At 50.0% G+C, this 71749-nt stretch overlaps 3 protein-coding genes across 4 annotated transcripts; 2 read left to right on the top strand and 1 right to left on the bottom strand.

The window, feature by feature from the left end:
• The first annotated feature begins 18248 nt into the window (after positions 1-18248).
• LOC119942573 (cardiotrophin-2-like) lies at positions 18249-21552 on the top strand. The gene is made up of 3 exons (XM_038763414.1): positions 18249-18264; positions 19881-20017; positions 21094-21552. Exons 1-3 carry the CDS (start codon positions 18249-18251, stop codon positions 21550-21552), a joined length of 612 nt encoding a protein of 203 aa, XP_038619342.1.
• Positions 21553-22993: 1441 nt separating this feature from the next.
• Positions 22994-28949, bottom strand: CTF1 (cardiotrophin 1). The gene is given in 4 exon segments (XM_038763412.1): positions 22994-23536; positions 23538-23872; positions 27200-27318; positions 28885-28949. Coding segments are annotated over 4 exon segments (594 nt in total). The 5' UTR covers positions 28910-28949; the 3' UTR covers positions 22994-23421.
• Positions 28950-41267: 12318 nt separating this feature from the next.
• BCL7C (BAF chromatin remodeling complex subunit BCL7C) lies at positions 41268-54281 on the top strand. Of its 2 annotated transcripts, none has more exons than XM_038763411.1 (6): positions 41268-41376; positions 49881-49959; positions 51362-51470; positions 53521-53682; positions 53792-53877; positions 54077-54281. In XM_038763411.1, the coding sequence occupies exons 1-6, from the start codon at positions 41285-41287 to the stop codon at positions 54221-54223; spliced, it is 675 nt and encodes a 224-aa protein (XP_038619339.1). In that variant the 5' UTR covers positions 41268-41284; the 3' UTR covers positions 54224-54281. The 2 variants fall into 2 exon arrangements, with proteins under 2 accessions (XP_038619339.1, XP_038619338.1); XM_038763410.1 differs by having other exon boundaries at positions 53518-53682.
• The last annotated feature ends 17468 nt before the right edge of the window (positions 54282-71749 follow it).

Here is a 71749-nt window from a genome sequence, read left to right as displayed (position 1 = left end):
AGCGCTTACTGTGTGCAGAGCACTGTACTAAGCACTTGGGAAGTCCAAGTTGGCAACATATAGAGACGGTCCCTACCCAACAGTGGGCTCACAGTCTAGAAGGGGGAGACAGAGAACAAAACAAAACTTATTAACAAAATAAGTAGAAGAAATATGTACAAATAAAATAAATAGAGTAATATTAATGTAAACGAATAATTTATGAGGTATACACTCTCATAAGGAGGGAGAGGAAGTATTTTTGTCCCATTTTACAGTTGAGGTAACAGAAACACAGAGAGATTAAGGGACTGCCCGTGGTCACACAGCAGACCGACGAGTAGTAATGATGGTGTCTGTTAAGCGCTTACTATGTGCCAGGCACTGTACTAACCCCTGGGGTGGATTCAAGCATTTATTCATTCATTCAATCGTATTTATTGAGCGCTTACTGTGTGCAGAGCACTGTACTAAGCGCTTGGGAAGTCCAAGTTGGCAACATATAGAGACAGTCCCTACCCAACAGTGGACTCACAGTCTAGAAGGGGGAGGCAGAGAACAAAACAAAACATATTAACAAAATAAATAGAATAAATATGTACAAATAAAATAGAGTAATATTAATGTAAATGAATAATTTATGAGGTATAGAATCTCATAAGGAGGGAGAGGAAGTATTTTTGTCCCATTTTACAGTTGAGGTAACAGAAACACAGAGAGATTAAGGGACTGCCCGTGGTCACACAGCAGACCGATGAATAGTAATCAATCAATCAATCGTATTTATTGAGCGCTTACTGTATGCAGAGCACTGTACTAAGCGCTTAGCACTGTACTAAGTGCTTAAGTGCTTACTATGTGCCAGGCACTGTTCTAACCCCTGGGGTGGATTCAACTATCACCTCTACGCTGATGACACCCAGATCTCCATCTCTGCCCCTGCTCTCTCCCCCTCCCTCCAGGCTCGCATCTCCTCCTGCCTTCAGGACATCTCCATCTGGATGTCCGCCCGCCACCTAAAGCTCAACATGTCGAAGACTGAGCTCCTTGTCTTCCCTCCCAAACCTTGTCCTCTCCCTGACTTTCCCATCTCTGTTGACGGCACTACCATCCTTCCCGTCTCACAAGCCCGCAACCTTGGTGTCATCCTCGACTCCGCTCTCTCATTCACCCCTCACATCCAAGCCGTCACCAAAACCTGCCGGTCTCAGCTCCGCAACATTGCCAAGATCCGCCCTTTCCTCTCCATCCAAACCGCTACCCTGCTAATTCAAGCTCTCATCCTATCCCGTCTGGACTACTGCACTAGCCTTCTCTCTGATCTCCCATCCTCGTGTCTCTCTCCACTTCAATCCATACTTCATGCTGCTGCCCGGATTATCTTTGTCCAGAAACGCTCTGGACATATCACTCCCCTCCTCAAAAACCTCCAATGGCTACCGATCAATCTGCGCATCAGGCAGAAACTCCTCACCCTGGGCTTCAAGGCTGTCCATCCATCCCCTCGCCCCCTCCTACCTCACCTCCCTTCTCTCCTTCTACTGCCCAGCCCGCACCCTCCGCTCCTCCACCACTAATCTCCTCACTGTACCTCGCTCTCGCCTGTCCCGCCATCGACCCCCGGCCCACGTCATCCCCCGGGCCTGGAATGGCCTCCCTCTGCCCATCCGCCAAGCTAGCTCTCTTCCTCCCTTCAAGGCCCTGCTGAGAGCTCACCTCCTCCAGGAGGCCTTCCCAGATTGAGCCCCTTCTTTCCTCTCCCCCTCGTCCCCCTCTCCATCCCCCCGCCTTACCGCCTTCCCCTCCCCACAGCACCTGTATATATGTATATATGGTTGTACATATTTATTACTCTGTTTATTTATTTATTTATTTATTTTACTTGTACATTTCTATCCTACTTATTTTATTTTGTTGGTATGTTTGGTTCTGTTCTCTGTCTCCCCCTTTTAGACTGTGAGCCCACTATCGGGTAGGGACTGTCTCTATGTGATGCCAATTTGTACTTCCCAAGCGCTTAGTACAGTGCTCTGCACATAGTAAGCGCTCAATAAATACGATTGATTGATTCAAGCATTCATTTATTCATTCATTCATTCAATCATATTTATTGAGCGCTTACTGTGTGCAGAGCACTGTACTAAGCGCTTGGGAAGTCCAAGTTGGCAACATCTAGAGACGGTCCCTACGCAACAGTGGGCTCACAAGCAATTAGAGTTGGACACAGTCCCTGTCCCATGTGGGGCTCACAGTCTCAATCCTCATATTACAGCAGAGGTAACTGAGGCACAGAGAAGTGAGGTGGCTTTCCCAAGGTCACACAGCAGACAAGCGGCAGAGCCGGGGTCAGAATAATAATAATAATGATGGCATTTGTTATTCATTCATTCATTCATTCAATCGTATTTATTGAGTGCTTATTGTGTGCAGAGCACTAGACTAAGCGCTTGGGAAGTCCAAGTCGGCAACATATAGAGACGGTCCCTGCCCAACAACGGGCTCACAGTCTAGAAGGGGGGAGACAGACAACTAAACAAAACATGTAGACAGATGTCAAAATCGTCAGAATAAATAGAAGCGCTTACTGGGTGCGAAACACTTTTCTAAACGCAGGGTGGGGATACACGGTGATCAGGTTGTCCCACGTGGGGCTCTCAGTCTTAGTCCCCATTTTTCAGATGAGGTCACTGAGGCCCAGAGAAGTGAAGTGACTTGCCCAAAGTCATAGAGAAGCAGCGTGGCTCAGTGGAAAGAGCCCGGGCTTTGGAGTCAGAGGTCGTGGGTTCGAATCCCAGCTCCGCCACATGTCTGTCGTGTGACCTTGGGCAGGTCACTTAACTTCTCGGAGCCTCAGTTACCTCATCTGTAAAATGGGGATGATGACTGTGAGCCCCACACGGGATAACCTGATCACCTTGTATCTCCCCCAGTGCTTAGAACAGTGCTTTGCATGTAGTAAGCGCTTAACAAGTGCCATTATTATTATTCATTCATTCATTCAATTGTATTTATTGAGCACTTACTGTGTGCAGAGCACTGTACTAAGCGCTTGGGAAGTCCAAGTTGGCAACATATAGAGGCGGCCCCTACCCAACAGCGGGCTCACAGTCTAGAAGGGGGAGACAGAGAACAAAACAAAACATATTAACAAAATAAAATAAATAGAATAAATATGTACAAATAAAATAGAATAATAAATACATACAAACATGTCATACAGCTGACAAGTGGCAGAGCTGGGATTAGAACCCATGACCAAGCTCCCAAGCCCAGGCTCTTTCCACGGAGCCACGCTGAACCTCTGACTCCATATGTTTTGTTTTGTCGTCTGTCTTCCCCTTCTAGACTGTGAACCCGTTGTGGGGTAGATGTTACTTCCCAAGCGCTTAATACAGTGCTCTGCACACAGTAAGCGCTCAGTAAATACGATTGAATGAATGAATGACCCCCAGGCCGGTGCTCTAGCCACTGTGCCATGCTGCATCTCTCAGTGGCAGAGCCGCGATAAGAACCCAGGTTTCCACCCTTCCTACTACTACGACTACTACTACTACTACAAATAATGAAGGCATTTGTTAAGCGCTTCCTATGTGCAAAGCACTGTTCTAAGCGCTGGGGGGATACAAGGTGATCGGGTGGTCCCACGTGGGGCTTCCCGTTTTCCAGATGAGGGAACTGAGGCCCAGAGAAGTGAGGCGACTTGCCCAAAGTCACACAGTAGGCCCCGGTGGCTCTCCACCCTCAGAGCCGCTAGCTACCTCCTCCGCAAAGCAAAGCCAGCCCTTTCCACCTGCCAGTGTCCCACCCGTCTCCCTGCCTCCAGTCTGGTCCCTCTCCAGTCCATCCTACAGCCAGCGGGATGAATCATCTTCCTGAATCACCGGTCCCATTACATCACCCCTCCACCTCACTAGCCACGGGCGGCTCACAATCCCTGTTTGCCTTGAACTTCGAAACCCTCGACCAACTGTCTCCAGACGGACTTCTCTCTCTCTCTCTCTCTCTCTCTCTCTCTCTCTCTCTCTCTCTCTCTCTCTCTCTCTCTCTCTCTCTCTCTCTCTCTCTCTCTCTCCTCTCTCTCTCCCCCCCATCCCTCTCCTCTCCCTCCACCCAAATAAACCTCCTCCATGTTCGCCCCAACTGTCTCCAGATGCACTCCTCTTCCTCCCTCTCCTCTCTCTCCTACCCCTCTCCTCTCCCTCCATCCAAATAAACCCCCTCCATGTTCCCCCCCAACTGTCTCCAGATGGACCCCTCTCCTCTTCCTCCCTCTCCTCTCTCTCTCCTCCTATCCTTCTCCTCTCCCTCCACCCAAATAAACCTCCTCCATGTTCCCCCCAAACTGTCTCCAGACGGACTCCTCTCCTCTTCCTCCCTCTCCTCACATCCCTCTCCTCTCCCTCCACCCAAATAAACCTCCTCCATGTTCCTCCCCAACTGTCTCCAGACAGACCCCTCTCCTCTTCCTCCCTCTCCTCTCTCTCTCCTCCTATCCTTCTCCTCTCCCTCCACCCAAATAAACCTCCTCCATGTTACCCCACAACTGTCTCCGGATGGACTCCTCTCCTCTTCCTCCCTCTCCTCACATCCCTCTCCTCTCCCTCCACCCAAATAAACCTCCTCCATGTTCCCCCTCAACTGTCTCCAGACAGACTCCTCTCCTCTTCCTCCCGCTCCTCTCTCTCTCTCCTACCCCTCTCCTCTCCCTCCACCCAAATAAACCTCCTCCATGTTCCCCCCCAACTGTCTCCAGACGGACTCCTCTCCTCTTCCTCCCTCTCCTCTCTCTCTCCTATCCCTCTCCTCTCCCTCCACCCAAATCAATCAATCAATTGTATTTATTGAGCACTTACTGTGTGCAGAGCACTGTACTAAGCGCTTGGGAAGTACAAGTCAGCAACACATAGAGACAGTCCCTACCCAACAGCGGGCCCCCCACAAGACTCTCCTGCCTCTCCTATCATCCCTTCACCTGACATAATTCGCCCCCCTCCTCCTGCTCTCTCCTTTCAAAGACTTATTCAAAAGCTACTTAATAATAATAATAATAATGGTGGCATTTATTAAGCGCTTACTATGTGCAAAGCACTGTTCTAAGCACTGGGGAGATTACAAGGTGATCAGGTTGTCCCACGGGGGGCTCACAGTCTTCATCCCCATTTTACAGATGAGGTCACTGAGGCACAGAGAAGTGAAGTGACTTGGCCAGAGTCCCACAGCTGACAATTGGTGGAGGTGGGATTTGAACCCATGACCTCTGACTCCAAAGCTTGTGTTCTTTCCACTGCGCCATGCTGCTTCTCTAGTTCCCTGCCCAAGCCCTCTGCCCGATGCCCTGTCCTGCCGTTTGCCATTACTCCTCAGCTCTCATCATTAATAATAATAGCAATAATCATTTTGGTATTTGTTAAGCGCTATGTGCCAAGCACTGTTCTAAGCACTGGCTAGATACAAGGTGATCACGTTGTCCCACGGGGGCCCACAGTCTTCATCCCCATTTTCCAGATGAGGGAACTGAGGCCCAGAGAAGTGACTTGCCCACAGTCATACAGCTGATAAGTGGCAGAGCTGGGATTAGAACCCACGACCTCAGACTCCCAAACCCGTGCTCTTTCCACTGAGCCACGCTGCTTCTCAAAATTAATAATTATAGTATATGTTAAGCGCTTACTATGTGCCAAGCATTGTTCCAAGCGCCGGTATAGATACAAGATAAGCAAGTTGTCCCACTTGGGGCTCACAGTCTTCATCCCCCTTTTACAGATGAGGTCACCGAGGCCCAGAGAAGTGAAGTGGCTTGCCCAAGGTCACCCAGCAGACAAGTGGCAGCGCCGGGACTCGAACCCACGTCCTCTAACGCCCAAACCCGTGCTCTTTCCACTAAGCCCAATGATCGTCAACATCATCCTTGTCGTCTGCGCTGATGGTGGGAGGCAGCCTGGCCTAGGGGAAAGTAACACCATCCTGGAAGTTAGAAGCCCTGAGTTCGAATCCTGACCCTGCCATTTGCTGTGAGACCTCGAGCAAGTCACTTAGCTTCTCTGGGCCTCAGTTTCCTCACCTGTTCTCCTTTCTGCTTAGACTGGGAGCCCCACCGGGGTCAGCAACTGTGCCTGACCTGATTATCCCGTATCTACCCCAGCACTTAGTACAGTGCATGACTTGTGATGGGCGCTTGATAATAATTGTGGAATTTATTAAGTGCTTACTGTATGCCAGTCTTTTAGACTGTGAGCCCACTGTTGGGTAGGGACTGTATATGTTGCCAACTTGTACTTCCCAAGCGCTTAGTACAGTGCTCTGCACACAGTAAGCGCTCAATAAATACGATTGATTGATTGATTGCCACAATTATCAACAAATACCACTGTTGTTATAGTTGTCAGCAGTTATTGAAAGTCTCGAGGGAGCTAAAATGGGCATAGACGAGACGGTCCCAAGCCCTTGAGGAGCTTGTAGTCATTTGGGCGAGCCAGTGTGGGCTAGTGGAAAGCGAACAGGCCGGGCCGTCAGAGGACCGTCACATAACAATAACGATAATAATAATAATAATTTTTATTATTAATAAAAATTATTATTATTATCTGCACTGGGGCAGATACCAAATAATCATGTCTCCCACGGGGCTCACAGTCCAATCATGTCTCACATGGGGCTCACAGTCCAAGTATGAGGGCGAACAGGTCCTGAATCCCCATTTTTGCAGATGAGGAAACTGAGGCACAGAGAAGTTAAGTGACTTGCCCATGGTCACACAGCAGGTAACGGAGCTGGGTTGGAACCCAGCGTGGCTCAGTGGAAAAGAGCAGGGGCTTTGGAGTCAGAGGTCATGGGTTCAAATCCCGGCTCTGCCAATTGTCAGCTGTGTGACTTTGGGCAAGTCACTTCACTTCTCTGGGCCTCAGTTCCCTCATCTGTAAAATGGGGATTAAGACTGGGAGCCCCCCATGGGACAGCCTGATCACCTTGTAACGTCCCCAGCGCTTAAAACAGTGCTTTGCACATAGTAAGCGCTTAATAAATGCCATCATTATTATTATTATTATTTGGGATTATTTAAAGAAACTGCTGGGGTTAGGGCTGAGTTAGGGATAGGGATGCTGTCAAGGTTATTATTATTATATTATAATAATAAATTGCGGTATTTGTTAAGCGCTTTCTATGTGCCAGGCACTGCACTAAGCACTGCGGGCAGGGGGGAATACAAGCAAATTGGGTTGGACCCAGTCACTGACCCACCTAATAATAATTATGGTGTTTGTTAAGCGTTTACTTTGTGCCAGGCACTGTCTAAGCACTGGGGTGGACATAAGCAAATCGCTTTGGACGCAGTCCCTGTCCCACATAAGGCTCACAGTCTTATTCCCCATTTTACAGATGAGGTAACTGAGGCACAGAGAAGTGAAGTGACTTGCCTCAGGTCACACAGCAGACATGGGACTCACAGTCTTAATCCCCATTATACAGATGAGGTAACTGAGGCCCAGAGAAGTGAAGTGGCTTGCCTAAGGTCACACACAGATGAGTGGCGGAGTAGGGATTAGAATAATAATAATAATAATAATAATGGCATTTATTAAGCGCTTGCTATGTGCAAAGCACTGTTCTAAGCGCTGGGGAGGTTACAAGGTGATCAGGTTGCCCCCCGGGAGGCTCACACTCTTCAGCCCCATTTTACAGATGAGGGAACTGAGGCCCAGAGAAGTGAAATGACTTGCCCAAAGTCACCCAGCTGGCAATTGGTAGAGCCGGGATTTGAACCCATGACCTTGGACTCCAAAGCCCGGGCTCTTTCCCACTGACTCCTAAACCCGTGCTCTATCTGCTAGGCCATTGAGTGTTAAAAAATATGCTCTGGGATTAAACAGTGTGCCCTAATAATAATGATGGCATTTGTTAAGCGCTTACTATGTGCAAAGCACTGTTCTAAGTGCTGGGGAGGATACAAGGTGATCATCTTGTCCCACATGGGGCTCACATCCCCATTTTCCAGGTGAGGGAACTGAGGCCCAGAGAATAATAATAATAACAATAATAATAATATTAATAATGGCATTTGTTAAGCACTTACTGTGTGCAAAGCACTGTTCTAAGCGCTGGGGAGGATACAAGGTGATCAGCTTGTCCCACATGGGGCTCACATTCCCATTTTCCGGATGAGGGAACTGAGGCCCAGAGAATAATAATAATAATAATAATGGCATTTGTTAAGCGCTTACTATGTGCAAAGCACTGTTCTAAGCGCTGGGGAGGATACAAGGTGATCAGCTTGTCCCACATGGGGCTCACATCCCCATTTTCCAGATGAGGGAACTGAGGCCCAGAGGAAAATAATAATAATACTAGTAATAATAATAATAATGGCATTTGTTAAGCGCTTACTATGCACAAAGCATTGTTCTAAGCGCTGGGGAGGTTACAAGCTGATCAGGTTGTCCTACGTGGGGCTCACAGTCTTAATCCCCATTTTACAGTCATGGTAACTGAGGATCAGAGAAGTGAAGTGACTTGCCCAAAATCACACAGCGGACAAGTGGCAGAGCCGGGATTTGAACCCATGACCTCGGACTCCCAAGCCTGGGCTCTTTCCATTGAAACTCCATGCTGCCCTAGTGAAAAAGAGCCTGGGCTTGGGAGTCAGAGGACTTGGGTTCTAATGCCACTGTTGGGTAGGGACCGTCTCTGTATGTTGCCAACTTGTACTTCCCAAGCGCTTAGTACAGTGCTCTGCACACAGTAAGCGCTCAATAAATACGAATGATTGATTGATTAATGCCGGCTCTGCCAATTTCCTGCTCTGTGACCGTGGGGAAGCCCCTAACGTCTCTGGGCCTCAGTTGCCTCATGTGAAAAGTGAGATTTAAATACCTGTTCTCCGTCAGAAGCGCTTAGAACAGCGCTTGACAGAAGCGACATGGTGTTGTGGCTGGAGCCACTAATGGCCTGGGAGTGAGAAGGTCCTGGGTTCTAATCCCGGCTCTGCCACTAGTCTGCTGTGTGACCTTGGGTGAGTCACTTTACTTCTCTGTGCCTCGGTGACCTCTTCTGTAAAATGGGGATTGAGACGGTGAGCCCCACTTGGGACAGGGACCGTGTCCAACCCGATTTGCTTGTACACACCCCAGCGCTTAGCATAGTACCTGGCACAATCATTCATTCAATCGTATTTATTGAGCGCTTACTGTGTGCAGAGCACTGTACTAAGCGCTTGGGAAGTCCAAGTTGGCAACATCTAGAGACGGTCCCTCCCCAACAACGGGCTCACAGTCTAGAAGGGGGAGACAGACAACAAAACAAAATAATGATGGTATTTGTTAAGCGCTTACTATGTGCCAAGCACTGTTCTAAGCGCTGGGGTAGATATATTTATTTATTTATTTATCTATTTATTTATTTTATTTGTACATATTTATTCTATTTATTTTATTTTGTTAATATGTTTTGTTTTGTTCTCTGTCTCCCTCTTCTAGACCGTGAGCCCACTGTTGGGTAGGGACCGTCTCTATCTGTTGCCAACTTGGACTTCCCAAGCGCTTAGTACAGTGCTCTGCACACAGTAAGTGCTCAATAAATATGATTGAATGAATGAATGAATGAATACAAGGTGATCAGGTTGTCCCACATGGGGCTCACAGTCTTCATCCCCCTTTTACAGATGAGGGAACTGAGGCACAGAGAAGTTAAGTGACTTCTTAAGCACTTCTTAAGCAGAAAAGCAGCATGGCTCAGTGGAAAGAGCCCGGGCTTGAGAGTCAGAGGTCGTGGGTTCTAATAATAATAATAATAATAATAATAATGGCATTTATTAAGTGCTTACTATGTGCAAAGCACTGTTCTAAGTGCTGGGGAGGTTACAAGGTGGTCAGGTTGTCCCATGGGGGCTCACAGTCTTCATCCCCATTTTACAGATGAGGGAACTGAGGCCCAGAGAAGTGAAGTGACTTGCCCAAAGTCACACAGCTGACAATTGGCAGAGCCGGGATTTGAACCCATGACCTCTGACTCCAAAGCCCGGGCTCTTTCCACTGCGCCACGCTGTCTCTGCCACCTGTCTGCTGTGTGACCTTGGGCAAGCCACTTAACTTCTCTGTGCCTCGGTCACCTCATCTGTAAAATGGGGATTAAGACCGTGAGCTCCACGTGGGACAACCTGATCACCTTGTAACCTCCCCAGCGCTTAAAACAGTGCTTCTAGACTGTGAGCCCACTGTTGGGTAGGGACCGTCTCTATATGTTGCCAACTTGGACTTCCCAAGCACTTAGTACAGTGCTCTGCACACAGTAAGCGCTCAATAAATATGATTGATTGATGGATTGATTGATTTCTTCTAGACTGTGAGCCCACTGTTGGGTAGGGACCGTCTCTGTATGTTGCCAACTTGTACTTCCCAAGTGCTTAGTCCAGTGCTCTGCACACAAGCGCTCAATCAATACGATTGATTGATTGATGGATTAATTGATTGTTTCTAGACTGTGAGCCCACTGTTGGGTAGGGACCGTCTCTATACGTTGCCAACTTGTACTTGCCAAGCGCTTAGTCCAGTGCTCTGCACACAGTAAGCGCTCAATAAATACGATTGATTGATTGCTTTGCGCATAGTAAGCGCTTAACAAATACCCAAATTATTATTATTATTGTATCTAGCGCTTAGAACAGCGCTTGGTACGTAGTGAGCGCTTAACAAATACCATAATTATTCATCATTATGATGATGATGATGGAACCTAAGCTCAGGCTTGCTGTTGCTCACATGGCAATGTCACCGTCGGGCTCTGCGGATTTCCACCAGGACAGCGAACGGGCAACTGTGTTCACCGTACGATTCCCACAACCAAATCGCCCAGCGCCCAAATCGAAACTCCCATTTTATGGGGCAAACTGGCTGCCTTCAGATCATGGATGCTTATGGTCAACCACCGGCACGATGAGGGTGAATGAGAGGAAATCGGCTCAGATCAGGGTTAGTTTGTACATATAGTTTGTACACATTTATTACTCTATTTATTTATTTATTTATTTATTTATTTATCTTACTTGTACCTGTCTATTCTATTTATTTTATTTTGTTAGTATGTTTGGTTTTGTTCTCTGTCTCCCCCTTCTAGACTGGCCTCCTACTTCATTAACAAAATTCAATCCATCAGGTCCGACCTCCCCAAAGTCTCTTCCCCCCTTTCTCCATCCCCTCGGCTCTCAACACTCTCTGCTACTCTCCCATCTTTCCCAGCAGTGTCCTCAGAGGAGCTCTCCTCCCTCCTCTCAAGTGCTACTCCAGCCACCTGTGCTTCTGACCCCATTCCCTCTCATCTCATGAAATCTCTCGCTCCATCCCTTCTCCCCTCCTTAACTTCCATCTTCAACCGCTCACTCTCCACTGGTTCCTTCCCCTCTGCCTTCAAACATGCCCATGTCTCTCCCATCCTAAAAAAACCCTCTCTTGACCCCACCTCACCTTCTAGTTATCGCCCCATATCCCTCCTACCATTCCTTTCCAAACTCCTTGAACGAGTTGTCTACACGCGCTGCCTAGAATTCCTCAACACCAACTCTCTCCTCGACCCCCTCCAGTCTGGCTTCCGTCCCCTACATTCCACGGAAACTGCCCTCTCAAAGGTCACCAATGACCTCCTGCTTGCCAAATCCAACGGCTCATATTCTGTCCTAAACCTCCTCGACCTCTCAGCTGCCTTCAACACTGTGGACCACCCCCTTCTCCTCAACACGCTATCTGACCATGGCTTCACAGACTCCGTCCTCTCCTGGTTCTCCTCTTACCTCTCCGGTCGTTCTTTCTCAGTTTCTTTTGCAGGCTCCTCCTCCCCCTCCCATTCTCTCACGTGGGGGTTCCCCAAGGTTCAGTGCTTGGTCCCCTTCTGTTCTCGATCTACACGCACTCCCTTGGTGACCTCATTCGCTCCCACGGCTTCAACTATCATCTCTATGCTGATGACACCCAGATCTACATCTCTGCCCTTGCTCTCTCCCCCTCTCTCCGGGCTCGCATCTCCTCCTGCCTTCAGGACATCTCCATCTGGATGTCCGCCCGCCACCTAAAGCTCAACATGTCGAAGACTGAACTCCTTGTCTTCCCTCCCAAACCTTGCCCTCTCCCTGACTTTCCCATCTCTGTTGACGGCACTACCATCCTTCTCGTCTCACAAGCCCGCAACCTTGGTGTCATCCTTGACTCCGCTCTCTCATTCACCCCTCACATCCAAGCCGTCACCAAAACCTGCCGGTCTCAGCTCCACAACATTGCCAAGATCCGCCCTTTCCTCTCCGTCCCAACCACTATCCTGCTTATTCAAGCTCTCATCCTATCCCGTCTGGACTACTGCATCAGCCTTCTCTCTGATCTCCCATCCTCGTGTCTCTCTCCACTTCAATCCATACTTCATGCTGCTGCCCGGATTACCTTTGTCCAGAAACGCTCTGGTCATATTACTCCCCTCCTCAAAAATCTCCAGTGGCTACCAATCAATCTGCGCATCAGGCAGAAACTCCTCACCCTGGGCTTCAAGGCTGTCCATCCCCTGGCCCCCTCCTACCTCACCTCCCTTCTCTCCTTCTCCAGCCCAGCCCGCACCCTCCGCTCCTCCGCCGCTAATCTCCTCACCGTAGCTCGTTCTCACCTGTCCCGCCATCGACCCCCGGCCCACGTCCTCCCCCGGGCCCGGAATGGCCTCCCTCTGCCCATCCGCCAAGCCGTCTCTCTTCCTCCCTTCAAGGCCCTGCTGAGAGCTCACCTCCTCCAGGAGGCCTTCCCAGACTGAGCCCCTTCCTTCCTCTCCCCCTCGCCCCCCTCTCCATCCCCCCCATCTTACCTCCTTCCCTTTCCCACAGCACCTGTATATATGTATATATGTTTGTACATATTTATTACTCTGTTTATTTATTTATTTTATTTGTACATATCTATTCTATTTATTTTATTTTGTTAGTATGCTTGGTTTTGTTCTCTGTCTCCCCCTTTTAGACTGTGAGCCCACTGTTGGGTAGGGACTGTCTCTATATGTTGCCAATTTGTACTTCCCAAGCGCTTAGTACAGTGCTCTGCACATAGTAAGCGCTCAATAAATACGACTGATGATGATGATGATGATGTTCTCAAGGCCAATGCGAAAAAATGTCACCTATATCCATCCATCCTGGCCCGTGGGAAGCTAAAAGAGAGTCTTTCCGAGATGTTCTCAAGGCCAATGTGAAAAAAAATGTCACATATATCCATCCATCCCGGCCCGTGGGAAGCTAAGGCCGGGGCTGAGGGAGGATTCTGCTTCCAGGGAACTCAAGAGCACAAAGTTAGCAACAATGTGTTCTCGGGGAGGGAGGGATTCTTTATAAGTTCAAAGTGATTCTTTACTCTTTATTCTTATAAAGAAGGTAGTAATAATAATAATAATAATAATAGCATTTATTAAGCACTTACTATGTGCAAAGCACTGTTCTAAGCGCTGGGGAGGTTACAAAGTGATCAGGTTGTCCCACGGGGGGCTCACAGTTTTAATCCCCATTTTCCAGATGAGGTAACTGAGGCACAGAGAAGTGAGGTGACTTGCCCAAAGTCACACAGCAGACAGTTGGCAGAGCTGGGATTTGAACCCATGACCTCTGACTCCAAAGCCCAGGCTCTTTCCATTGAGTGCCCTGCACACAGTAAGCTCTCAATGAATAATTATTCTTTATAAAAGTCCAAGTTTTCCGAGCAGTGAATTCAGCTTTCTTACTTTCTGTTTCCTCCCCCTCCTCCTGTTGTACCTTCTTTTTAGAGAAAGAGTGGAAACTGTGAGCCCTTCTAGACTGTGAGCCCGCTGTTGGGTAGGGACCGTCTTTAGATGTTGCCAACTTGGACTTCCCAAGCGCTTAGTTCAGCGCTCTGCACACAGTAAGCGCTCAATAAATGCGATTGATTGATTGATTGATTGATTAGAGAAAGAGGGGAACTGTGAGCCCTTCTAGACTGTGAGCCCGCTGTTGGGTAGGGACCGTCTCTAGATGTTGCCAACTTGGACTTCCCAAGCGCTTAGTTCAGCGCTCTGCACACAGTAAGCGCTCAATAAATACGATTGATTGATTGATTGATTAGAGAAAGAGGGGAGACTGTGAGCCCTTCTAGCCTGTGAGCCCGCTGTCGGGTAGGGACCGTCTCTAGATGTTGCCAACTTGGACTTCCCAAGCGCTTAGTTCAGCGCTCTGCACACAGTAAGCGCTCAATAAATACGATTGATTGATTGATTGATAAGAAAAAGAGAGGAAACTGTGAGCCCTTCTAGACTGTGAGCCCGCTGTTGGGTAGGGACCGTCTCTAGATGTTGCCAACTTGGACTTCCCAAGCGCTTAGTTCAGCGCTCTGCACACAGTAAGCGCTCAATAAATACGATTGATTGATTGATTAGAGAAAGAGGGGAAACTGTGAGCCCTTCTAGACTGTGAGCCCACAGTTGGGTAGGGACCGTCTCTAGATGTTGCCAACTTGGACTTCCCAAGCCCTTAATTCAGCGCTCTGCACGCAGTAAGCGCTCAATAAATGCGATTGATTGATTGATTGATTAGAGAAAGAGGGGAAACTGTGAGCCCTTCTAGACTGTGAGCCCGCTGTCGGGTAGGGACCGTCTCTAGAAGTTGCCAACTTGGACTTCCCAAGCGCTTAGTTCAGCGCTCTGCACACAGTAAGCGCTCAATAAATATGATTGATTGGTTGATTGATTGATTGAGGCCCAGAGAGGCATGGCGGGGAAGGGGGCGATGATGACCGGAGGGGCAGGGAGAACCCGGGGCCCTGTTTCGGCAACCGACGGGATCCAGAATGGCTCCCGGGTGTCCCATCCATCCGCCCCTCCCCACCGGGCCGCCGCTCCCCTCACTCCCCCTCATCTTGTATATGGTCCACTGAGTGAATAGGCCCCAGATCGGGTTCCTCCCTCCGTCCTCCTCGTGGCCTGCCCCACGCCTCACTGAGCCCTCTCAAAGAGCCCGGGCTAATCCCCTGACATCACCGCCTAGCCCCCACCCTCCGTCCCCAGGGCCCCCCGACCCAAGCCCACGAGTAAATTCAGTCCTCCAAGCATCCGAGTATTTATTTTACTTGTCCATATCTATTCTATTGATTTTATTTTGTTAGTATGTTTGGTTTTGTTGTCTGTCTCCCCCTTCTAGACTGTGAGCTCACTGTTGGGTAGGGACTGTCTCTAGATGTTGCCAACTTGGACTTCCCAAGCGCTTAGTACAGTGCTCTGCACACAGTAAGCGCTCAATAAATATGATTGATTGATTGATTGATTGATCCCTGCACAGATGGACTCCAGAACTGAGAACCCCAAAGTCCCACCTCTGTCCCACCTCCTAACTCCCACTCCCCTCCCGGGATACCTCGGCCCCGTTCCCCTCCTTTCCCAGATCACAGCCTTTCCTGAAAGGGCACCCTTTTCCTCTTCTCCCACTCCCTTGCTCCCTTTATAATAATGATGATGGTATTTGTTAAGCGCTTACTACGTGCAGAGCACTGTTCTAAACGCTGGGGAGGTTACCAGGTGATCGGGTTGTACCACGGGGAGCTCACGGTTTTAATCCCCGTTTTACAGATGAGGGAACTGAGGCACAGAGAATAATAATAATAACAATAATGATAGCATTTATTAAGTGCTTACTATGTGCAGAGCACTGTTCTAAGCGCTGGGGAGGTTACCAGGTGATTGGGTTGTCCCACGGGGAGCTCACGGTTTTAATCCCCGTTTTACAGGTGAGGGAACTGAGGCACAGAGAATAATAATAATAATAATAATAATGATAGCATTTATTAAGCACTTACTATGTGCAGAGCACTGTTCTAAGTGCTGGGGAGGTTACCAGGTGATCGGGTTGTCCCACGGGGAGCTCACAGTTTTAATCCCCATTTTACAGATGAGGAAACTGAGGCCTGGAGAAGTGAAGTGACTTGCCCAAAGTCACACAGCTGACAGTTGGCGGAGCCGGGATTTGAACCCATGACCTCTGACTCCAAAACCCAGGCTCTTGACACTGAGCCACGCTGCTTCTCCCCCCAGCCGTCCCAGCCCCACAGCACTTTTGTACATATCTGCTAGTTATTTCTTTATATTGTCTGTTTCCCCTTTTAAGCTGTAAGCTCATTGTGGGCAGGGAATGTGTCCGTTTATTGTTAATAATAATAATAATGATAGCATTTATTAAGCACTTACTATGTGCAAAGCACTGTTCTAAGCGCTGGGGAGGTTACACTGTGATCAGGTTGTCCCACGGAGGGGGGCTCACAGTCTTAATCCACATTTTCCAGATGAGGGAACTGAGGCACAGAGAAGAATAATAATAATGATAGCATTTATTAAGCACTTACTATGTGCAAAGCACTGTTCTGAGCGCTGGGGAGGTTACACGGTGATCAGGTTGTCCCACGGGGCGGGGGGCTCACAGTCTTAATCCACATTTTCCAGATGAGCGAACTGAGGCACAGAGAAGAAGAATAATAATGATAGCATTTATTAAGCGCTTACTATGTGCAAAGCACTGTTCTAAGCGCTGGGGAGGTTACACGGTGATCAGGCTGTCCCACGGAGGGGGGGGCTCACAGTCTTAATCCGCATTTTCCAGATGAGGGAACTGAGGCCCAGAGAAATGAAGCGACTGGCCCAAAGTCATGCAGCCGACTAGGATTTGACCCCATGACCTCTGACCCCAAAGCCCAGCCACGCTGCTGCGTTGTCGCGTTGTCCCCTCCCAAGCACTTGGTCCAGTGCTCTGCACACAGCAAGCGCTCAATAAATACGATCGAACGAGCAGCCAAACGGCTGGGCGGGCTGCCGGGCCCTGCGGCCAACCTGGGCGGACCAGGCTTCCTTTCCTTGATCCCGGTATCCCCTTGCTCCCTGCTCTTCCTCCTCCTCCTCCACAGTAGTGGCATCCCTGGAGGAGGGTGGGACCGGGCGGGGTAGTGGCCAGACTGGGCCTTGTTGCGGTGGCCCCGAGTGACTCAGGGGCCAGTGGGTTGGGCAGCGGAGGGGACCGGAACACAGGATGCATTGAGGAGGAGCAGGGAGGGGCCGGGACACAGAGGATCCCCAGGGCCAGACTTCCGGCCCTTGGCTGGCTCTCTCGGGGTTTTCCCGGGCCCGAGATCCCGGCCGCTCCCCGCCCCGGGCCCCAGGATCTCCAGGAGCCCCCCTCGCCGGCTCCTAGCAAGGAGAGGGCCTCCCTAGAAGGCAGAGGGTCAGGGCTGGCCCCTGGTCATCAGCATCATCAATCGTATTTATTGAGCGCTTACTGTGTGCAGAGCACTGTACTAAGCACTTGGGAAGTCCAAGTTGGCAACGTATAGAGACAGTCCCTACCCAGCAGTGGGCTCCCAGGCTAAAAGACTGGTCAGTAGAGTAGGGGCTGGGGCAGGCCGCTGGCTGGCTCTCTTGGGGTCTTCCCGGGCCCGAGATCCCGGCAGCTCCCCGCCCCGGGCCCCAGGATCTCCAGGAGCCCCCCTCGCCGGCTCCTAGCAAGGAGAGGGCCTCCCTAGAAGGCAGAGGGTCAGGGCTGGCCCCTGGTCATCAGCATCATCATCAATCGCGTTTATTGAGCGCTTACTGTGTGCAGAGCACTGTACTAAGCGCTTGGGAAGCCCAAGTTGGCAACATATAGAGACAGTCCCTACCCAGCAGTGGGCTCCCAGTCTAAAAGACTGGTCAGTAGAGTAGGGGCTGGGGCAGGCCGCCTGGGGCCCGGCGGGGCGGAGTGGAGCCGCCTCTCTGGGGGAAACCGGATCACGGGACGTGCAGAGCGGCAGGGAGCGGGCAACCCCTTTGTCCCCCGATAATCCCCGCCCCGCCCCAGCCTCACCCTGGGGCTCGAGGGGCTTATATGCCAGGCCATGAGGGGAGCAAGGGGAGCAGGGCCAGGGGCTCCTGTTCTCTTCTCTCTCTCTTTCTCCGACTTGCCGCGCTTCCTCTCCATTCCTGTCCCTTTCTCCATCCGTTCCTCCGACGACATCCTCTCCTCTCCTGTGACCCTCCCAACCTCTCTCCCCATGCGGGCCGCTCTCGCCGCCCCCCTTCCCTTCCTCCTTTCCTCTTCCTCCTTCATCCCTCTCTTCCCCGCTCACCCCCCTGCCCCCAGCCGCCCACCCACCTTCCCAACCCAACCACCGCCGCCCCCGCTTCTCCTCTTCCCTCCCTGGGGTGTGGTCCTTTCTGCCCTTCCTCATCCCCAGGTATAAAGAGCCCTGGGGCAGGGACGGGGAGAGCAGGTGCCCAGGAGACACAGACAGGACATGGCCAATCCACTGGGTGAGTGGCCCAAATGGGGAAAGAATCCCCATGTCCCAATACTAAGAGGGATTGAGGGGTGATGTGCTTGGGTCCTAGGAAGGGACTGAAAACCTGGAGGTTCGGAGGCTCTCCGGGGGGTCTGCGGCTCTATCGCATCCCCTCCTCGGCCTCTTTTAAAAAGTCGAAGGCTCCAAGACGGATTTGCTGCCCGGATGGATGAGGGCAATGACAACAATAACTCCGCTACTCGTCGAGCGCTGACTATGCGCCAAGCCCCGTACTAAGCGTTGGGGTAGAGACAGGATCATCAGATTGGACACAGTCTCTGTCCCAAGGCTTAGTGACAGGAGCGGGCAGAAGCAGCGTGGCTCAGTGGAAAGAGCCCGGGCTTTGGAGTCAGAGGTCACGGGTTCGAATCCCGGCTCCGCCACATGCCCGCTGGGCGGCCCTGGGCAAGTCACTTCTCCGAGCCTCAGTTCTCTCATCTGGAAAATGGGGATGACGACTGTGAGCCCCACGGGGGACAAACTGATCACCTCAGCACTTAGAACAGTGCTTTGCACATAGTAAGCGCTTAACAAATGCCATTATTATTATTATTATTAGTGGAAAGAGCCCAGGCTTGGGAGTCAGAGGTCATGGGTTCTAATCCCGGCTCTGCCACTGATCAGCTGTGTGACTTTGGGCAAGTCACTTGACTTCTCTAGGCCTCACTTCCCTCATCTGTAAAATGGAGATTAAGACTGAGCCCCACGTGGGACAATCTGATTACCTTGTATCTGCCCCAGCGCTTAGAACAGTGCTCGGTACATAGTAAGCGCTTAACAAATGCCATTATTATTATCCATTCATTCGATTGTGCTTATTGAGCGCTTACTGCGTGCAGAGCACTGTACTAAGCGCTTGGGAAGTACAAGCTGGCAACACATAGAGACGGTCCCTACCCAACAACGGGCTCACAGTCTAGAAATTATGAGGCTCACAGTCTTAATCCCCATTTTACAGATGAGGGAACTGAGGCCCAGTGAAGTGACTTGTCCAAGGTCACCCAGCAGACAATAATAATAATAAGCAGTGTGGCTCAGTGGAAAAGAGCATGGGCTTTGGAGTCAGAGGTCATGGGTTCAAATCCCCGCTCTGCCAATTGTCAGCTGTGTGACTTTGGGCGAGTCACTTCACTTCTCTGGGCCTCCGTTCCCTCATCTGTAAAATGGGGATGAAGACTGTGAGCCCTCCGGGGTACAACCTGATCACCTTGTAACCTCCTCGGCGCTTAGAACGGGGCTTTGCACATAGTAAGCGCTTAATAAATGCCATTATTATTATGATGATGGCATCCGTTAAGCGCCTGCCATGTGCAAAGCACCGTTCTAAGTGCTGGAAGTGGCGGAGCGGGGATTAGAACTCAGGTCCTTCCGACTCCCGGGCCCGGGCTCTATCCACTAGGCCAGACTGTTCTCGCAGTTGTCAATGGGCCGAGCCCACTGTTGGGTAGGGACCGTCTCTATACGTTGCCAACTTGGACTTCCCGAGCACTTAGTACCGTGCTCTGCACACAGTAAGCGCTCAATAAATACAATTGATTGATTGATTGATTCTGACCACTGCTCCCCCATCCCCGTGTACCCCCGCAGTTCCTCTCTGCCTCATGACCCTGCTGTCGCCCGCCCTGCTCCCGGGAGCCCCCGCGTCCCCAGCCGAGGCCATTAGCCAAGCACACAGCCTGGCCCTCTACATGCAGAAGAACACATCCATGTTGTTGCAGCTCTATGTGAGTGAGGGGAAGGAGGGCGCGGGGGTGAGGGGAAGGGGCTCATATCTGGGGAGGGACAAGCGCTTAGTCCAGTGCTCTGCACACAGTAAGCGCTCGATAAATACGATGGATTGATATTGATTGACAAGGCCTGGGAAGAAATGGGGATGGGGGAGACGTTCCCCTCACCCGAAGAACGAGAGGGATGCGGAGGAGAAGGCAAGGAGAGACGAGGGCAATGGAGGGGGGAACTCTTTCAACCTAAGGAGAGGGCAGATCCGCCAGGGAGGCCTCTTCGTCACACCGAGAAGCAGCGTGGCTCAGTGGCAAGAGCGCGGGCTTTGGAGTCGGAGGTCCTGGGTTCAAATCCCAACTCCGCCGCTTAGCTGTGTGACTTTGGGCGAGTCACTTCACTTCTCTGGGCCTCAGTTACCTCATCTGGAAAATGAGGATGAAGACTGGGAGTGGGCCAACCCGATCACCTTGTAACCTTCCCAGCGCTTAGAACAGTGCTTTGCGCACAGTAAGTGCTTAATAAATACCACCATTATTATTATTATTGTATCCCTCCCAGTGCTTGGAACAGTGCTTTGCACATAAGCGCTTAACAAATACCATCATTATTACTATAATTATCTACCAGGCATGCGGTCCAAAGTTTTTTACAAGGTCTTAAATACGATACTTTCAGGAGGCAGAATACTCTAAAGTAGCGGTTAGAAAAGCCAGTTTCGGTCCCCATAAAGCAACCAGAGAATCTGCTACATTGTTCAACAAGTTTACCCTTTATGTGATTGCTCAAAATCAGGTCGCCCGGACCCCCGTCCACATGTTTGTTTTGTCGTCCATCTCCCCCTTCTAGACCCGTTGTCGGGTAGGGACCGTCTCTATCTGTTGCCGAATTGGACTTCCCAAACTCTTAGTCCAGTGCTCTGCACACAGTCAGCGCTCAATAAATACGACTGACTGAATGAATGATTATTAAAACTGTCATCCCGAGATAAAGGGAGAGACCACGGAGACATCGGCTTGCGACTTTGGGGTGCCCCTCGAACTCTCTCTGTATCCCCTCTCCCTTTTTCTCCCCCCCGCAGCTTCAGCACCAGGGCAGCCCTTTCAGTGAGCCCGGCTTCTCGGCCCCCGAGCTCCAGCTGGACGGACTGCCCCCCGCGAACATCTCACTCCCGGCCTGGCGCGGCCTGAGGGACGGCGATCGGCTAACCCGGACCTTCGGGGCTTTCTCGGCCCTGGCCCAGTACCTGCAGTTGGTGGGAGACGACCAGGCCGACCTCAACCCCGACAGCCCGGCCCTGCTGGCCCGGCTCGGGGCGGCCCGCCTCCGGGCCCAGGGCCTGGCGAGCAATACGGCCGCCATCATGTCCGCCCTCGGGCTCGCCCCGCCGCCGGAGGTTGACGTCCTCCGTCCCGTCCCGTTCGGGGCCTCCGCCTTCGAGAGGAAATGTCGGGGGTACGTCGCGACCCGCGAGTACGGACGCTGGACAGACCGGGCCGTCCGGGAGCTGGCTCTGCTCAAGGCTAAATACCCAGCGTAGCCCAGGAGCTGCTCCTCGTCGGATGAGGTGAGACTTCCCGTCGGGAGCGGCAACTTCCGATCTCACGCTGTGCTTTCCGTCCGAAGAGATGTCGCCTCCTGCCCCGTATCATCGGGTCAGAGAAGGAGGCACTTCCTCTCTAGGGGGGCTAGCCGCTTTCTGGGGGCCGGCTCAAAGGACCCCTCTCCCTTCGCGGTTGGCCCTCCTTTCTGGTGATGCTGGGTCCCCAGGCCCCATTTTCTGTCACAACTTCCCAAAGGATATCAGTTCCTGGATGGAGGCTTCACTTCCAGGAATGACCGACAAGTGTTGAACAGGTCATCTTCTATTTGAGACTGTGAGCCCACTGTTGGGTAGGGACTGTCTCTATATGTTGCCAATTTGTACTTCCCAAGCGCTTAGTACAGTGCTCTGCACATAGTAAGCGCTCAATAAATACGATTGATGATGATGATGATTTGAGGGGTGGGGGGGAGAGGTCTCACTTCCTATTTCTTGGGGAAGGGTTAATTAACAGCCCTTCTTAGGATAAAAGCAGTCCCTTCCTGGGAAGAGGGGTCCACTTGTTACGCCTCTTACTCTCACTTCTGGTGACTACGGGTAACCGGCACTTGTTTGTAAGTAGGGAACTCACTTTCTCAGCTGACTTTTTCCCTTGCGGAGAGGTTCATTTCCAGTGTTCCTCGTGCCTTGTTTTTAATAATAATAATAATAATAATAATGGCACTTATTAAGCACTTACTATATGCAAAGCACTGTTCTAAGCGCTGGGGAGGTAACAAGGTGATCAGGTTGTAAGAACAGTGCTTTACACACAGTAAGCGCTTAACAAATGCCATTAAAAAAAAAAAAGGTTGGACCACAGTGGGCTCACAGTCTTAATCCCCATTTTACAGATGAGGGAACTGAGGCCCAGAGAAGTGAAGTGACTTACCCAAAGTCACACAGCTGACAAGTGGCAGAGTAGGGATTTGAACCCATGACCTCTGACTCCAAAGTCTTTCCAATGAGCCACGCTGCTTCCCAAGTTTAAGGGAAGTTTAATGAGTTTAAAGAAACTCATTTGTTTTCTGTTTCTTACTTCTCACTACCTGTGGACAATGGCTTCTACTTTTGGAGGCAGGGGTAGAGATCTCACTTTAAACACCACCTCTCATCTGGTGAGGGTTCCCTTCCTGCCTGTCGCCACGTCCGCTTCCTCACCTTAAAATCCTGTTCATGAACCGGAGTTTCCTGCGTTTGGGGGCAGCGAGACACCCGGTTCCTTAGGAGAAGAGAGGGATCGGGAGGAGGGTCGGATCCCGAGCCCCCTTATTTAACGTTCCAGTGACCAAGGAGGCAACATTGCTGCAAGAGACGATTCCATCATCCTCCCAAATTCCCTCATTCTCCTCCCAGTTCCCAAAGACTGTACATAGATTTCTTTTGTATTTACCCCCAAATTAATTTATTTTTCTGCAATAAAAATCTCTTTTGCAAGAGATTTTTCACACATCTCGTGACTCGGGTGTGGTAGGGGAGGGGTGTTGAGGGGAGACGGAAAGATCAGGAAGAGGAGGCCTACCGAGGAAGAAGGGGGAGGACGACGGGTGGGGGGACGCTTTGTCCTTGAAATTGGGCTAGAAATCTGCCCAGGGGCTCCAGAGAGAGACGGACAGATAGACGGCCAGATGCGTTCACCGCCTTTCTGGGCCTACCTAAACCTGGCTGGTAGTACGGAGAATGAGCCAGAGGGTCAGAGGCACAGGAGACTGAGGGGCACAGAAAGGCGCCCGGAGATCAAGAGGGAGGCAGAACTGCTTGGCGGACATGTCAGGGACACGTCGACCCCCCCGAGAGGGGGCTGAGCCTCCCCCGTCCCCCCTCTCATCAAGTTTCCTCGCCCCGCGTCAGCCGTCCCAAGTCCTCCTCCGTACGGGTCACCCAGTCCAGGTACAGCCTGCACACTTGGTAGCCGAGAAGCTTGGCCAGAAAGACGCCGGGGGGCCTGGGAGGGCTGGGCCGGGGGGCTCCCTGCGGTCCCCCGCCCCCCCCCCAGCGCCCCCAGCAAGGCCTCTACGGCCCCCGCTAACGCCCGGGTCCGGCGGGAGGCCTCGTCCAAGTGTCGCAGCAGCCGCCGGGCGTAGGGATGGAGGTCGGCCTGGAGGAGGTGGATGGCGTCGAGGAGCGGGGCCAGGGCGCTCAGGGCGGCTGAGTCCAGCTGCAGCCGCTGGAGGGTGGGGAGCGCCACGTGGGAGGCCGCCGGGGCGCTCAGGCCGGGCACGGGCAGCCTCGGGGGAGAGAAGCTGGGCAGACCGAACGGGTCACCTTGGTGCTGGACCTGCAGGGGAATCAATCAATCAATCAATATCAATCGTATTTATTGAGCGCTTACTGTGTGCAGAGCACTGGACTAAGCGCTTGGGAAGTACAAGTTGGCAACGTATAGAGACAATCAATCAATCAATCATATTTATTGAGCGCTTACTGTGTGCAGAGCACTGCACTAGGCGCTTGGGAAGTCCAAGTTGGCAACATATAGAGACAGTCCCTACCCAACAGTGGGCTTAGTCTAGAAGGGGGAGACAGAGAACAAAACCAAACATACTAACAAAATAAAATAAATAGAATAAATAAATAGAATAGATATGTACAAGTAAAATAAATAGAGTAATAAATATGTACAAACATATATACATATACATGTATACATATATATACATATATACATATATATACACATTACATGTATACATATATACATATATACACATTACATATATACATATATACATTACATATATACATATATATACACATTACATATATACATATATATACACATTACATATATACATATATATACACATTACATATATACATATATATATATACATTACATATATACATATATATACATATATACAGGTGCTGTGGGGAAGGGAAGGAAGTCAATCAATCAATCAATAGTATTTATTGAGCGCTTACTGTGTGCAGGGGAAGGGGAACCGGGTGAGGAGGGGGAGAGGAGGGTGGGGAGGGAACACTTTCTCCCCTTGTGTCGGGCTGCAAGGATGCCCTCTCTCCAGAGAGCCTAGTGGTCCTCCGGGTCAGGCCATCCCTAGGCCGCTAGGCCGTCAATCGTATTTATTGAGCGCTTGCTGCCTACAGAGCACTGTACTGCGTGCCTGAAAGAGTACAATAGGATAATAGACACATTCCCCGCCCAAAACGAGCCTGTTAGAAATGGCTTGCTCTGGGCCAGAAGGATTCCTTGGAATTTAAAAGCCTGTCCTCGGAATAGCCAACTCCCGGGCTTTCAAAGCGCCCGCCCCGCTTCTCCTTCCCGAGAGATAGCTCCCTTCAAGTGCTCAGAGTCAATCAATCAATCGTATTTATTGAGCACTTACTGTGTGCAGAGCACTGGACTAAGCGCTTGGGAAGTACAGGTTGGCAACATCTAGAGACAGTCCCTACCCAACAGTGGGCTCACAGTCTAGAAGGGGGAGACAGAGAACAAAACCAAACGTATTAACAAAATAAAATAAATAGAATAGATATGTACAAGTAAAATAAATAGAGTAATAAATATGTACAAACATATATACATATATATAGGTATATATGTCGAGTCCCCTCAACAACCCTCCCCCCCGCCCGAAGAACCATCAGCTTTCCTGGCATCACTCTGCACTTCTCATTACTGAGGGGAAAACCGCCCTTTCCCGGGCTGTAAAAATCCCGCTTCGATCAATCGATCGATCAGTGCTATTTATTGCACATTAATTGTGCAAAGCACGGCACGAAGCACTTGGGAGAGTGCAATACACCTTTCCAAAAAGGCGAGATTCCTCCTCTGGCAGAAGAAGTCTTCGGGGGTCCCACCTGCTCAGTCTGTGCGTCCCAGACAACGGGGGACACGATCCAGGGTGGGAGGTGGAAGGAGGAGCTAGGGGTGGTCTGTCGGTGGTGGTGGGGGGGGGGATGGACAGTCACTTAACTTATCTGTGCCTCAGTGACCTCATCTGTAAAATGGGGATTAAGACTGTGAGCCCCCAGTGGGACAACCTGATCTCCTTGTAATCTCCCCAGCGCTTAGAACAGTGCTTTGCACATAGTCAGCGCTTAATAAATGCCATCATCTTTAGAGAAGCAGCGTGGCTCAGTGGAAAAGACCATGGGCTTTGGAGTAAATCAATCAATCAATTGTATTTATTGAGCACTTACTGTGTGCAGAGCACTGGACTAAGCGCTTGGGAAGTACAAGTTGGCAACATATAGAGACGGCCCCTACCCAATAGTGGGCTCACAGTCTAGAAGGGGGAGACGGACAACAGAACCAAACATATTAACAAAATAAAATAGATAGAATAGATATGTACAAGTAATATCAATCAATCAATCAATCGTATTTATTGAGCACTTACTGTGTGCAGAGCACTGGACTAAGCGCTTGGGAAGTCCAAGTTGGCAACATATAGAGACAGTCCCTACCCAACTGTGGGCTCACAGTCTAGAAGGGGGAGACAGAGAACAAAACCAAACATATTAACAAAATAAAATAGATAGAACAGATATGTACAAGTAAAATAAATAGAGTCATAAATATGTACAAACATATATACATATATACAGGTGCTGTGGGGAAGGGAAGGAGGTAAGACGGGGGAGATGGAGAGGGGGACGAGGGGGAGAGGAAGGAGGGGGCTCAGTCTGGGAACGCCTCCTGGAGTCAGAGGTCATGGGTTCAAATCCCGGCTCTGCCAATTGTCAGCTGTGTGACTTTGGGCAAGTCACTTCACTTCTCTGTGCCTCAGTTCCCTCACCTGGAAAATGGGGATGAAGACTGTGAGCCCCCCGTGGGACAACCTGATCTCCTTGTAACCTCCCCAGAGCTTAGAACAGTGCTTTGCACATAGTAAGCGTTTAATAAATGCCATTATTATTATTATTATTATTATTAGATGGATGGACACCAGCAGTAGCAAAGAGGGGTCCCGTTGCAGTCCATTCCCCTGCCTCAGTTCTCCCCCTACCCCTCTCATGCTGTTACAGCTGCTCTTCTGGCACTACAAGCTTTCTCCCCCTCCCGGGGCAGGTCTCCCCCGGAGACCATTCCTAACCAGCGGCGGCGATCAGGCCGCGGAAGGGAAATTGACAGTAGCACTGAGGGTGTCCGGCTCTAAAGATCCTTCCTAAAATTCAAGATTCTGCTTTGGACCAGGCCTGGAGAAATTGGCCACCTTGCCCCCACCCAACCTCCCCCCGGTCCCCGTCCGGTACCGCAAGCACAAGCGGTAGTTACCAAAAGCATTTGCCAATTTGAGAGAAAGAAGCCAAACAAGCGGCCCTCAGGAGAGCCCGTGGAATCCTGGAACGGAGGGAAAAGCGGCATTCCCATCACCCGGGCCCGGACGAGCCAGTCCTCCTCGGAATGGGTTTTCCTCTCCAACTTTGAGAGGCACTTCCCGTGAGAACTCCTTCCAGACCCTCAAATCGGGGCACTCGGGCTTTCAAAGCCCCCTGCCCACCTGGTTTTCCATCTCCCCCCAAGACTGTGAGCCCACCGTGGGACAACCTCATCACCGTGTAACCTCCCCAGTGCTCAGAACAGTGCTTTGCACAGAGTAAGCACTTAATAAATGCCATCGTCATTATTATTACTCACATATTCCTGGAACAGCTGCTCAGCGTAGCCAGTGAGGAGCCGGGCGAGGTTGTGGGTCTGAACGATCTTTGCTTCGAGATGGGAGAGGGGTGAGACCGAGGGTTGGGACTGGAAATCCACTGGAGGGGACAGGGGAGGAGTAAAGAGGGACCAGAACCCAGGTGTCCTGCCTCCCCCCCACCATCATACCTTCCCCTCAGCCTCCATTCCCAGCCACCTGCTCTCCAAACTCCCGCTTCTCCCAGGCCGGCCTCGTTCCAATGTCGCCGCAGTTTTAACACCCGTCCCTCAGATTGTAGGAAAATAGGGACAACACTTGGCCCGTCTCCTTCCCCCGCAATATTTGTGAAGGAAAAATCAAGAATACCGTTGTCCCTGAGGGATCAAACTCTGGCGAAGATGACCACGGCAATGAAGCCCGGAGCCACAAAGGACATGAATATGCTGCCATTATAGTAGACCTTGTTATAACGCTGCCTTGTTATCATCTCCCAAGGAAAACCTGCCCGCCTCAGAATGCAGTGCTCCCAGCTAAAATGCGTGCCAGGGCCTATAGTTTTTAATCTCCTTCTCAGGGTGTCCATGATGCTCTGTCTATCCCCTGTCCCTCCCAAAGGCCCAGCTCCGCCTCTCTCACCAACTTCCTCGACCACTTTCTCCCTCCTTTTCCCTCCCTCATTTACCGCTGCCTGAACTCCAAACTCTCCTCCCACAGCCCGGGCGTCCTGTTACCTAATCCCAGCTCTCGTGGACGGACCGGTTGTTTGTCCTAGCTCCTGGCCGTCCTCCGCGGATCAGGTCCCAATCCCTCCCAGAGCCTGGGAGAGCCAGCCCCCAACTTCCATCCCCGGGGACCCCTTCTTCCCTCCACCGGCCTAGGCAACCAACATTCATTCAATCGTATTTATTGAGCGCTTACCGTGTGCAGAGCACTGTACCGAGCGCTTGGGAAGTCCAAGTCGGCAACATATAGAGACGGTCCCTACCCAACAGCGGGCTCACAGTCTAGGAGGGGGAGACAAACATCCCAGCTCTGTCCCCCACTCCCGCCCCGGAATCTAAGCCTTCTGTGAGCCCGCTGTTGGGTAGGGACCGTTTCCATATATTGCCAGCTTGTACCTCCCAAGCACCTAGTACAGTGCTCTGCACGCAGTAAGCGCTCAATAAATTGTCAGCTGTCAATTGGGCGAGTCAATTAACTGCTCTGTGCCTCAGTTACCTCATCTGTAAAATGGGGGTGAAGACTGTGAGCCTCCTTTGGGACAACCTGGTCATCTTGTAACCTCCCCAGCGCGTGGAACAGTGCTTTGCACATAGTAAGCGCTGAACAAATGCCATCATCATCAATAAATACGATTGAATGAATAAGCCCTCTACCTCCAGTAGCCGTCCGCTTTCCCGGCGGACCGGATCCCGGGCAGCTGGCCCCCGGGTATCTCCCGTACGGATCCCTCTTCCTTTCCCCAACTTTAGGCGTTAAAGGCCCTTTGGTTCTTAGTTCTCCTGCTGCCTCAGATGCAGGGGGGCTCCTTGTCCTTCAGCGCTCCCCGCTTTCCTTCTTTCCAGAATCCATGAGGATCACCTCCTCAGGACCCAGGCCTTTCCAGTCCCCTTTTCCCAAGCCGCCCCCAGAGCCTTCCACAACCCAGGTGTCTTGACCCGCCCCCCTTCCAACTACCCCTTACCCTTTTTCCCCTCCCTCCGGCTCATGTTGCCCCTTCGGTGCCCGGGCTGATCCCGGCTCCTTTCCCTCTTTCCACCCCCAGCCTCCTGCCCTGGGGAGGGTGAGGGATAGAGGGAGTGGTCTGGACTCAGCCAATGAAGATTTAGGCCCCAAATCTCTCCCCCCTCATCCTTCCCCCTCCAGCCGGGATTCCTGGGCCCTGAGCTCAGCGCCCGGCACTTCCTGGCTCCAGGGAGCGGAGACGGTGCCAGGCAGAGGGCACGGCATTCATTCATTCATTCGATCTTACTTATTAAGTGCAGAGCACTGTACTAAGCGCTTGGGCAAGTACAAGCGCTTGGCTCAGTGGAAAGGGCCCGGGCTTTGGGGTCAGAGGTCAGGGGTTCAAGTCCTGGCTCTGCCAATTAGGTGTGTGACTTTGGGCAAGTCACTTCACTTCTCTGGGCCTCAGTTCCCTCATCTGGAAAATGGGGATTAAGACTGTGAGCCCCCCATGGGACAACCTGATCACCTTGTAACCTCCCCAGCGCTTAGAACAGTGCTTGGCACATAGCAAGCGCTTAACAAATGCCATCATCTTTATTACTATTATTATCTGTAAAATGGGGATGACGACTGTGAGCCTGATCACCTTGTAACCTCCCCAGTGCTTAGTACAGTGCTTTGCACATAGTATGTGCTTAATAAATGCCATTATTATTATTATTATTATTATATTATTACAACACAGAAATAAAAAGCAACAATCCCCGCCCACAGCGAGCTCACAGTCTCGGGGGATGACGACAGACATACAAGCGTGGCTCAACAGACGCAGCGTGGCTCAGTGGAAAGAGCCCAGGCTTGGGAGTCAGAGGTCAGGGGTTCGAATCCCGGCTCCGCCACATGTCTGCTATGTGACCTCGGGCAAGTCACTTCACTTCTCTGAGCCACAGTTCCCTCATCTATAAAATGGGGATGATGACTGTGAGCCTCGCGGGGGACAACCTGATCACCCTGTATCTCCCCCCCAGTGCTTAGAACAGTGCTTGGCATATAGCAAGCGCTTAACAAACGCCATTATTATTATTATTATTATTATTATTATTATTATTATTATTACCATCTGTAAAATGGGGATGACGACTTTGAGCCCCACGTGGGACAACCTGATCACCCTGTATCCCCCCAGCGCTTAGAACAGTGCTTGGCATATAGCAAGCGCTTAACAAATGCCATCATCATCATTATTATTATTATCTGTAAAATGGGGATGACGACTGTGAGCCCAACGTGGGACAACCTGATCACCTTGTATTCCCCCCAGCGTTTAGAACAGTGCTTGGCACATAGCAAGCGCTTAACAAATGCCATTATTATTATTATTATTATCTGTAAAATGGGGATGATGACTGTGAGCCCCATGTGGGACAACCTGATCACCTTGTAGCCCCCAAGTGCTTAGAACAGTGAGAGCTCACCTCCTCCCGGAAGCCTTCCCAGACTGAGCCCCCTCCTTCCTCTTCCCCTCTTCCCCCTCTCCATCCCCCCCGCCTTACCTCCTTCCCCTCCCCACAGCACCTGTCTATATGTATATATTTTTGTATGGATTTATTACTCTATTTATTTATTTATTTTATTTGTACATATTTATTCTATTTATTTTATTTTGTTAATATGTTTGGTTTTGTTCTCTGTCTCCCCCTTCTAGACTGTGAGCCCACTGTTGGGTAGGGACCATCTCTATCTGTTGCCAACTTTGACTTCCCAAGCGCTTAGTCCAGTGCTCTGCACACAGTAAGTGCTCAATAAATCCGATTGATTGATTTATTGTACTTCCCAAGCACTTAGTGCAGTGCTCTGCACACAGTAAGTGCTCAATACAATTGAATGAATGAATGAATGAATGAACAGTGCCTTGCACACAGTAAGCGCTTAACAAATGCCATCATTATTATTATTAATACAAATGAACAGACATCAATTTATACAAATAAATTTTGTATAATTGCTGTGGGGCAGGGAGAAGGGGGGAGAAGGGGGGAGTCAGGGTGATGCTCTATTTATTTATTTATTTTACTTGTACATATCCATTCTATTTATTTTATTTTGTTAGTATAATAATAATAATAATAATAGCATTTATTAAGCACTTACTATGTGCAAAGCACTGCTCTAAGCGCTGGGGAGGTTACAAGGTGATCAGGTTGTCCCATGGGGGCTCACAGTCTTCATCCCCATTTTACAGATGAGGTCAGTGAGGCACAGAGAAGTGACGTGACTTGCCCAAAGTCACACAGCTGATAATTGGCGGAGCCGGGATTTGAACCCGTGACCTCTGACTCCAAAGCCCGGGCTCTTTCCACTGAGCCACGCTGCTGATCAGCGCTGCTAGTATGTTTGGTTTTGTTCTCTGTCTCCCCCTTTTAGACTGTGAGCCCACTGTTGGGCAGGGACTGTCTCTATACGTTGCCAACTTGGACTTCCCAAGCGCTTAGTCCAGTGCTCTGCACACAGTAAGCGCTCAATAAATACGATTGATTGATTGATTGATGCAGAAGGGAACGAGAGCTGAGGAAAAGTGGGGCTTAGTCCGGGAAGGCCTCTTGGAATCCATCAATTTACTGAGCGCTTACTGTGTGCAGGGCACTGTACTGAGCGCTTGGGAAGTACAAGTTGGCAACATATGCCTTCAGTAAGGCACAGCAGGCAGGGGGTTTGGGAGGAGGGAGAAGGGGGGAGAGCAAGGGGCTGGCATGACCGGAATGAGAAGAATGCACCTGCCCCATCCTTCCCTGAGACGAGGCGCCAAGGATGCTCGACCCCCTTGGGAGGTGAGGTCAGGTGGCGGGAGAGGCCAAGCCATGCTGAGACCCCTGCAGAGACACACACACACACACACACACACTCAGGCATGCAGGTTGGGGGGTGGGGGGGTCGCAACATTCATTCTATTATATTTATTGAGCGCTTACTGGGTGCACAGCACTGTACTAAGCGCTTAGGAAAGTACAACAATCAATGGTGACATTCCCTGCCCACAATGAGCTCGCCATCTACAAGTGGGGAGACAGACGTCAATACAAATAAATTACAGATATGTACATAACTTCTCCCCTCCCCATTGCCCCCCTCCCCACAGCACTTATCAATCGTATTTATTGAGCGCTTACTATGTGCAGAGCACTGTACTAAGCGCTTGGGAAGTACAAATTGGCATCACATAGAGACAGTCCCTACCCAACAGTGGGCTCACAGTCTAAAAGGGGGAGACAGAGAACAGAACCAAACATACCAACAAAATAAAATAAGTAGGATAGAAATGTACAAGTAAAATAAATAAATAAATAAATAAATAGAGTAATAAATATGTACAACCATATATACATATATACAGGTGCTATGTATATTTGTACAGATTAATTACCCTATTTTATTCACGATGTGCATATATCTATAATTCTATTGATCTATTTTGATGGCACTGACACCCGGTCTGCATGTTTTGTTTTTTGTTTTCTGTCTCCCTCTTCCAGACTGTAAGCCCGTTGTTGGGCAGGGACTGACTCTGTTGCCGAATTGTTTTGGGGTGGCGGGGGGGGAGCAAAGCTCTCCATCACCTCAGCCCCTCCTACCTTTTCATTCACTCACTCAGTGGTATTTATTGAGCGCTTACTGTGGGCAGAGCACTGTACTAAGCGCTTGGGAAGTACAAGTTGGCAACATATAGAGACGGTCCCTACCCAACAGTGGGCTCACAGTCTACCTCACCTCCCTTCTGTCCTTCTCCAGCCCAGCCCGCACCCTCCGCTCCTCACACCCGCCAAGCTCGCTCTCTTCCTCCCTTCAAAGCCCTACTGAGAGTTCACCTCCTCCAGGAGGCCTTCCCAGACTTCAGCCCCCATTTTTTCCTCTCCTCCTTCTTCTCCCCTCCCCACTGCCCCCCTCTCTGCCCTCCCCCCAGCACTTATGTATATTTGTACAGATTAATTACTCTATTTTATTCACGATGTGTATACATCTATAATTCTATGTATCTATTTTGATGGCATTGACACCTGTCTGCATGTTTTGTTTTTTGTTGTCCGTCTCCATCTTCCGGACTGTGAGCCCGTCGTTGGGTAGGGACCGACTCTGTTGCCAAATGGGAAGAGCACGTTCTTTGTAGTCAGAAATCACAGGTTCAAATCCCTGCTCCGCCACTTGTCAGCTAGGTGACTTTGGGCAAGTCACTTCACTTCTCTGGGCCTCCGTTCCCTCATCTGTAAAATGAGGATTGATTGTGAGCCCCACATGGGACAACCTGATCACCTCGTATCCTCCCCAGCGCTTAGAACAGTGCTTTGCACATAGTAAGCGCTTAATAAATGCCATCATTATATTATTATTAAATCCTGGCTCCGCCACTTGTCAGCTGTGTGACTTTGGGCAAGTCACTTCACTTCTCTGGGCCTCCGTTCCCTCATCTGTAAAATGGGGATTGATTGTGAGCCCCACATGGGACAACCTGATCACCTCATATCCTCCCCAGCGCTTAGAACAGTGCTTTGCACATAGTAAGCGCTTAATAAATGCCATCATTATATTATTATTAAATCCTGGCTCCACCACTTTTCAGCTGGTGACTTTGGGCAAGTCACTTCACTTCTCTGGGCCTCCGTTCCCTCATCTGTAAAATGAGGATTGATTGTGAGCCCCACATGGGACAACCTGATCACCTCGTATCCTCCCCAGCACTTAGAACAGTGCTTTGCACATAGTAAGCGCTTAATAAATGCCATCATTATATTATTATTAAATCCTGGCTCCGCCACTTGTCAGCTGTGTGACTTTGGGCAAGTCACTTCACTTCTCTGGGCCTCCATTCCTTCATCTGTAAAATGGGGATTGATTGTGAGCCCCACAAGGGACAACCTGATCACCTCGTATCCTCCCCAGCGCTTAGAACAGTGCTTTGCACAGAGTAAGCGCTTAATAAATGCCATCATTATATTATTATTAAATCCACGCTCCGCCACTTGTCAGCTGTGTGACTTTGGGCAAGTAACTTCACTTTTCTGGGCCTCCGTTCCCTCATCTGTAAAATGGGGATTGATTGTGAGCCCCACATGGGACAACCTGATCACCTTGTAACCTCCCCAGCACTTAGAACAGTGCTTTGCACATAGTAAGCGCTTAATAAATGCCATCATTATATTATTATTATTACTTTTCAAGCACTTAGTACAGTGCTCTGCACACAGTGCTCAATAAATACAATTGAATGAATGAATAAATAAATAAAATTATAGATATGTACATAAGTGCTGGGGATGGGGCAAAGAGGAAATACTCAGACCTCCACCCATTCAAGTCAATCAATCAATCAATGGTATTTATTGACAGAGACCGTTCCAGAGGCACATTCAGACCCACATAAATACATATAGAAAAGCAGCGTGGCTCAGTGGAACGAACACAGGCTTGGGAGTCAGAGGTCATGGGTTCGAATCCCTGCTCCTCCACTTGTCAGCTGTGTGACCTTGGGCATGCCACTTAGCTTCTCTGAGCCTCAGTTCCCTCATCTGTCAAATGGGGATTAAAACTGTGAGCCCCACGTGGGACAACCTGATTGCCTTGTATCCCCCAAGAGCTTAGAACAGTGCTTGGCACATAGTAACTCACTTCACTTCTCTGTGCCTCAGTTACCTCATCTGTAAAATGGGGATTAAGACTGTGAGCCCCAGGTGGGACAACCTGATCACCTTGTAACCTCCCCAGCGCTTAGAACAGTGCTTTGCCCATAGTAATCGCTTAATAAATGCTATTATTATTATTATTATTATATGCACTCCCTCATGTCAAACACCTACAAACCAGTAGCAGTGTGGCCTAGAGGATAAAGCATGAGCCCGCGAGTCAGAAGACCTGGGTTCTAGTGCCGGCCCAGCCTGCTGTGTGACCTCGGGCAAGTCACTTCACTTCTCTGTGCCTGCTTCCTCAACTGGAAAAGGGGGGTTCAAGGCCTTTCCTCCCTCCTACTTGGACAGCAAGCCCCACATGGGACAGGGATTGTATCAGCATGCAGCAGCGTGGCTCGGTGGAAAGAGCATAGGCTTGGGAGTCAGAGGTCATGGGTTCGAATCCTGTCTAGCATTCTGTTAATTTTATTTTGTTGTCTGTCTCCCCCTTCTAGACTGTGAGCCCGTTGTTGGGTAGGGACCGGCTCTCTACGTCAACTTGTACTTCCCAAGTGCTTAGTCCAGTGCTTTGCACACAGAAAGCGCTCAATAAATACGATTGAATGAATGAATGTCTCCACCACATGTCTGCTGTGTGACTTTGGGTAAGTCACTTAACTTCCCTGAGCCTCAGTGACCTCATCTGTAAAAGGGGGATGAAGACTGTGAGCCCCCTGTGGGACAACCTGATCACCTTGTAACCCCCCCAGCGCTTAGAACAGTGCTTTGCACATAGTAAGTGCTTAACAAATACCATTATTATTATTATTATTATATTCAGTCGTATTTATTGAGCGCTTACTGTGTGCAGAGCACTGTACTAAGCGCTTGAGAAGTACAAGTTGGCAACATATAGAGACAGTCCCTACCCAACAGCAGGCTCACAATCTAGAAGGGGGAGACAGACAACAAAACAAAACATATTAACCAAATAAAATAAATAGAATAACCATGTACAAGTAAAATAAATAGAGTGATAAATCCGTACAAACATATATACATATATACAGGTGCTGTGGGGAGGGGAAGGAGGTAAAGTGTGGGGGGGGGGGGTGAGGAGGGGAGGTCGTGGGTTGTAATCCCGGCTCTGCCACTTGTCAGCTGTGTGACTTTGGGCAAATCACTTGACTTCTCTGGGCCTCCATTACCTCATCTGTAAAATGGGGATGAAGACTGTGAGCCCCATGTGGGACAACCTGATGACCATTCTATTCAGGTATGCGGAGGAAGGTGGGAAGTAGGTGAGGCAACCTGGAGATAGTAAGCACTTAACTAATGCCATTATTATTATTATCAATCATTATCCGGCCTAATCAACCGATCAATCGTATTTATTGAGCCCTGACTGTGTGCAGAGCACTGTACTAAGCGCCTGGGAAGTCCAAGTTGGCAACATCTACAGACTGGGAAGTCCAAGCTGGCAACGTAGAGAGCCGGTCCCTACCCAACAGTGGGCTCACAGTCTAGATGAACTTGTAGCTACCCCAGCGCTCAGAAGAGACCCATAGAAAGCACCTGACCGACACCCCAAGGCCCAAACGGAAACAAACACCGATTCTCAGGTAGCCACTTACTGCTGCTGTACTGAACCCCCCCAGGCTGCTCAGTAGGGTGCTCTGCCCTGCGGAGTCGCCCAAAGCAATGCCACTGATTGTAGCCTCCCGAGCGAGCGGTGGGTCCCGTGCTCTGCTCCCGGCCCTGAATGGCTACCACTGATTGCTGGCTGATTGACTGCCGGCTGATTGATTGCTGGATTGATTGAATGATTGCCCTCATCACCCAGCTGCTCTCTCCCCTCCTCTGGGCTCCCTCCGGCCCGACCCGCTCAGCGGCAGATCCGCGTCTGGGCGGCAGGGGGCGCTGGAGGGAGGGAGGGGGGGGCGGAGCCCGCCCAGGTAGCGTTAATTCGTTCCTTCCTTCCTTCATTCGTCTATTCATTCATTCATTCATTCATTCATTCATTCATTCATTCATTCAGTGGGCGGGGGAGGGGGAAAAAGGGGGCGGAGCCCGGCCAGGCGACGTTATTCATTCATCCATCCATCTGTCCATCCATCCATCCATCCATCCATCCAACCATTCATTCATTCATCCATCCATCCAACCATTCATTCATTCATTCATTCAGTGGAAGGGGGAGGGGAGAAAAGGGAGGGGGCCCGGCCAGGAAGCATTATTCATTCATCCATCCATCTGTCCATCCATCCATCCAACCATTCATTCATTCATCCATCCATCCAACCATTCATTCATTCATCCATCCATCCAACCATTCATTCATTCATTCGGTGGAAGGGGGAGGGGAGAAAGGAGAGGGAGCCCGGCCAGGCAGCATTATTCATTCATCCATCCATCTGTCCATCCACCCATCCATCCATCCATCCATCCATCCATCCAATCATTCATTCATTCATTCATCCATCCATCCATCCAACCATTCATTCATTCATTCATTCATCCAACCATTCATTCATTCATTCATTCATTCATCCATCCATCCAACCATTCATTCATTCATTCATTCATCCAACCATTCATTCATTTATTCATTCATTCATTCAGTGGAAGGAGGAGGGGAGAAAGGGGGCGGGGCCCGGCCAGGCAGCATTATTCATTCATCCATCCATCTGTCCATCCATCCATCCAACCATTCATTCATCCTGTATATATGTTTGTACATATTTATTACTCTATTTATTTTACTTGTACATATCTATTCTATTTATTTTATTTTGTTAGTATGTTTCGTTTCGTTCTCTGTCTCCCCCTTTTAGACTGTGAGCCCACTGTTGGGTAGGGACTGTCTCTAGATGTTGCCAATTTGTACTTCCCAAGCGCTTAGTACAGTGCTCTGCACACAGTAAGCACTCAATAAATACGATCGATGATGATGATGATTCATTCAACCATCCATCCATTCATTCATTCATTCATTCAGTGGGCAGGGGAGGGGAGAAAGGGGGCGGGGCCCAGCCAGGCAGCATTATTCATTCATCCATCCATCTGTCCATCCATCCATCCAACCAACCATTCATTCATCCTGTATATATGTATATATGTTTGTACATATTTATTACTCTATTTATTTTACTTGTTCATATCTATTCTATTTATTTTATTTTGTTAGTATGTTTGGTTTTGTTCTCTGTCTCCCCCTTTTAGACTGTGAGCCCACTGTTGGGTAGGGACTGTCTCTAGATGTTGCCAACTTGTACTTCCCAAGCGCTTAGTCCAGTGCTCTGCACACAGTAAGTGCTCAATAAATACGATTGATGATGATGATGATTCATTCATCCATCCATCCATCCATTCATTCATTCATTCATTCAGTGGGCGGTGGAGGGGAGAAAGGGGGCGGGGCCCGGCCAAGCAGCATTATTCATTCATCCATCCATCTGTCCATCCATCCATCCATCCAACCATTCATTCATCCTGTATATATGTATATATGTTTGTACATATTTATCACTCTATTTATTTATTTGTTTATTTTACTTGTACATATCTATTCTATTTATTTTATTTCGTTAGTATGTTTGGTTTTGTTCTCTGTCTCCCCCTTTTAGACTGTGAGCCCACTGTTGGGTAGGGACTGTCTCTATATGTTGCCAATTTGTACTTCCCAAGCGCTTAGTACAGTGCTCTGCACACAGTAAGCACTCAATAAATACGATTGATGATGATGATGATTCATTCATCCATCCATCCATTCATTCATTCATTCATTCAGTGGGCGGGGGAGGGGAGAAAGGGGGCGGGGACCAGCCAGGCAGCGTTATTCATTCATCCATCCATCTGTCCATCCATCCATACTGTTGGGTAGGGACCGTCTCTATATGTCGCCGACTTATACTTCCCAAGTGCTTAGTACAGTGCTCTGCACACAGTAAGCGCTCAATAAACACGATTGAATGAATGACCGTCTCTAGACGTTGCCAACTTGGACTTCCCAAGAGCTTATACAGTGCTCTGCACACAGTAAGCGCTCAATAAACACGATTGAATGAATGAATGCATCATGGGCCTGCAAGTTAGATGGACCTCCCCCTCCCTATTCCCCCCGCCTTACCTCCTTCCCCTCCCCACAGCACCTGTATATATGTTTGTACGTATTTATTACGTATTTATTTATTTACTTGTAGGTATTTATTCTATTAATTTTATTTGGTTTATATGTTTTGTTTTGTTGTCTGTCTCCCCCTTCTAGACTGTGAGCCCACTGTTGCGTAGGGACTGTCTCTATACGTTGCCAACTTGGACTTCCCAAGCGCTTAGTACAGTGCTCTGCACACAGTGAGTGCTCAATAAATACGACTGAATGAATGAATATGAGGGGTAGGTCCATCCGGAGGAGCATGGGGAGGGGCCACCTGAAGGGGCGTGACCAACGGCAGGGGCGTGGCCACTCGGAGGGGGCGTGGCCATTCGGGGCGTGGCCAATAGGATGGGCGGCCACACGGAGGGGGCGTGGTCGGCAGAGTGGGCGTGGCCAACAGGAGGGGCGTAATCGCGCGGAGGGGGCGTGGCCATCCAGGGCGGGTGTGACCAATAGGATGTGCGTGTCCATGCGGAGGGGGCGTGGTCACCAGAGTGGGTGTGGCCAATGTGAGGGGCGAGTCCAGGCATATGGGCGTGGCCAGCAGGAGGAGGGGCGGGGTCATGCGGATGGGGTGTGGCCATGTGATGGGATGTGGCTATCCAGAGAGGGCGTGGCCAATAGGAGGGGCGGGGTCAGGCGGGGGCGTGGCCAGGCAGAGCGGACATGCCCGATATGAGGGGGGGGTGTCCATGCGGGGGCGTGGCCAGCGGAAGGGGCGTGGCCGTGATGACGGGGCGTGGCCATGCAGAACAGGTGTGACCAATAGGAGGGGTGTGATCATGTGGAGGGGGCATGGCCAGCCAGATAGGGCGTGGTCATGCGGAGGGGCGTGGTCATGCGAGGGGTGTGACCATGCGGTGGGGAGTGGCCGTCCAATAGGAGGGGCGTGACCATGCGGAGAGCGTGACCAACAGGAGGGGCGTGGTCATGTGGTGGGCTTGGCCAGCCAGAGGGGGCGTGGTCACGAGACGGGGCGGGGCCAATAGGAGGGGCATGACCATGCACAGTGGGCGTGACCAATCGGAGGGGTGTGGTCATGCGGGGGCGTGGCCATGCAGAGCAGATGTGGTCATGTGGATGGGGAGTGTCCATGAGAGGGGGCGTGACCAACAGGAGGGGTGTGCCTATGCGGTGCGGCGTGACCGTCATGGAGCGGGCGTGTCCAATATGAGGGGCGTGGTCATGCGGAGGGCGTATCCAATGGGAGGGGCGTGGTCATGCGAGGGGCGTGGCCGACAGGAGGGCGTGGAGTGCTGTGGGGGTGTGGCCCTGCGGTGGGGGCGTGACCATCCGGTGAGGGCGTGTCCAATAGGAGGAGCGGGGTCATACGGAGGGGGCTTGGCCGTCCGGAGCGGGCCGGCCAATAGGAGGAGCGTGGCCCATATCGGGAGTTGCCAATAGCAGGGGCGTGGCCATGCAGAGCGGACGTGACCAATAGGAGGAGCGTGGTCATGCGGAGGGGGCGTGGCCATCCAGACCGGACGTGGCCAATAAGAGGCGTGGGCCAGCGGGTGCGTGACCATCCGGAGCCGGCGTATCCAATAGGAGGAGCTGGGTCATACGGAGGGGGCGTGGCCGTCCGGAGTGGGCCGGCCAATAGGAGGAGCGTGGTCATGCAGAGGGGGCGTGGCCAGCCATCACGGACGCTGGCGATAAGGGGCGTGGCCCATCGGGGGCATGTCCAATAGGAGCGGCGAGGCCAGTCAGCACGGACACGGCCAATAAGGGGCGTGGCCCAGCGGGGGCGTGGCCATGTAGAGCGGACGTGACCATTAGGAGGAGCGTGGTCATGCGGAGGGGCGTGGCTGTCAGGAGCGGGCCGGCCAATAGGAGGAGGGTGGCATGCAGAGGGGGCGTGGCCAGCCAGAACGGGCGCGGCCGATTAGGGGCGTGGCACATCGGGGGCGTGTCCATCCACATCGGGCGTGGCCAATAGGAGGGGCGTGACCAATAAGGGGGCGTGACCACACCGTGGGGCGCGGTCAATGGGAGGGCGTGGCCAGGCGGGGGCGTGGCCGTCCAGAGGAGCGTGGCCAATGAGGGCCGTGGCCAATGAAGGGGCGTGGCCTCACCGAGAGGGCGTGGCCAACGGGAGGGGCGTGACCACACCGAGGGGCGTGGTCAATAGGAGGGCGTGGCCAAGCGGGGGCGTGGCCGTCCAGAGCGAGCGTGGCCAATGAGGGCCGTGGCCAATGAGGGGGCGTGGCCGCACCGAGAGGGCGCGGCCAATGGGAAGGGCGCGGACATGTAAAGTGGGCGTGGCGGTGCGGGGGGGGGCGTGGCCCCGGGTGGAGGAGGCGTGTGTGTGTCGGTGCGGGGCGGTGCGGGGCGGCGTGTCGCGGAGCGGAGCGCGTTTCCTGGCCGCGCGGGGAGGAAATCCCCGTCCGGGGGCCGAAGGCGGGGGCCGGGGCCGGGGCAGGCGGGGGGCGATGAGGGGCCGGGGCCCGGGGCCCCGCTGAGCGCCGCATGCAGGGCTGAGGAGGCCCGGGAGGCGGGGAGCGCTCGGCCCAGCGCCCGCCCGACAAAGGCCCGGGAGCCGGGGGGGGGGGGTGCCCTCCGCCCCCCGCCCCCCGCCCTCCGCCGCCGCCGCCGCCGCCGGGGCCATGGCCGGCCGCACCGTCAGGGCCGAGACCCGCAGCCGGGCCAAGGATGACATCAAGAAGGTCATGGCCACCATCGAGAAGGTCCGCAGATGGTGAGAGGCGCCCCCCCCCCCACCCCCACTCCCCCCCCGCCGGCCCGGCCGGGGACACGGGGGCGGGGACACACACACACAGACAGACACAGGCAGGCAGAGAGGGACAGAGACAGGCAGAGAGACAGAGACACACAGAGAGACACAGACGCGCAGAGACAGAGACGCACACACTGGCAGAGAGAGACAGAGACACACAGAGAGAGACAGACACGCACAGAGAGACAGGCAGGCAGAGAGAGACAGAGACACGGAGAGAGACAGACAGGCAGAGAGACAGAGACACACAGAGAGACAGAGACTCACAGAGAGACACAGACGCGCCGAGACACACAGAGAGAGACAGAGACGCACAGAGAGACAGAGACACAGGGACAGACACGCACAGAGAGACAGAGACGAGCAGAGAGACGGACAGGCAGAGAGAGAGAGAGACAGAGACACAGGGACAGACAGGCACAGAGAGACAGAGACGAGAAGAGAGGCAGAGACTCCCAGAGAGACAGACAGGCAGAGAGAGACAGAGGCAGGCAGAGAGAGACAGAGACGCACAGAGAGACAGACAGGCAGAGAGAGGCAGAGACACGCAGAGAGAGACAGAGACACAGGGACAGGCAGGCAGAGAGAGACAGGCGGGCAGAGAGAGACAGAGACGCACAGAGAGAGACAGAGACACAGGGACAGACACGCCCAGAGAGACAGGCAGGCAGAGAGAGACAGAGGCACGCAGAGAGAGAGACAGAGACACAGAGAGAGACAGAGGCACAGAGACAGACAGGCAGAGAGACAGAGACACGCAGAGAGAGACAGAGACTCACAGAGAGACACAGACGCGCCGAGACACACAGACAGGCAGAGAGAGACAGAGGCACGCAGAGAGAGACAGAGACGCACAGAGAGACAGAGACACAGGGACAGACACGCACAGAGAGACGGAGACGAGCAGAGAGACAGACCGGCAGAGAGAGACAGAGACACACCCAGAGAGACACAGACGCGCCCAGACAGAGACACACAGACAGGCAGAGACAGAGACGCACAGAGAGACAGGCAGGCGGAGAGAGGCAGAGACACAGGGACAGACACGCACAGAGAGACAGAGACGAGCAGAGAGAGGCAGAGACTCTCAGAGAGGCAGAGAGACAGAGACACACAGAGAGACAGGCAGGCAGAGAGAGACAGAGACACAGGGACAGACACACACAGAGAGACAGAGATACGAAGAGAGAGACAGAGGCACAGAGAGACAGACAGGCGGAGAGAGACAGAGACACACCCAGAGAGACAGAGACACGAAGAGAGAGACAGAGGCGGAGAGAGACAGAGACACGCAGAGAGACACAGACGCGCAGAGACAGAGACACAGACAGGCAGAGAGAGACAGAGACACAGAGAGAGAGAGACAGAGACACAGGGACAGACACGCCCAGAGAGACAGGCAGGCAGAGAGAGACAGAGGCACGCAGAGAGACAGAGACACAGAGAGAGGCAGAGGCACAGAGACACAGAGAGAGACAGGGGCACAGAGACAGACAGGCAGAGAGACAGAGACACGCAGAGAGACAGGCAGGCAGAGAGAGACAGAGACTCACAGAGAGACACAGACGCGCCGAGACACACAGACAGGCAGAGAGAGACAGAGACACACAGAGAGAGACACAGACGCACAGAGAGACAGAGACACAGGGACAGACATGCACAGAGAGACAGAGACGAGCAGAGAGAGACAGAGACACGCAGAGAGACAGACAGGCAGAGAGAGAGACACCCAGAGAGACACAGACGCGCAGAGACAGAGACACAGACAGGCAGAGAGAGACAGAGACTCAGACAGGCAGAGAGAGACAGGGACACACAGAGAGAGACAGAGACACAGGGACAGACACGCACAGAGAGACAGGCAGGCAGAGAGAGACAGAGGCACGCAGAGAGAGAGAGACAGAGACACAGAGAGAGACAGAGACACAGAGACACAGAGACAGAGGCACAGAGACAGACAGGCAGAGAGACAGAGACACGCAGAGAGACAGGCAGGCAGAGAGACAGAGAGATACAGACGCGCCGAGACACACGGACAGGCAGAGAGAGACAGAGACACACAGAGAGAGATAGAGACGCACAGAGAGACAGAGACACAGGGACAGACACGCACAGAGAGACAGAGACGAGCAGAGAGAGGCAGAGACTCAGAGAGGCAGAGAGAGACAGAGACGCGCAGAGAGACAGGCAGGCGGAGAGAGACAGAGACACAGGGACAGACACGCACAGAGAGACAGAGACACGAAGAGAGAGACAGAGGCACAGAGAGACAGACAGGCGGAGAGAGACAGAGACACACCCAGAGAGACAGAGACACGAAGAGAGAGACAGAGGCGGAGAGAGACAGAGACACGCAGAGAGACACAGACGCGCAGAGACAGAGACACAGACAGGCAGAGAGAGACAGAGACACAGGGACAGACACGCACAGAGAGACAGGCAGGCAGAGAGAGACAGAGACACGCAGAGACAGACAGAGATGCACAGAGAGACAGAGACAGGCAGAGAGAGGCAGAGACACGCAGAGAGAGAAAGAGACACAGGGACAGACACGCACAGAGAGACAGAGACGAGCAGAGAGAGGCAGAGACTCACAGAGAGGCAGGCAGGCAGAGAGAGACAGAGACACACCCAGAGAGACACAGACGCGCCCAGACACAGAGACACACAGACAGGCAGAGAGAGACAGAGACAGGCAGAGAGAGACAGAGACACAGGGACAGACAGGCACAGAGAGACAGAGACGAGAAGAGAGGCAGAGACTCACAGAGAGACAGACAGGCAGAGAGAGACAGAGACACGCAGAGACAGACAGAGACGCACAGAGAGACAGAGACAGGCAGAGACACGCAGAGAGAGACAGAGACACAGGGACAGACACGCACAGACAGGCAGGCAGAGAGAGACAGAGACACACAGAGAGACAGGCAGGCAGAGAGAGACAGAGACACACCCAGAGAGACACAGACGCGCCGAGACAGAGACACACAGACAGGCAGAGAGAGACAGAGACGCGCAGAGAGAGACAGAGACACAGGGACAGACACGCACAGAGAGACAGGCAGGCAGAGAGAGACAGAGGCACGCAGAGAGAGAGAGACAGAGACACAGAGAGAGACAGAGACACAGAGACAGAGGCACAGAGACAGACAGGCAGAGAGACAGAGACACACAGAGAGACAGGCAGGCAGAGAGAGACAGAGAGACACAGACGCGCCGAGACACACAGACAGGCAGAGAGAGACAGAGACACACAGAGAGAGATAGAGACGCACGGAGAGACAGAGACACAGGGACAGACACGCACAGAGAGACAGAGACTCTCAGAGAGACAGGCAGGCAGAGAGAGACAGAGACACACCCAGAGAGACACAGACGCGCCCAGACAGAGACACACAGACTGGCAGAGAGAGACAGGCAGGTGGAGAGAGGCAGAGACACAGGGACAGACACGCACAGAGAGACAGAGACGCGAAGAGAGAGACAGAGGCACAGAGAGACAGGCAGGCAGAGAGAGACAGAGACACGCAGAGAGAGACAGACGCGCACAGAGAGATAGAGACATGCAGAGAGAGAGAGAGACCCAGAGAGACAGAGACACATAGAGAGACCGAGAGAGACAGAGACAGGCAGAGAGAGATAGAGAGACAGAGACGGACAGAGAGACACAGAGAAGGCAGAGAGAGCTAGACAGAGACACGCACAGAGAGACAGAGACACATAGACAGAGACGGACAGAGGAAAGAGAGAGACCGAGAGAGACAGAGACAAGCAGAGAGAGATAGAGACACGCACAGAGAGACAGAGACACATAGAGACGGACAGAGAAAGAGAGAGACCGAGAGAGGCAGAGACAGGCAGAGAGAGATAGAGAGACAGAGACACATAGAGAGACAGAGACGGACAGAGAGACACAGAGAGACAGAGGCAGGCAGAGAGAGACAGAGAAGGCAGAGAGAGCTAGACACAGAGAGACAGAGAAAGACAGAGACAGGCAGAGAGAGATAGACACAGAGAGAGAGACAGAGACAGGCAGAGAGAGACAGAGCCGGCGGGGGGGCACGCCTGGGTTCCTCAGCTACCGGCGGAGGGTCCAACTCATTGTCCAGTTCCCCTCCCCGGGGTCGACCCTGATTGATTTCTATTTCATTCATTCATTCCATCGTATTTATTGAGCGCTTACTGCGTGCAGAGCGCTGGACTGAGCGCTTGGGAGAGGGCATGTCGGCAACATATTTATTTGTGGGAAGCCGATGTCTGTTGATTTGTGAGTCAAGAATAATAATAACGATGGCATTTGTTAAGTGCTTACTATGTGCCAAGCACTGTTCTAAGCACTGGTGGGGGGGTACAAGGTGATCAGATTGTCCCACATGGGGCTCACAGTCTTTGTCCCCATTTAAGGAGATGGCGGAGGGAATAATAATGATAATAATAATAATAATAATAATAATAATAATAATGGCATTTATTAAGGGCTTACTATGTGCAAAGCACTGTTCTATGCGCTGGGGAGGTTACAAGGTGATCAGGTTGTCCCACGGGGGGCTCACAGTCTTCATCTCCGTTTTACAGATGAGATAACTGAGGCCCAGAGAAGTTAAGTGACTTGCCCCAAGTCACACAGCTGACAATTGGCGGAGCCGGGATTTGAACCCATGACCTCTGACTCCAAAGCCCTGCTCTGCTCTTTCCACTGAGCCACGCCGCTTCTCTATGATGGTATCTGTTAAGCGCTTACTAGGTGCCAAGCACTGTTCTAAGCACTGCGGCGGGGCGGGGGGATACAAGGTGATCAGATTGGCCCACATGGAGCTCACAGTCTTCGTCCCCATTTACGGGGAAGGAGGAGGGAATAATAATAATGACGATGGTATTTGTTAAGCGCTTACTATGTGCCAAGCACTGTTCTAAACGCTGGGAGGGATACAAGGTGATCAGGTTGGCCCCCGTGGGGCTCACGGTCTTCATCCCCATTTTACAGATGAGGGAACTGAGGCACAGAGAAGTGAAGTGACTTGCCCAAAGTCACACTTCTAGACTGTGAGCCCGTTGTTGGGTGGGGACCGTCTCTCTATGTTGCCGACTTGTACTTCCCAAGTGCTTAGTCCAGCGCTCTGCACATAGTAAGCGCTCGATGAATACGCTTGAATGAATGAATGACAAGCGGCGGAGCCGGGATTAGAACCCACGACCTCTGGCTCCCAAGCCCGGGCTCTTTCCACTGGGCCACGCTGCTTCTCCAGCAGCATCTGGAGAAGATGTCTCGATGGGAAGCAGATGTCTGCTGATTTGTGAGGCGAAAAGCAGGGTGGCCTAGTGGCTAGAGCCCAGGCCTGACAGTCAGTGGGTTCTAATGATGAGGATGGTATTTATTAAGCGCTTACTACGTGCCAAGCACTGTTCTAAGCGCTGGGGGAGATACAAGGTCATCAGGTGGTCCCACGTGGTGCTCACAGTCTTCATCTCCATTTTCCAGATGAGAGAACTGAAACCCAGAGAATAATAATAATGATGATGGTATTTGTTAAGCACTTACTATGTGCCAAGCACTGTTCTAAGCGCTGAGGGAGATACAAGGTAATCAGGTGGTCCCACATGGGGCTCACAGTCTTCATCCCCATTTTCCAGATGAGAGAACTGAGGCTCAGAGAATAATAATAATGATGATGGTATTTGTTAAGCGCTGTTCTAAGCGCTGGGGGAGATACAAGGTAATCAGGTGGTCCCACATGGGGCTCACAGTCTTCATCCCCATTTTCCAGATGAGAGAACTGAAGCCCAGAAGATAGATGATGGTATTTGTTAAGCACTTACTATGTGCCAAGCCCTGTTCTAAGCGCTGAGGGAGATACAAGGTAATCAGGTGGTCCCGCGTGGGGCTCACAGTCTTCATCCCCATTTTCCAGATGAGAGAACTGAGGCCCAGAGAATAATAATAATGATGATGGTATTTGTTAAGCACTTACTATGTGTCAAGCACTGTTCTAAGCGCTGGGGGGGATACAAGGTGATCAGGTGGTCCCACATGGGGCTCTCAGTCTTCATCCCCATTTTCCAGATGAGAGAACTGAGGCCCAGAGAATAATAATAATGATGATGGTGTTTGTTAAGCACTTACTATGTGCCAAGCACTGTTCTAAGCGCTGAGGGAGATACAAGGTAATCAGGTGGTCCCACGTGGGGCTCACAGTCTTCATCCCCATTTTCCAGATGAGAGAACTGAAGCCCAGAGGATAGATGATGGTATTCGTTAAGCACTTACTATGTGCCAAGCACTGTTCTAAGCACTGGGGGAATACAAGGTGATCAGGTGGTCCCACGTGGGGCTCACAGTCTTCATCTCCATTTTCCAGATGAGGGAACTGAGGCCCAGAGAATAATAATAATGATGATGGTATTTATTAAGCACTTACTATGTGCCAAGCACTGTTCTAAGCACTGGGGGGGATACAAGGTGATCAGGTGGTCCCACATGGGGCTCTCAGTCTTCATTCCCATTTTCCAGATGAGAGAACTGAGGCCCAGAGAATAATAATAATGATGATGGTGTTTGTTAAGCACTTACTATCAATCAATCAATCAATCGTATTTATTGAGCGCTTACTGTGTGCAGAGCACTGGACTAAGCGCTTGGGAAGGACAAGTTGGCAACATCTAGAGACGGTCCCTACCCAACAGGGGGCTCACAGTCTAGAAGGGGGAGACAGAGAACAAAACCAAACATATTAACAAAATAAAATAAATAGAATAGATATGTACAAGTAAAATAAATAATAATAATAATAATGACGATGATGGTATTTGTTAAGCACTTACTATGTGCCAAGCACTGTTCTAAGCGCTGGGGGAGATACAAGGTCATCAGGTGGTCCCACGTGGGGCTCACAGTCTTCATCTCCATTTTCCAGATGAGAGAACAGAGGCACAGAGAAGTGAAGTGACTTGCCCAAGGTCACAGAGCAGACAAGTGGGGGAGTCGGGATTGGAACCCACAACCTCCGACTCCCAATTCCAGGCTCTTTCCACTAAACCACGCCGCTTCCCATCCCGGCTCTGCCCTGTGTTGCTGAGTGACCCTGGGCAAGTCGCTCACTTCTCCGGGCCTCAGTTCCCTCATCTGGAAAATAGGGATCGAGGCCGCAAGCCCCACGTGGGACGGGGACCGGGTCCAACTCGATCGGCTTGTATCCGCCCCAGCGCTTAGTACATTGCCTGGCACATAGTGAGCGCTTAACAAATACCATTATTATTGATATCCGTCCCTCCCCCTCCAGACTATGAGCTAGTTGTAGACAGGGATTGTCACTCCTTGTTGCTGTATCGTACCTTCCTAAGCGCTTAGTACAGTGCTCTGCACACAGTAAGCGCTCAATAAGTACAGTCGGATGAGTGGATGAATCTCCGGGCCCAGTTGACCCTGCTCGCGGATGGCGTGGTGGCTGGAGCCCGGGGCTGGGAGTCAGAAGGTCATGGGTTCTAATCCCAGCTCTGTCGCTCGTCTGCCGGGTGACTTTGGGCGAGCCACTTTACTTCTCTGTACCTCAGTTACCTCATCTGTAAAATGGGGATGAAGAATGTGAGCCCTGGTTGGGACATTGTACTTGTACTTCCCAAGCGCTTAGTACAGTGCTCTGCACACAGTAAGCGCTCAATAAATACAATTGATTGATTGACATGGACTGTGTTCAACTGGATTTGCTTGTATCCACCCCAGTGCTTAGTACAGTGCCTGGCACAGAGTAAGCGCTTGACAACGTATTTATTATTCTATTTATTTTATTAATGACTAATGACTTGTATATATCTATAATTTTATTTATTTATGTTGATAATAATAATAATGATGGCATTTATTAAGCGCTTACAATGTGCAAAGCACTGTTCTAAGCGCTGGGGAGGTTACAAGGGGATCAGGTGATCCCACGGGGGGGCTCACAGTCTTCATCCCCATTTTGCAGATGAGGTAGCTGAGGCCCAGAGAAGTGAAGTGACTTGCCCAAAGTCACACAGCTGACAATTGGCGGAGCCGGGATTTGAACCCACGACCTCGGACTCCAAAGCCCGGGCTCTCGGCTGTTGATGTTACTGCCGCCTGTCTACTTGTTTTGTTTCATTGTCTCGCCCTTCTAGACGGCGAGCCCGTTGTTGGGCAGGGATTGTCTCTATCTGTAGCCGAATTGCACTTCCCAAGCGCTTAGTCCAGTGCTCTGCACACAGTAAGCGCTCGATAAATACGGTGGAATGAATAAATGAATGAACAAACACCATCGTTATTAATATTATTATTAATTTGGTTTTGTTCTCTGTCACCCCCTTCTAGACTGTGAGCCCACCGTTGGGTAGGGACCGTCTCTAGATGTTGCCAGCTTGGACTTCCCAAGCGCTTAGTCCAGTGCTCTGCACACAGTAAGCGCTCAATAAATACGATTGATTGATGATTGATTGATTGATTACTCCCCCAGGGAGAAGCGCTGGGTGACCGTGGGAGACACGTCCCTCCGTATCTTCAAGTGGGTGCCGGTCGTCGACCCGCACGAGGAGGTGAGAGAATCCCCATCCCTCCTCTTCCTCCCCCCCTCCGCCTTTCTGCCTTCGGCTGAACACCGAATCCGTCCGTCGAGTTTATTGAGCACCTTTAGGGCGCGGAGGACTGTACTGGGCGCTTGGGAGGCCACGGTAGCGCGTCTAAACACGCGATCCCGGCCCTTGAAGAGCTTACAGTTTAAGTGCGGCAGAGAGACACCAAAGGATTGGAGGAGAATGGGGGAAAAAGAGATGGATAAATGAGTGACTGAATCAATCAGTCGTATTTATTGAGCGCTTACTATGTGCAGAGCACTGTACTAAGTGCTTGGGAAGTACAAATTGGCAACACATAGAGACAGTCCCTACCCAACGGTGGGCTCACAGTCTAAAAGGGGGAGACAGAGAACAAAACCAAACATACCAACAAAATAAAATAAATAGGATAGAAATGTACAAGTAAAATAAATAAATAAATAAATAGAGTAATAAATATGTGCAACCATATATACATATATACAGGTGCTGTGGGGAAGGGAAGAAGGGAAGGAAGGAGGACTGAAGTGTTGGGTATGGGAGGATCTATACAGGAAAGAATAAATCTGTGGGTAAGTGGGAAAGGGGGTGATGCCAAAGTGGGAGGTGGGAGAATCGCGCTGGGGAGTAAGAGCTCACCTCCTCCAGGAGGCCTTCCCAGACTGAGCCCCTTCCTTCCTCTCCCCCTCGTCCCCCTGTCCATCCCCCCATCTTACCTCCTTCCCTTCCCCACAGCACCTGTATATATGTATAGATGTTTGTACAGATTTATTACTCTATTTATTTTACTTGTACCTATCTATTCTATTTATTTTCTTTTGTTAGTATGTTTGGTTTTGTTCCCTGTCTCCCCCCCTTTTAGACTGTGAGCCCACTGTTGGGTAGGGACCGTCTCTATATGTTGCCAATTTGTTCTTCCCAAGCGCTTAGTCCAGTGCTGTGCACATAGTAAGCACTCAATAAATACGATTGATGATGATGATGATGATGATGAAGAAGAGTGGGTTATAAGGGGCAGGGAGGGGGATTTTCAGAGGGGATTTGAAGGGGGAAGGAGTCCCAGACAAGAGGAACGTTGTGATCAACGATGTTGCCAACTTGTACTTCCCAAGCGCTTAGTCCAGTGCTCTGCACACAGTAAGCGCTCATTAATACGATTGATTGATTGATCAAGGGGCGGGGGGAGACAGCCCTTTTTTCCTTCTGTCCCATTTTCCCTCTTTCCCACCCATCCCGTCGTTTTTTCCTGTCTTGAGGGCGGTTCCCCCCTCCCCACCGAGGCATTCCCGGTCCACCCTCCATCTCAGCATCCGTGTGTCTCCGTCTCTTTGTGGGTCCGTCTTTGGACCTCTGTCTCTCGCCGCCTCTCTCTCCTCTCCCCCAGGAACGGCGCCGGGCGGGGACAGGGACCGAGAGACCCCGAGGCCGGGAGCGGAGGGGTCGAGGGAGCAGTCCCCGGGGGAGTGGACCCCTTATCCTGCTGGACCTCAACGGTACGTAAGGGGGACACGGAGGGTGGACGAGCTTTGGGATCGGGAAGCCGAAGAGGTGGGAAGAAAGGGAAACGAGGGGTGGTGAGAGAAGCCGCGTGGATCAGTGGAAAGAGTGGGTTCGAATCCATGTATGACCTTGGACAAGTCACTTAACTTCTCTGTGCCTCAGTTACCTCATCTGTAAAATGGGGATTAAGACTGGGAGCCCCGTGTGGGACAACGTGATAATAATAATGACGGCATTTATTAAGCACTTACTATGTGCAAAGCTCTGTTCTAAGCGCTGGGGAGGTTACAGGGTGATCAAGTTGTCCCACAGGGGCTCACAGTCTTCATCCCCATTTTACAAGTGATCACCTTGTACCCCCCCCCCCAGCGCTTAGAACAGTGCTTTGCACATAGTAAGCGCTTAACAAATGCCATTATTATCATTATTATTACTACATGAGAAGCAGCGTGGCTCAGTGGCAAGAGCCCGGGCTTTGGAGTCAGAGGTCATGGGTTCAAATCCATGCTCCGCCACTTGTCAGCCGGGTGACTTTGGGTAAGTCACTTCACTTCTCCAGGCCTCAGTTATCTCATCTGTAAAGTGGGGATTAAGATTGAGCCTCCCGTGGGACAGCGTGATCACCTTGTAACCTCCCCAGCACTTAGAACCGTGCTCTGCACATAGTAAGTGCTTAATAAATGCCATCGGTATTATTATTATGGGACAGGGACTGTGTTCAACTCGATTTGCTTGTATCCCCCCCAGCTCTTAGAACAGTGCTTTGCACACAGTAAGCGCTTAACAAATGCCATTATTATCATTATTATTACTACATGAGAAGCAGCGTGGCTCAGTGGCAAGAGCCCGGGCTTTGGAGTCAGAGGTCATGGCTTCAAATCCCGGCTCCACCACTTGTCAGCTGGGTGACTTTGGGCTAGTCACTTCACTCCTCCGGGCCTCAGTTATCTCATCTGTAAAATGGGGATTAAGACTGAGCCCCCCGTGGGACAGCGCGATCACCTTGTAACCTCCCCAGCGCTTAGAACCGTGCTCTGCATATAGTAAGCGCTTAATAAATGCCATCATTATTATTATGGGATGGGGACTGCATTCAACTCGATTTGCTTGTATCCCCCCCAGCGCTTAGAACAGTGCTTTGCACATAGTAAGCGCTTAACAAATGCCATTATTATCATTATTATTACTACATGAGAAGCAGTGTGGCTCAGTGGCAAGAGCCCGGGCTTTGGAGTCAAAGGTCGTGGCTTCAAATCCCGGCTCCGCCACTTGTCAGCCGGGTGACTTTGGGCAAGTCACTTCGCTTTTCCGGGCCTCAGTTATCTGATCTGTAAAATGGGGATTAAGACTGTGAGCCCCCCGTGGGACAACGGGATCACCTTGTAACCTCCCCAGCGCTTAGAACCGTGCTCTGCACATAGTAAGTGCTTAATAAATGCCATCATTATTATTATTATTATGGGACAGGGACAGTGTTCAACTCAATTTGCTTGTATCCACCCCAGCACCTGGCCCATAGTAAGTGCTTCACAAACACCACCATTATTATTATTAATTGGGGGAGCCCATCCCTGGGAGTGGCCTAAATAGGCCCGGGGGTATCGCCCCCAAGCCTAAGGGGAATCCGCTTCCGTGAGGGGCCGGAGGAGTGAGACTGAGCCCCTTCCTTTCTTCCTCTCCCCTTCGTCCCCCTCTCCATCCCCCTCATCTTACCTCCTTCCCTTCCCCACAGCACCTGTATATATGTATATCAGTTTGTACATATTTATTACTCTATTTATTTACTTGTACATATCTATTCTATTTATTTTATTTTGTTAGCATGTTTGGTTTTGTTCTCCGTCTCCCCCTTTTAGACTGTGAGCCCGCTGTTGGGTAGGGACCGTCTCTATGTGTTGCCAACTTGTACTTCCCAAGCGCTTAGTCCAGTGCTCTGCACACAGTAAGCGCTCAATAAATGCGACTGATGGTGATGATGATGATGATGAGATGGGGGGGTGGGAGGCCCACCAGAGCCCTGCCTTCAGCCTTTCTCCTCAGCAGATGAAAACAGCAACCAGAGCTTCCAGTCAGAGGGCTCCCTGCAGAAGGGTGCGGACCCCAGTCCCGGGGGGACCCCCCAGCCCAGCCGCCCAGCCTCCCCCACGGTCCCCCCGGATGGGACCCCTGAGGACACCCAGCCTCCCCAGCTTGGCCCAGAGAGAGGTGAGAACCCAGACGCCCCCGCCCAGCCCCTTGCTCCCTGCCTTCGGCCCCCCTCCCAGAAGCCAGACGCTTCCCGCTTCCCAGAGCAGCCCCCTCCTTCGTCTCACAGATCCCGGGGGGCTGATGGTGGGTGGCACGGATGAACCGCCGATGCTGACCAAAGAAGAGTCTGTGCCGGAGTTACTGGAGGCCGAGGTGAGGAGGGCTGAGGAAGGCCAAGTCCCGGGAAACGGGCGCGCCGGGGGCCGGGGGGAGACGAGGAGGGCAAGCAGCAGAGAGGGACGGCGTTCTCGGCTGCCGGGAAGAGAACGGGGGTCTCGGAGGAATAACCGAGAGCCGGAAAATAGAGCTCCTGGGGTCTGAAGAGGAGCTTCCCTCCATTTTTCCTCTCCAGGTGCCCATAGCTTACCCCGCCTTTGAGCCTGTGCCCGCTGTGCCCGAGCCAGATGCAAGGGAGGCAGATGACTCAGAAGGGACGCCTCCCCTCAAACGCATCTGCCCAGAAGTTCCCGAAGGCAGTCCCCTCCCGCCCGATCCCTGAGACTCACCTGCTCCCACGCCCTTTCCCTGGCTTTTTACAATAAAAAAACCAAAAACCTTTTGTATCCAGGTGTCGTGATTCTCCCCTCCAAAATTCAGACGTCTTTCTCCCCAGCCTTTGGCTCTTGCCCTCAGAGCTCTTCTTCGGAGGATTTGAAATGAGGCTGCGATTCCAGGACCTTTCAGGCCTAGATGGGGGAAATCAATCAATCAATCGATCGTATTTATTGAGCGCTTACTGTGTACAGAGCACTGTACTAAGCGCTTGGGAAGGACAAGTTGGCAACATATAGAGACAGTCCCTACCCAACAGTGGGAAAGGGGGGAACGGGAGGGAGAAGGGAAGGGGGAGAGAGAGGTTGGCTTGGGAGTGAGAAATCAAGAAGGCAAAAATGGACCTGAGTAGAATTATACCTCTCTCTCTCTCTCTCTTTGGCTCCTCTTTGCCTCTCCCAGGATCAGGTCCACTGACTCTTTTGTTAATGGTATTTAAGCACTTAATATGCACCATTCATTCAATCGTATTTATTGCGAGCTTACCGTGTGCAGAGCACCGGACTAAGCGCTTGGGAAGTCCAAGTTGGCGACATATAGAGACGGTCCCTACCCAACAGCGGCCTCACAGTCTAGAAGGGGGAGACAGACGACAAAACCAAACATGCGGACAGGTGTCAAGTCGTCGGAACAAATAGAATTAAAGCTAAATTCATTCATTCATTCAATCGTATTTGTTGAGCGCTTACTGTGTGCAGAGCACTGAACTAAGCACTTGGGAAGTCCAAGTTGGCGACATACAGAGACGGTCCCTACCCAACAGCGGGCTCACAGTCTAGAAGGGGGAGACAGACGACAAAACCAAAAGTGGATGGGTGTCAAGTCGTCAGAACAAATAGAATTAAAGCTAAATTCATTCATTTATTCAATCGTATTTATTGAGCGCTTACTGTGTGCAGAGCACTGGACTAAGTGCTTGGGAAGTCCAAGTTGGCGACATATAGAGATGGTCCCTACCCACAACGGGCTTACAGTCTAGAAGGGGGAGACAGATGACAAAACCAAACATGTGGACGGGTGTCAAGTCATCAGAACAAATAGAATTAAAGTGAAATGCACATGGTTAAGAAAATAAATAGAATAGTAAATATGTACAAGTAAGATAGAGTAATAAATCTGTACAAACATATATTCAGGTGCTGTGGGGAGGGGAAGGAGGTAGGGTGGTGGGGATGGAGAGGAGGAAAGGAAAAGGGGGGCTCAGTCTGAGCACCTAGAACAGTACTCCTCAGACACTAAGCAGCCAGGATTAATGCATTTTTTTCATGTCCCCTACCCCCGATTCATGAACTAAATCCCTGGAGTAATTCCTTCATTCCCCAAATCCAAGAAAAGCAGTGTGGCCTAGTGGATGGAGCCCGGGCCTGGGAGTTAGAAGTACCTGGGTTCTAATTCTAGCTCCGCCACTTGTCTGCTGTGTAACCTTGGGCAAGTCACTTCAAGTCTCAATTCCCTCCCTTGTGGGATGGACTGTGTACAACCTTCCGCACAGCACCTGTATATATGTATATAAATTTGTAGAGATTTCTTACTCTATTTATTTTACTTGTACATATCTATTCTATTTATTTCATTTTCTTAATATGTTTGGTTTTGTTCTCTGTCTCACCCTTCTAGACTATGAGCCCACTGTTGGGTAGGGACTGTCTCTATATGTTGCCAACTTGTACTTCCCAAGCGCTTAGTACAGTGCTCTGCACACAGTAAGCGCTCAATAAATACGATTGGTTGGTTGGTTGGTTAAGTTTGCTCCCCAGCTCTGGCCCAGAGCGCTTTACAAATACCATTAAAAAACAATCATCCTCAATCCCATAAATTACGGCCCATTGAGCGCTGTAGCCCACTGTTGGGTAGGGACCGTCTCTATACGTTGCCAACTTGTGCTTCCCAAGCGCTTAGTACAGTGCTCTGCACACAGTAAGCGCTCAATAAATGCGATTGAATGAATGAATGCTGTGGGGCTGAGGTCTAGGTGGAAGGTCTGAGATCCACAGTGATCTTCCCAATCATTTTCATCCTCAATCAATCGTATTTATTAAGCGCTTACCGTGTGCAGAGCACTGTACTAAGCGCTTGGGAAGTACATGTTGGCAGCATATAGAGACAGTTCCTACCCAACAGCGGGCTCAGGGGCAGACCCGTCTGAGAGAATGGAAGTAATTTATGTGATGTAAGGCAAACGCACTTTTCAAAAAGGTTTCCACCAGCCGAAGTTGAGAAGTGGCCCGGCCGAGCCGACAGACCACGGGCCTGGGAATCAGAAGGACTCTGGGCTCTAATCCCGGCTCTGGCACGTGTCTGCTGTGTGACCTCGGGAAAGTTGCTTCACTTCTCTGGCCCTCAGTTACCTCATCTGGAAAATGAGGATTAAGACTGCGAGCCCAATGTGGGACAGGGGCGGGGTTACCTCATTTGGAAAATGAGGATTAAGACTGCGAGCCCTACGTGGGACAGGGGCGATGTCTGACCCAATTACCTTGTTTCTCTCCCAGCATTTAGTACAGCACCTAGCACCTAGTAAGCACTTAACAAATACCACTATTATTATTATTAACAAATACCACTATTGTTATTATTACGATTATTGTCATGTTGATGAGACAAAAAGAGTATCCCCTGCAGGAAACGGCTCCAAGCTTGAGGGAGAGTGGGCTGTCGGGATAACTCAGGGAGGTCTGGGTTATTTTCCAGTCCAAAAGTGCATTCCCAAACAGCATTTCAGAAGCTCCCTGGCACTTTTTTTGCCTAAAGAGGCGGCCACGGAATTTCTCACCTCGAAAATCTTCCACCCGCCAAGGAACGTTCAGGAAACGGAGATTTTATTAGCCCAAGTGGGGTTTTGGAAAAAGCAGCGGATAGCGTCTTGGGTGGATCCTGTGGCACTTTTATCTTTGCACCTCATCTTTAGCAGGGCCTCTCCCTCCACACGACTTGTCTGATATCTGGTTATATCAATCAATCCATCAATCGTATTTATTGAGCGCTTACTGTGTGCAGAGCACTGGACTAAGCGCTTGGGAAGTCCAAGTTGGCAACATGCAGAGACAGTCCCCACCCAACAGTGGGCTCACAGTCTAAAAGGGGGAGACAGGGAACAAAACCAAACATACTAACAAAATAAAATAAATAGAATAGATATGTACAAGTAAAATAAATAAATAAATAGAGTAATTAATATGTACAAACATATAGACATATATACAGGTATATATCAGTGTATATATATATATATATAGTATATATATCAGGTATATATCAGTCCTGAAACCTTTCCTGCACTTTTTTTTTTAATGGGTATTTGTTAAGCACCTAATCTGTGCCAGGCATTGTACTAAACGCTGGGGATGCGCACAAGATAATCAAGTTGGACACAGTCCCCGACCTACATAGGGCTCACATTCTTAATCCTCATTTTACAGAGGAGGTAACTGAGGCCCAGAGAAGCGAAGTGACTTTCCCAAGGCCACACAGCAGACAAGTGGCGGAGCTGGGATTAGAACCCAGGTCCTCTGACGGCCTCTGAAGGCCTGTACCCTTTCCACCACGAGACACCTGAAACACTTATATGTTTGGGTTTTTTTGCTGTGGCTTTTCTGGTCTCCACTGACAATAGACTATACAGCCTGAGCCTTTATCCCCACTCCCTGCATTTAAAGCAGTGCTGCCTAGTGGATAGAGCACGGGCTTGGGAGTCCAAAAAAAGGTCATTTATTCATTCAATCATATTTATTGAGCGCTTACTATGTGCAGAGCACTGTACTAAGCGCTTGGAAAGTCCAAGTCGGCAACATACAGAGACGGCCCCTACCCGACAACGGGCTCACAGTCAAGAAGGGGGAGACAGACGACAAAACAAAACACGTAGAGAGGTGTCAAAACCGTTAGAATAAATAGAATTATAGCTATATTCATTCATTCATTCAATCGTATTTATTGAGCGCTTACTATGTGCAGAGCACTGTACTAAGCGCTTGGAAAGTCCAAGTCGGCAACATACAGAGACAGCCCCTACCCGACAACGGGCTCACAGTCAAGAAGGGGGAGACAGACGACAAAACAAAACACGTAGAGAGGTGTCAAAACCATTAGAATAAATAGAATTATAGCTACATTCATTCATTCATTCAATCATATTTATTGAGCGCTTACCGTGTGCAGAGCACTGTACTAAGCGCTTGGAAAGTCCAAGTCAGCAACATGCAGAGACGGTCCCTACCTGACAACGGGCTCACAGTCTAGAAGGGGGAGACAGACGACAAAACAAAACACGTAGAGAGGTGTCAAAACCGTTAGAATAAATAGAATTATAGCTATATTCATTCATTCATTCAATCATATTTATTGAGCGCTTACTGTGTGCAGACCACTGTGCTAAGCGCTTGGGAAGTACAAGTTGGCAACATAGAGAGACGGTCCTTACCCAACAGTGGGCTCACAGTCTAGAAGGGGGTGCTCATCAATAATAAAATGAATAGAGTAGTAAATATGTGCAAGTAAAATAAATAGGGTAATAAATATGTACAAATATCTACAAGTGCTGTCAGCTGAGGGGGAAGGTAGCATGGGGGGAGTGCTAATAGTGATGATTAAACTAAACTCAGGGAGTCGTGAGTTCTAATCTCAGCTACTAAACTAAACTAAACTCAGGGAGTCATGAGTTCTAATCTCAGCTACTAAACTAAACTCAGGGAGTCATGAGTTCTAATCTCACTCCGCCACTTGTCTGCTGTTTGGCCTTGGGAAAGTCACTTCACTTGTCTGGGCCTCAGTTCCCTCATCTGGAAAATGGGGATTGAGACGGTGATCCCCACGTGGGACAGGGACTGTGTCCAACTTGATTTGCTTGTATCCACCCGAACGCTTAGTACGGTGCCTGGCATATAGGAAGCGCTTAGCAAATACCATCATCATTATTATTATTAAACGGCTTCTGTTAGGCCGGGTTTCAAAAAAACCTGCAAAGGTCAAAGCATTTTGTCTCGCTCGGAGCAGCGCAAGAGTTTCTCTCCCACGTGGAGACCCCGGGGGCTGACAAGGGGTCAGGCTGACAAGAAAAGCAGCGTGGCTCAGTGGAAAGAGCCCGGGCTTTGGAGTCCAAGGTCATGGGTTCAAATCCCTGCTCCGCCACTTGTCAGCTGTGTGACTTTGGGAAAGTCACTTCACTTCTCTGGGCCTCAGTGACCTCCGCTGTAAAATGGGGATGAAGACTGTGAGCCCCCCGAGGGACAACCTGATCACCTTGTAACCTCCCCAGTGCTTAGAAAAGTGCTTTGCACATAGTAAGCGCTTAATAAATGCCATTATTATTATTATTAAGGTGAGAGGCGGGCTGGGCCGGCTGGTGGTGGGGCTTCTCCCCTGGGTGGGCCCATCTGGGAATGAAGGAGGGGACACGTCACCCCAACCTCTTCCTCCGCCTGAAACAGTGACTGCATTTCCTCCCCCAGGGAAGACCGATAATAATAATAATTATGGTATTTGTTAAGTGCTTACTATCATCATCATCATCATCAATCGTATTTATTGAGCGCTTACCATGTGCAGAGCACTGTACTAAGTGCTTGGGAAGTATAAATTGGCAACATATAGAGACAGTCCCTACCCAACAGTGGGCTCACAGCACTATCCGAAGCGCTGAGACTTTTAGACTGTGACTAGACTTTTAGACTTTTAGACTTTTAGTCTTTTAGACTGTGAGCCCACTGTTGGGTAGGGACTGTCTCTATATGTTGCCAACTTGTACTTCCCAAGCGCTTAGTCCAGTGCTCTGCGCACAGTAAGCGCTCAATAAATACAATTGATTGATTGATCGAGACTGATACAAGCAGATCGGATTGGACAGAGTCCACTTAAAATCCCTATTTTCCAGATGAGGTCACTGAGGCACAGTGAAGTTAAGTGACCTGCCCTGCATCACACAGCAGACAAGTGGCGGAGCCAGAATTAGAACCCAGATCCTTCTGACTTCCAAGCCCTTTCTCTATCCTCTAGGCCACGCTGTTTCTCATTCATTCATTCATTCATTCATTCATATTTATTGAGCGCTCTCTGCGTGCAGAGCACTGTACTAAGCGCTTGGGAAGTACAAGTCAGCAACGTATAGAGACGGTCCCTACCCAACAGTGGGCTTACGGTCTAGAAGGGGGAGACAGACAACAAAATAAAACATGGAGACAGGTAGTTCTCAGTTTAGGGTCCCTCTATTCCCCCCTTCCTCAGCCCCACGGCACTTACGTCCATAGCCATAATTTATTTATTTCTACTAATGTCTATTTGTCCCCTCTGGACTTCAAGCTCCGTCTGGGCAGGGAACACGTCTATCTACTCCGTTGTAATCAATCAGTGGAATGTACTGTGTGCTTACTATGTGCAGAGCACTGTACTAAGCTCTTGGGAAGTACAAGTCGGCAACGTATAGAGACGGTCCCTACCCAACAGTGGGCTTACAGTCTAGAAGGGGGAGACAGACAACAAAACAAAACATGGAGACAGGTAGTTCTCAGTTTAGGGTCCCTCTATTCACCCCTTCCTCAGCCCCACGGAACTTATGTCCATAGCCGCAATTTATTTATTTCTATTAATGTCTATTTGTCCCCTCTGGACTTCAAGCTCCGTCTGGGCAGGGAACACGTCTATCTACTCCGTTATAATCAATCAGTGGAATGTACTGAGTGCTTACTATGTGCAGAGCACTGTACTAAGCGCCTAGGAGAGTACAACAGAATGAGCAAATACGTCCCCTGAACGAACTTACAGCCTAGAGCAGGAGACAGACATTAATATGAAAGTCATTATTCATTAATATGATTAGAGAAGCAACATGAAGCAGTGTGGCCTAGAGGAAAGAGCCCCATCCCCGAGTTCTAATCCTGGCTCTGCCACTTGCCCGCTGTGGGACGTTGGGGAAGTCACTTATTTCTCAGTGCCTCAGTTTCCTCATCTGTAAAATGGGGATTCAATCCTACTCCCTCCTTAGATGGTGAAGACTTCCCAAGCGCTTAGTCCAGTGCTCTGCACAAAGTAAGTGCTCAATAAATATGATTGAATGAATGACTGGACTAAGCGCTCGGGAGAGTCCAACAGAACGATAAACGGACACAGTCCCCGCCTGCGATGAGCCCCGTGTCTTCTAGGCTGTGAGCCCGCTGTTGGGTAGGGACCGTCTCTATATGTAGCCAACTTGGACTTCCCCAAGTGCTTAGCCCAGTGCTCTGCACACAGTAAGCGCTCAATAAATACGATTGAATGAATGAATGACTGGACTAAGCGCTCGGGAGAGTCCAACAGAACGATAAACGGACACAGTCCCGCCCGCGATGAGCCCTGTGTCTTCTAGACTGTGAGCCCGCTGTTGGGTAGGGACTGTCTCTATATGTCGCCAAGTTGGACTTCCCAAGCGCTTAGTACAGTGCTCTGCACACAGTAAGCACTCAATAAATACGATTGAATGAATGAAGCTTCATGTGGGACAGGGACTGTGTCCAACCCTATCGTCTCGAATCTGCCTCGGTGCTTAGTCTAGTGCTTGGAAGGCAGTTGGCGTTTAATGAATACCATAATTATTGTAATTAGGAGCCTCGGGCACTTGATTTCTGAGGGCTGGGGCTGTGGGCAGAGCCAATGTCTTGTTTTGTTCTCTGTCTCCCCCTTCTAGACTGTGAGTCCGTTGTTGGGTAGGGACCGTCCCTATATGTTGCCGACTTGCACTTCCTAAGCGCTTAGTACAGTGCTCTGCACGCAGTAAGCGCTCAATAAATATGAATGAATGACTGAGAAACATCGTGGCCTAGAGGACAGAGCAAGGGCCTGAAAGTCAAGAGGATCTGGGTTCTATTTCCGACTCCGCCACTTGTCTGCTGTGTGATGCTGGGCAAGTCACTTCACTTTGCCGTGCCTCAGTTACCTCATCTGGAAAATAGGGATTTTCCTATTTTCCTGGGGTAGATACAAGTTAATCAGGTTGGGCACAGTCCCTGTCCCCCATTGGACTCACACCCTTAATCCCCATTTTACGGATGAGGTAATGGAGGCTCGATGAAGTTAAGCAACTTGCCAAGGTCACTTAACTAGGGATTAGATTGAGAAGCAGCGTGGCTCAGTGGAAAGAGCACGGGCTTTGGAGTTAGAGGTCATGGGTTCGAATCCCAGCCCCGCCACACGGCTGCTGTGTTACTTTGGGCGTGGCTCAGTGGAAAGAGCCCGGGCTTTGGAGTCAGAGGTCATGGGTTCAAATCCCGACTCTGCCAATTGTCAGCTGTGTGACTTTGGGCAAGTCACTTCACTTCTCTGGGCCTCAGTTACCTCAACTGGAAAATGGGGATTAAGACTGTGAGCCCCCTGTGGGACAACCTGATCACCTTGTAACCTTCCCAGCGCTTAGAACAGTGCTTTGCATATAGTAAGCGCTTAATAAATGCTATTACTATTATTATTATTATTATTTGGGCAAGTCACTTCACTTCTCTGAGCCTCAGTTGCCTCATTTGTAAAATGGGGATTAAGATTGTGAGCCCCCTGTGGGACAACCTGATCTCCTTATAGCCTCCCAGTGCTTAGAACAGTGCTTTGCACATAGTAAGTGCTTAACAAATGCCATTATTATTATTATTAAGATTATGAGCCCCATGTGGGATAGGGCCTGGGTCAAACCCAATTTGTTTTTATCCCCACCAGTGCTTAGTACAGTGCCTGGCATTCATTCATTCATTCATTCATTCAATTACTTGAATGAATTTATTTATGTATTTATTGAGCGCTTACTGAGCACAAAGCATGGTACTAAGCGCTTGGGAGAGTACACTGTAACAACAAATGGACACATCCCTGCCCACGATGAGCTCACAGTCGTGAGGAGGAGGAGACATTAACGTAACGGGGGAGACATTAACGTAAATAAATAAATTTATAAATAAACTTATAAATAAATAGATAAATAAATACATTACAGCTACATACAGATGGCAACTTATGGGTTGTGGGGATGGGAGGGAGGATGAATGAAGGAGCAAGTAAGAGCGGCACAGTAGGGAGTGGGAGGAGAGGAGGATTTAGACAGGGAAGGCTTCTTGGAGAAGTGCCTTCAATAAGGTTTGGAAGAGGGGGTTGAGCAATTATCATCATCAATCGTATTTATTGAGCGCTTACTGTGTGCAGAGCACTGTACTAAGCGCTTGGGAAGTACAAGTTGGCAACATATAGAGACGGTCCCTACCCAACAGTGGGGCAATTGTCTGTCTCATCATCTGTTTGGGACACAGTAAGGGCTTAAAAAATACCACAGAGACCAGTCTCTGCAAGGATGGGCAGGAGTGGAACATCCCCCATAGCTGAGACAAGTCATCTTGGTACACATGTATGTTCAGGGGAACAACCTCCAAATAATTCCAGGAGACGGGGGGTGCCGCAACCACAGGGAAACTTTTGATAAGCTCGGGAATGGAGACGGGAGAATGATGGGCAAGAATAAGGATAAAAGAATAGGAAGAGTAATAACATTCTCCCGAGTGCTCAGTACAGCGCTCTGCACATTGTGAGTGCTCAAATGTCATTGCCAGTGACGACAGTGATGATTGTGTTGCCAATTTGTACTTCCCAAGCGCTTAGTACAGTGCTCTGCACACAGTAAGCGCTCAATAAATACGATTGATGATGATGACAGGAAAGAGAGGCAGAGTGGCCTAGTCAGTAGAGCGTGGTCTCCGGTGGATGTGGATTCTAATTCTGCCCCTGCCACTCGTCTGCTGTGTGATTGTGGATGAGTCACTCAGCTTCTCTGCGCGTCAGTTACCTCATCTGCAAAAATGGCTGGGGACCCCATGGGGGACGGGGACTGTGTCCAATCTGATTTAGTTGATTATTGTTGGTATTTGTTAAGCTAGGTGCCAGGCACTGTACTAAGCACGGGGGTAGATACAAGGTAATAATAATAATAATGATGATGGCATTTGTTAAGTGCTTACTATGTGCGAAGCACTGTTCTAAGCGCTGGGTGATCAGGGTGTCCCACATGGGGCTACCCAACAGTGGGCTCACAGTCTAGAATAATAATAATAATAATAATAATAATGATGGCATTTATTCTATGTGCAAAGCACTGTTCTAAGCACTCGGGAGGTTACAAGGTGATTAGGTTGTCCCACGTGGGGCTCATAGCCTTAATCCCCATTTTAAAGATGGGGTAACTGAGGCCCAGAGAAGTGCAGCGACTTGCCCAAAGTCACACAGCTAAGTGGCGGAGGTGGGATTTGAACCCATGACCTCTGGCTCCCAAACCCATGCTCTTTCCACTGAGCCACGCCGCTTCTCTAAGAAGTGAGGTGACTTGCCCAAAGTCACACAAGCCGGGATTTGAACCCATGACCTCCGACTCCAAAGCCCGGGCTCTTTCCACGGAGCCGCGCTGCTTCTCTAGCGCTTCCTATGCGCCAAGCACTGTTCTAAGCGCCGGTGTGGTGCTCTGCACACAGTAAGTGCTCAGTAAATACGATTGATTGATCAATCGATTGATTGAAGCATCAATAGGGAGAAGAAAGGCCCCTCGTCAATCAGAAATCGGGAACACTGGGTCCCAGGAGTCCGGGCACATGGGCCCGGGAGCCAGAGGACCTGTATTTGTTCATTCATTTATTTAATCGTATTTATTGAGCTCCTACTGTGTGCGGAGCACACATGAATCCAATCACTTATCCTGCCCCACCGTGATTGCTGTTATCAGCCTCTTTGAGAGAGTAAAATACAATAAACAGATACATTCCCTACCCACAATAAGCTTACAACCCAGAGAGGGACACAGACATTAATGTAAATTACAGATATGTTCATAAGTGCTGAAAGAGTGGGGAGGGTGAATAAAGGGAGCAAATCAGGGTGACGCAGAAGGGAGTGGGAGGAGAGGAAAGGAGGGCTTAGGCAGGGAAGGCTTCTTGGAGGAGATGGGCCTTTAATAAGGCTTTGAAGCTGGGAGAGAATAATTGTCTGTCGGATAAGAGGAGGGATAGAGGCCGAACATGGGCGAGAGGACGATGGCGAAATAGACAAGAGTGAGAACTTTGGCATTAGAGGAGTGAAATTTGTGGGCTGGGATGTAGAAGAGGAGTAGCGAGGTCAGGAGGAGGGGGCAAGGTGATTGACCCTTCCTTCCTCCCCCCCTCGTCCCCCTCTCCATCCCCCCCATCTTACCTCCTTCCCTTCCCCACAGCACCTGTATATATGTTTGTACATATTTATTACGCTATTTATTTTACTTGTACATATCTATTCTATTTATTTCATTTTGTTACTATGTTTGGTTTTGTTCTCCGTCTACCCCTTTTAGACTGTGAGCACACTGTTGGGTAGGGGCCGTCTCTATATGTTGCCAACTTGTACTTCCCAAGCGCTTAGTCCAGTGCTCTGCACACAGTAAGCGCTCAATAAATATGATTGATTGATCGATTGACTGCTTTAAAGCCGACGGTGAGGAGTTTTTGTTTGATGTGGAGGCGGATGGGTAACCCCCGGAGTTTCCTGAGGAGTGGGGAAACGTGTTCTGAACGTTTTTGCAGAAAAATGATCCGGGCAGCAAAGTATGGACTGGAGCGGCTGCGCTCCAGAGGCTCAGGGAAGTGAAGTGACTTGCCCAAAGTCACACAGTTGACAAGTGGTGGGGCTGGGATTTGAAACCATGATCTCCGACTCCAAAGCCCGGGTTCTTTCCACTGAGCCACAGTGCCTCTACATTCAATCGTATTTATTAAGCGCTTACTGTGCACAGAGCACTATAATAAGCGCTTGGGAAGTCCAAGTCGGCAACATATAGAGACGGTCCCTACCCAACAACGGGCTCACTGTCTAGAAGGGGGAGACAGACAACAAAACAAAACACGTAGACGGGGGTCAAAACCATCAGAATAAATAGAATTATTGCTTCTCAGCTCTGCAGCACTTTCATTCATTCATTCAATCATATTTATTGAGCACTTACTGTGGGCAGAGCACTGTACTAAGCGCTTGGGAAGTACAAGTTGGCAACATATAGAGACGATCCCTACCCAACAGTGGGCTCACAGTCTAGAAGCACTTACATACATATCTCTAATTCATTTATACTAATGTCTGTTTCCCCCTCTAGACTGTAAGCTTGTTGTGGGCAGGGAATGTGTCTGCTATATTGTATTCTCCCAAGCGCTTAGTACAGTACTCTGTACACAGTAAGCGCTCAATAATTGCGATTGACTGGCTGAGAGCCCCTCGGAGCTCCTACAGCCAATTTCTGTGCAGCACACGGGATTTGAGCTAGACACTGCAGCATTTTCTTTTCTTAATGGTATTTGTTAAGTACTTACTCTGTGCCAGACACTGTACTAAGTGTTGGGTTAATCAATCAATCAATCAATCGTATTTATTGAGCGCTTACTGTTTGCAGAGCACTGTACTAAGCGCTTGGGAAGTACAAGTTGGCAACATCTAGAGACAGTCCCTACCCAACAGTGGGCTCACAGTCTAGAAGGGGGAGACAGAGAACAAAACAAAACATATTAACAAAATAATATGTTAGATCCAAGCACATCAGGTTGGACAGTCCATGGCCCGCACTGGGCTCAGTCTTAATCCCAATTTTACTGATGAGGTAACTAAGGCACAGAGAATAATAATAATAATAATAATAATAATAATAATAATAATAATAATAATAATAATCGTATTTATTAAGTGCTTACTATGTGCTAAGTACTGTTCTATGCGCTGGGGAGGTTACAAGGTGATCAGGTTATCCCAGGGGGGCTCACAGCCTTAATCCCCATTTTCCAGATGAGGGAACTGAGGCCCAGAGAAGTTAAGCGACTTATCCATGGTCACCCAGCAGACAAGTGACAGAGCCAGGATTAGCGCCCAGGTCCTCTGACTCCCAAGCTCGTGTTCTTTCCACTAACCCATGCTGCTTCATATTTATTTATTTATTTATTTATTTATTTATTTTACTTGTACATATCTATTCCATTTATTTTATTTTGTTAGTATGTTTGGTTTTGTCTCCCCCTTTTAGACTGTGAGCCCACTGTTGGGTAGGGACTGTCTCTATATGTTGCCAATTTGTACTTCCCAAGTGCTTAGTACAGTGCTCTGCACACAGTAAGCGCTCAATAAATACGATTGATTGATTGATTGATTCATATCAGAATATTTGAGATAAACTCATTCAAGAAAACACCCTGCAAATCTTCTTCAGACGTATATCTTGAGCGCGTTGAGGTAAACATGGATTCAGACATCCGTGACACGCCAAGCCCTCTCCCCACTCCTCCCTCGCAAACACATACAAGTCTCACCCACTCAGGGCACACTTTGCACACCCTCCCACTGATGCCGAGTGGGAAAAGTATCTGTTTCCATGGTAACGAAGGAGGGTACCACGGCCCCGGCTTTTAATTTTAGACACCGCGGCTTCCGATAGGCCGCTCCATTCCTCCGGGTTGGGGTGAGTGGGGGGAAAAATAGGAGAGCATCAGTGGGAAGGGAAGGTCATCGCCGAAGGGAGCGACTTGGGATTCGGGGGAGGAATGAAGCGGAGAAGGAGACGCAGGGAATGGGCTCGGGCCCATCCGCTCCGGTTTTCCGGGAGCGGTTTGCAATTGGCCGGCTGAGCTCGGCTTCCTCTAGACTGTAAGCTCATCGCGGGCAGGGAATGTATCTGCTAACTCTGTTGCATTGTCCTCTCCCAAGCGCTTAGTACAGTGCTCTGCACGTAATAAGCGCTCAATAAATATCATTATTTATTGCCCTTCCCACCTTCCTTTTTCCCCCCAGCTAAAGGATTCCATAGAATTGAAGGCTCGTGGCTCAGCGGAATGAGCACGGGCTTGACAGCCAGAGGTCATGTGTTCTAATCCCGGCTCCGCCACTTATCAGCTGTGTGACTTTGGGCAAGCCGCTTCACTTCTCAGTGCCTAAGCTACCTTATCTTTAAAATGGGTATGAAGACTGTGAGCCCCACGTGGGACAACCTGATTACCGTGTATCTACCCCAGCGCTTAGACTGTGAGCCCACTGTTGGGTAGGGACAGTCTCTCTCTGTTGCCAACTTGTACTTCCCAAGCGCTTAGTACAGTGCTCTGCACACAGTAAGCGCTCAATAAATACGATTGATTGATTGATTGATTAGAACCAGTGCTTGGCACATAGTAAGAGCTGAACAAATACCATTATTACTATTATTATTATTACTATTGTTACTAAGATCTCTCCTGTTGGCAGGATTTCCTTCTTTTGGCATCTCTCAGCTCTCTCGGATTCCCTCCCTTCCTCTCCGACTACTCTCCAAAGAAGGGAAATCCTTCTTTTTGGGCATGACCATTCTTTGGGGGAGGAGCGTGGCCTAGTAACAAGAGCTGGAGCCTGGGAGTAAGAGGATCTGAGTTCTGATCCAAGCCCTGCCACTTAACTGCCGTATGACCTGGAGAAAGTCACTTCACTTCCCTGTGCCTTGGTTCCCTCATCGGAAAAAATGGAGCTTCAATTCCCATTCCATATACCTGTTTATTCATTCAATCGCAATTCCCGTTCCGTATACCCGTTCATTCATTCAATCGTATTTATTGAGCGCTTACCGTGTGCTTGGGAAGTACAAATCGGCAACCTATGGAGACGGTCAGTTAATCAATCAATCAATCGTATTTATTGAGCGCTTACTGTGTGCAGAGCACTGTACTGAGCGCTTGGGAAGTACAAGTTGGCAACACATAGAGACGGTCCCTACCCAACAGTGGGCTCACAGTCTACCAATACCCTAGACTGTGAAGCCAACATGGTAACTGATTATCTTGTCTTCCCCAGCTCTTAGTACAGTACTTGGCACATGGTAAGCAGTTAAATACCACCTTATTATTATTATTATTACAAGGTATTATTCAATCATATTTATTGAGCGCTTACTGTGTGTAGAGCACTGTACTGAGTGCTTGGGAAGTCCAAGTTGGCAACATATAGAGACGTTCCCTACCCAACAACGGGCTCCCAGTCTAGAATTATCGTAGTATTACAAGGTAATCAGGTAATCCCACATGGGGCTCGAAGCAGCGTGGCTCAGTGGAAAGAGCCCGGGCTTTGGAGTCAGAGGTCATGGGTTCGAACCCCGGCTCCGTCAATGTCAGCTGTGTGACTTTGGGCAAGTCACTTCACTTCTCTGGGCCTCAGTTACCTCATCTGTAAAATGGGGATTAGGACTGTGAGCCATGTGTGGGGCAACCTGATAATAATAATAGTAATAATAATAATAATGATGGCATTTATTAAGCGCTTACTATGTGCAAAGCACTGTTCTATGTGCTGGCGCGTTTACAAGGTGATCAGGTTGTCCCACGTGGGGCTCACAGTCTTCATCCCCATTTTCCAGATGAGGGAACTGAGGCCCAGAGAAGTGAAGTGACTTGCCCGAAGTCACACAGCTGACAATGGGCGGAGCTGGGATTTGAACCCGTGACCTCCGACTCCAAAGCCCGGGCTCTTTCCACTGAGCCATGCTGCTTCTCCAATGATCAACTTGTAACCTCCCCAGCGCTTAGAACAGTGCTTTGCACATAGTAAGCGCTTAATAAATGTCATCATTATTATTATAATGCCCGTTTTCCAGATGAGGTAACTGACGCCCAGAGAAGTGAAGTGACTTGCCCAAAGTCACACAGCTGATGAGTGGTGGAGCCAGGATTAGAACCCATGACCTCTGACTGTCAATAATAATAATATAACAATAATCACTTATTATTTTCAGAGCCAAACTAGCCTAGATAATATTGTCCAACGTCCTGTCCACCCCAGACACTTCTGAGCGGTCTTCCTTGCCACATGGTGGCCAAAGTGGCTCGACCGCCTTAGATCTTACTGATTCTTACCACTGAACAATCCATCAAGGGTAATAATAATACTAATAATAATACTAATAATAATAATAATAATGGCATTTATTCATTCAATCATATTTATCGAGCGCTTACTGTGTGCAGAGCACTGTACTAAGTGCTTGGGAAGTACAGGTTGGCAACATATAGAGATGGTCCCTACCCAACAAAGTGCTTACTATGTGCAAAGCACCGTTCTAAGCGCTGGGGAGGTTACAAGGTGATCAGGTTGTCCCACGTGGGGCTCCCAGTCTTCATCCCCATTTTACAGACGAAGGAACTGAGGCCCAGAGAAGTGACGTGACTTGCCCAAAGTCACACAGCTGACAAGTGGTGGAGCCAGGATTTGAACCCATGACCTCTGACTCCAAAGCCCGGGCTCTTTCCACTGAGCCACGCGTTTACTGAGCGCTTACTATGTGCAGAGCGCTGTACTAAGCGCTTGGGAGAGGACAACAGAATGATCAGACTCGTTCCCTGCCCATGAAGAGTTTACAGTACCACCGCTGCGATCCAGAATTTACAAATGTTAAGAGAAGCAGCGTGGCCGAGCAGATAGGAGGCCTTCCCAGACTGAGCCCCTTCCTTCCTCTCCCCCTCGTCCCCCTCTCCATCCCCCCATCTTACCTCCTTCCCTTCCCCACAGCACCTGTATATATGTATATATGCTTGTACAGATTTATTACTCTATTTATTTATTTATTTTACTTGTACATATCTATCCTATTTATTTTATTTTGTTAGTATGTTTGGTTTTTATTCTCTGTCTCCCCCTTTTAGACTGTGAGCCCACTGTTGGGTAGGGACCGTCTCTATATGTTGCTAATTTGTACTTCCCAAGCGCTTAGTACAGTGCTCTACACATAGTAAGCGCTCAATAAATACGATTGATTGATTGATTGATTGATTGATAGAGCCTGGGCCTGGGATCAGGAGGACCTAGGCTCTAATCCCAGCTCTGCCCCACGTCTGCTGTGTGACTTTGGGCAAGTCACTTAACTTCTCTGGGCCTCAGTTACCTCATCTGTCAAATGGGGATTGACTGTGAGCGGGATTCACTCATTCATTCAATCGTATATTACATATTTACTATTCTATTTCTTTTATTTTGTTCATATGTTCTGTTTGGTTGTCTGTCCTCCTCTTCTAGACTGTGAGCCTGCTGTTGGGTAGGGACCATCTGTATATGTTGCTAAGTATATATATATGTATATATGTTTGTACTTATTTGTTACTCTATTTATTTTACTTGTACATATCTATTGTATTTATTTTATTTTGTTAGTATGTTTGGTTTTGTTCTCTGTCTCCCCCATTTAGACTGTGAGCCCACTGTTGGGTAGGGACTGTCTCTATATGTTGCCAACTTGGACTTCCCAAGCGCTTAGTACAGTGCTCTGCACACAGTAAGCGCTCAATAAATACGATTGATGATGATGATGATGATGATGAAGTTGGACTTCCCAAGCGCTTAGTACAGTGCTCTGCACACAGTAAGTGCTGAATAAATACGATTGAATGAATGAATGACTGTGAGCCCCTTGTGGGACAACCTATATGTGTATATGTTTGTACATATTTATTACTCTATTTATTTATTT

Source organism: Tachyglossus aculeatus, chromosome 21 (assembly GCF_015852505.1).
Source record: "Tachyglossus aculeatus isolate mTacAcu1 chromosome 21, mTacAcu1.pri, whole genome shotgun sequence".
Taxonomy (NCBI): Eukaryota; Metazoa; Chordata; class Mammalia; order Monotremata; family Tachyglossidae; genus Tachyglossus; species Tachyglossus aculeatus.
Note: the sequence above shows the minus strand (reverse complement) of the source record. Positions and strands in the feature narration are given on the sequence as shown.

Coding starts and splice junctions, on each gene's coding strand:
- LOC119942573 (XM_038763414.1), top strand. Junction 20,018..21,093: donor CCATGTTGTTGCAGCTCTAT/GTGAGTGAGGGG, acceptor TCCCCCCCGCAG/CTTCAGCACCAGGGCAGCCC.
- BCL7C (XM_038763410.1), top strand. CDS start 41,285: ATGGCCGGCCGCACCGTCAGGGCCGAGACCCGCAGCCGGGCCAAGGAT. Junction 49,960..51,361: donor TCGTCGACCCGCACGAGGAG/GTGAGAGAATCC, acceptor CCTCTCCCCCAG/GAACGGCGCCGGGCGGGGAC. Junction 53,878..54,076: donor CGGAGTTACTGGAGGCCGAG/GTGAGGAGGGCT, acceptor TTTCCTCTCCAG/GTGCCCATAGCTTACCCCGC.